Source organism: Diplotaxodon limnothrissa, linkage group LG18 (genome assembly GCF_057381915.1).
Source record: "Diplotaxodon limnothrissa isolate DT_005_m linkage group LG18, D_limnothrissa_male_GT1.1, whole genome shotgun sequence".
NCBI classification, from domain to species: domain Eukaryota; kingdom Metazoa; phylum Chordata; class Actinopteri; order Cichliformes; family Cichlidae; genus Diplotaxodon; species Diplotaxodon limnothrissa.
The window spans coordinates 26,587,296-26,658,538 of NC_140613.1; the positions used below are offsets into that span (position 1 = coordinate 26,587,296).

At 40.5% G+C, this 71,243-nt stretch overlaps 3 protein-coding genes across 4 annotated transcripts; all 3 read left to right on the forward strand.

Moving 5' to 3' along the window:
• Positions 1 to 5,576: 5,576 nt before the first annotated feature.
• Positions 5,577 to 18,010, forward strand: LOC146613826 (transferrin receptor protein 1-like). Of its 2 annotated transcripts, none has more exons than XM_085379092.1 (18): positions 5,577 to 5,657; positions 9,729 to 9,778; positions 10,284 to 10,521; positions 10,836 to 11,022; positions 11,121 to 11,346; positions 11,426 to 11,548; positions 12,002 to 12,097; positions 12,370 to 12,509; positions 12,608 to 12,759; positions 12,848 to 12,967; positions 13,109 to 13,194; positions 13,541 to 13,604; positions 14,056 to 14,123; positions 14,225 to 14,289; positions 14,403 to 14,496; positions 14,610 to 14,831; positions 15,090 to 15,248; positions 15,530 to 18,010. In XM_085379092.1, the coding sequence occupies exons 2-18, from the start codon at positions 9,746 to 9,748 to the stop codon at positions 15,770 to 15,772; spliced, it is 2,316 nt and encodes a 771-aa protein (XP_085235218.1). In that variant the 5' UTR covers positions 5,577 to 5,657; positions 9,729 to 9,745; the 3' UTR covers positions 15,773 to 18,010. The 2 variants fall into 2 exon arrangements, with proteins under 2 accessions (XP_085235218.1, XP_085235219.1); XM_085379093.1 differs by lacking the exon at positions 5,577 to 5,657 and adding an exon at positions 5,664 to 7,667 and having other exon boundaries at positions 7,723 to 9,778.
• A 3,672-nt stretch (positions 18,011 to 21,682) lies between these two features.
• On the forward strand, positions 21,683 to 27,059 carry LOC146613827 (transferrin receptor protein 1-like). Its single transcript, XM_085378579.1, has 16 exons — positions 21,683 to 21,884; positions 21,955 to 22,177; positions 22,276 to 22,501; positions 22,581 to 22,703; positions 23,157 to 23,252; positions 23,579 to 23,718; positions 23,817 to 23,968; positions 24,057 to 24,176; positions 24,318 to 24,403; positions 24,741 to 24,804; positions 25,257 to 25,324; positions 25,426 to 25,490; positions 25,604 to 25,697; positions 25,811 to 26,032; positions 26,292 to 26,450; positions 26,733 to 27,059. Exons 1-16 carry the CDS (start codon positions 21,683 to 21,685, stop codon positions 26,973 to 26,975), a joined length of 2,283 nt encoding a protein of 760 aa, XP_085234705.1. The 3' UTR covers positions 26,976 to 27,059.
• A 984-nt stretch (positions 27,060 to 28,043) lies between these two features.
• Positions 28,044 to 40,867, forward strand: LOC146613828 (transferrin receptor protein 1-like). The gene is made up of 18 exons (XM_085379048.1): positions 28,044 to 28,177; positions 29,829 to 29,878; positions 30,558 to 30,795; positions 31,156 to 31,327; positions 31,454 to 31,679; positions 31,759 to 31,881; positions 32,466 to 32,561; positions 32,911 to 33,050; positions 33,149 to 33,300; positions 33,389 to 33,508; positions 35,246 to 35,331; positions 35,632 to 35,695; positions 35,829 to 35,896; positions 35,998 to 36,062; positions 36,176 to 36,269; positions 36,383 to 36,604; positions 38,376 to 38,534; positions 38,938 to 40,867. Exons 2-18 carry the CDS (start codon positions 29,846 to 29,848, stop codon positions 39,178 to 39,180), a joined length of 2,301 nt encoding a protein of 766 aa, XP_085235174.1. The 5' UTR covers positions 28,044 to 28,177; positions 29,829 to 29,845; the 3' UTR covers positions 39,181 to 40,867.
• Positions 40,868 to 71,243: the final 30,376 nt, after the last annotated feature.

Here is a 71,243-nt window from a genome sequence, read left to right on the forward strand (position 1 = left end):
AGAACAAAAGGTTAGGATAGGGTTGAATATTTTTGTTTCACTTCCTTATAACGTGCTTAGAACGAAGTGAATAGTTTTCAATCTATTCATGTTATTTTGATCAGTATTGTTGCCATTGTTAGCCCTTGTGCTTCCTTTTCTGTTCTTACTGGAATTGCGCTAACAGAGGTGCACGTAGATTTCCTTCATTCCATCCTGGAACAGGTGCGAGGATACATTAAGTCTTGAATCTGCTCCAACAGAGTGTCAGCATGTGGCGGCAAAATGGAATCCAGTTCACAAATGCATTTCGCCACAGCTTAAGGCTGATTGTAGTATGTTCATGCATGTGCTGACTGTTTGCCCCCCCACACACACACATCTCATGGGCGGAGGCAGTGATAAGGATAATCTCTTCCTAGAAAATGATGCTTTACTGTTGGGCCTTCAAAGGTGACACACGGAGATAGTATTAAAGTTAAAAAGGCGGGATCGATGAGAAAGAGCGTGTGAGCTTTGTTTCTACAAATGATAATGAAACCGGCCGGGCGGACTCAGATTTTGCATTCTAGTGTGTGGTTTGGTGAAAATGTAAATTAGAGCAGAATGCGATATGTCGCATATCATCAAGATATGTAGTTTCTCCTTTTAGCAACACTCTGTCTTCTTTGTCCTGATGAAATAAGAAAGGAGTGTATGGCCAACATTAAATAGCTTTTCTATTTCCGATCATGCAACTATTTAACCTCATCAGATATTAGATGTTCCAACATTTCGTAGGTAACTGACTCTACCAGCTTTTTTTATGTGTTACTGCCATTAAATTTCAGTTTCAACATTTGATACGTTCTTGTACTAATTAACATTAGAAAATTATGCTGCACCATGTTGCCACACATGCTGACCATAGCTAGTTTCATCTGTGCTCTTACTGTAACAGATTTTTCCGTCGGGGTTTCAGAGGATATTTTGGTTTGTGTTGGTTCAGTTCACCCTTGCCAGAGGTGTGACTGTATGGTTGGGCTGGACTGTGTGTTAACAGCTGCAGAAGCAAGGTTTCTGCAGGAACACCGCCTCAGTCACACAGATGCACCACCACCTACATTGGGGCTGATTCCCTCAGAACTGCAAGCTAACCATAAACTAGATGGCTGGACTAGTTTATGTGGTGAACTACTTAAGTGGTGAACGTCTGCAGTGCCTGGACTAAATGTTACACTAGGTTTTCAATCTTTAACTGTGAACTCGTAAAGTTCATTCATGCTTGAAACAACTTATCAGCAAAATAAATCATGGCACAAAACGACCTCTTCCCCTTCTTCACTTTGCTTTGCACAGAGTGCAGGTGTTCAGTGGTTCTGCTTACACTTCCTCTCTTACAAATACAGCAACAAGTCTGGAAGTCACCGGCAGTTTCGGCACCTGTCGATCTGAAGGTATAAAGTAATAAAAATCAAACTGTCACTGGAGGACTCAAAGAATAAAAACAAGTATCTTTCACCTAGTTTTTGTGGGGGGACTCGTGTAACTGATTCTATTCTCTGAGTGAATATGTACAGTACATGGCATCAAAGCTGTCATTAACAGGTTTGCTCTGTCATATCCAACAACACAAGCGTCTCTGAATAAAGAGCTGTAAGTCGGGCTGTAGCTGCTGTGGGACCACCCTCATTTGCTTTTCTCAAAGACAAGGATCAATGCTGCTGACTGTACATCCTGCAAAGCTTGATCTTATAATTCACTTTAAGACAGAAACAAGCACAAAGAGGACACAAAGCAGTTATTTTCTGGGGATTTAACGGTGATATGGGAAACTCAGGATGATTCTTTCCCATATCGTCCTGAAAGCTTCCAAGAAGCTCCTGAGATGAAGGTTTCATTAGCAGCAGTGTGTAAGTTTGAAAAAAAAAAAAAAAGCCGTGCTGCTTTTCAGTTTGGAAAAAATACACCTAGAAAGGATATTATCTTCTCTCATTCACTGTTCTGCTTACTGGCTAATTTATTAAGTCTGTATTAATGTGTGCACAGTGATGCATGTTAGAGGAGGAAAGTCCCTGCTACCTGCACATCCTAAATATTAGTGGCTTGTAGCATTTACCTGAATCACCTGCATGCTAGCATTTCCCAAACAGCCCTTGGAAAAAAACATAATGTATGAGGCAAAACCTCGATTTTGCCACGGTGATGCACCAAAAAACAAACTCTTCATTCATTCATTCAAACTCTGAAATGAAATCAAACCTCTGCAGGTGAAACTGTTAGTGGATCATAAGATGCATTAAGATCTTCTTGGAGCCAATGATGTGTGAACAAACATGGGCATTGATCCATATCACTAGATATCAAATTAGTTTACTGAACAAATGGCGGTAAAGAAATTTATTGTACCATAGTGCACTTTTATGATGGGGTAACATAATATTCAGAGGTGTTTCTGAGCTGCAAACAGGCCAGCACAGCACCATTTTTATCTGTGACCACATTATTAAAGCCAAACATTCCTGACGGCTTCATCAAAATCGGAGTATTATGAGCTTCATAAGAAACACAGAACTGATCTCTCAGGTTGGATTTGGATTCCATTTGATTGTACAGGTGTGCATGAAAACAGGAGTGTATTTTATTCAGAGAAACAAATGTCAGCCTTGTGCAGTTACAGTAAAATTCAACAGTCTGCAGGATTCGTTCTCCGAGGAATGTCGTGTCTGCACAAATTTTCATGGCAGCCCAACGCCTAGTTGCTGAGATCTCTCTATTAAACCTATTCAGGAGTCTTATTTGAAAGAAAGGAAGGAAGGAGTTGCATGAGGTATTTCTTAATGATTTCAGAAAAGCGGTTGAGTCTTACAGCCTCTCTCCGTGTGCACACTGAACACGTGTGCCTTATTAAATGTTTCGTTTTTTAAATTCCAGACATCTTGTTTTTGTCTTGTCTTTTTTTCTGAGAAAACATTTCTTCCTCTCTTCTTGCACAGTTGGACTATTGTTACAGACACCACACATTATTACCCGATGCCTCACTTTGGATCAGTGTGCCAAGTAATGATTAAAAGAGACAACAAAGGCCGGCCTGAAAACAATTCTTACGACAACTTTACATTCTTGGCTTACACCAACATGGAACTACAACGACGTCTTGCTGTAATAAATGCTCTTGAACTTTCAGAACTCTAAATCCTTAAACGTGAAAGCACCGTTTCCCATGTCCACTGTTTTGTATAGAGAGAGATATATACACAGTAGTGTGCTTCTGAGTCCTAGCATGGAATGTTCTCAAACAAGTGGACTTCCAAAGCAGGTGTGACACAAAAATGTGGGGAAATGATGGTGTGGGAACATTATTAAAGCCGGCGCTCTCGTCACTCAATGACTGCTTTCTGCAAAATACATGTAAGCAGCCTGATGTTGGGCATAAACATGCAATTACTTAAGTCAACCCAAAAGAGCAATTACAGGGACAATTTCACAATCGCGCTTGTTTTGGTTCAATAATCAATAATTAAAAGTGATGGCAAATAAACGAGATTGCAAAACCAGCCATCAAAAAAAGTTTACAAAGACCTGTTTACAAAGATTTACTAATAATTTACCATCAGTGGCGACTGCTTCGCTGCTGCCCACCCCAATGCCCAATCCCAGAGGTTATTGATTGGTCAACCCTGTCTGAATGAACATGACAGTGAGTAGTATAATAACCAAATTATCAATGTCGTCTCCTTTTTTGGCTACTAAAGGCCAGACAGCATCAGTCTTTGCACTGAATTATTTACCAACTTTGGCTCCAGTGGAAATTTCCAGACTTTGCACTCCTAGTCTTAGTGGTAGAATACTGCTCTGTATTAATTCTGAATATAAAGCATTGTCTTTACTTCTGTGCTGTGTGGGAATGAAAAGCAGAAATGGGAAAACTTCAGACACTGACCACAGTCAATGGACCTTCACGTCTTGTCTTCTTCTAGACATTTTCACAGCTGCAGCACAAAGACAACACTGTTTTTGGACTGTGGGTGTATGACACCCCCCCCCCCCCAAACACACACACACACACACACAGATAAAAAAAAACACAAAAAAAACAGTCCTGACCGCTATCATGTCTGCTGTTCCTCATTTCAAGGTTTCAGTTGATGGAAGAAAAGCCACGATTTATCTGGAAAGGTCATTCAAGGTAGACTGTGGTTTTAAACACAACCAAAATACTAAAAATACCAGAGGGAAAAAAGTACAGTTATAATATTTTATTAGGACATTTTAAAAGTATATTTACTTACATAGATATAAATGGTAATTTCTAATTTTCTGGTTATAATATTCATTCTAGACTTTATAAACTATAATTTTGAAGGGTAGATATGGTACAAGGCCACAGCGCAGCACACTATGATTCTTAAAAAAAAAAAAAGCTGAAGCTATTATAAAAAAAGCTTATCCAGCAGAATTCAGGATTGGATTTCAGTAAAAGTTTGCATCTTCCATAATTTGCACTTTAAACGTACAAGTAAAGATGGAGAAGCTTGGAAGAATATTATTAGTCTTCTTTGACAACTTTAATATTGTGAGTTATCAAACACACATACACACATACTTGGTTATGTTCATTAGCTTCTAGAAATATTTTATCAAATAAGTAGTCTCCATCACTGACAGAGGCCTTCTTCCATCTGTATGCATTTCTGTTTTGTGTGATTTGGAACATTTTAGTTTAAGTTAAAGATTGGTTGCTTTATTATACCACATAATCCCTCATCTACAATAGGTTATTCTTTGTTAGTGCCTCCTCATACTTATAAATATATAAACACAACTGCATGATGAATACCTTCAGAACCAGCTGGTATTTGCAGAAAGAATCTGGCATTATTCATATGCCATGCAGTGCAAATCCTCCTCTCTTTCCTTTTACCTTTCTTTTAGGAAGAAACATGCTGTATATTCCATCCTCACATTTGTGGCATTTTTGACCTTAATAAAAACAATGAACACACATTGAAATTTTAGTTAAGCTGATCCATAGATTTTATCCAAATACTTTTTGTGTAAACAAAAGCAAATTGAAGCAGAACAGCAAATTTCATGTTCTGCGAATAATCTCCTTGTCCCTCTATTTTGGTCTTGTCATTTACATATTGTTGTTTTTCCCCTTCTTTTTTAATAGTTGATACTATTTTATGTCATTTTGTTGCTTTATAGTAAAAATGTTTAATTTGGCTGCATTGTTTGTTGTGACAAAGACGCTTCCAAGTACCACATGCACAAATGTACATTTGTCAGAAAAAAACGTCTACTTTTTGTGAAAGAAATAGAGCAATACTTTACGATGAAGATTTCGTCACAAATTAAAGAAAAAGCGAGCTTATTGCCGTCCTGTCGTTCTTTATTGCCCCCTTTCCTTCTCTGTTTCACAACACCTACTGCCTCTTTGATGTCCATACCTTGCTTTATACTGGCTCATAGTTCGATTTGACGGTAATAAAGGCTGCAAAAAAGAAAAATGGGCGCTTTGACGTTTCCGCTGTGTTGACGTCACGCGTGCGTAGATCCTGCACGGCCAATAATAAGCGGGGTAGTTGGTGAGTGCAGCGTAATTCCTGGCTGGAGGGTGGAAGAGCGCCGACCGAAGAAGGAACCGCGTGTTACACAGCAGAAGGTCACTCAGGTTGGGTTGTGCTGGGGAGAAGGTGAGCTTTGAAAGAAAAGAAACGATAACAGTAAAAAAAAAAAAAAAAATGAAGGCCTAGCTACACTATTTCAAGTCGAGCTGGGGAAGTGTTAAAGCTTATTGTAGTTAAAATAAATAAGACTCGATGCAGATGGCACATGGCCATCTTTCGCTTTCCTCAGAGTGCGATGTATTAAAATGTTTTTATATCTCATATTCAGTTTACTGATGTGTCAAACTTTGAGCAAATTTGCTAGCTCCGTATCCGAGCACGTGCACGTAGGTAGCCGGTGTCTTCGCGAACGTCACCTGTCACTTTGTCTCGCGAGCTACACGCTGCAGCTTGCAGGGCGCCATAATGAAGCAGGCCGGTTGTCACGTTCAGCCAGCATTGCGGAGTATTGTTCCGGTGTAAGCTAACGCCAGGTCCTCGTAACGACCCGTTCCTGTAACGTGGAGGTAACCGGGCCAGTGTCGAGCCTTCTCATTGACCTTGTCACACAAGCTACTGGCGGCTAAATATAGGATAATGAAGATGCACGTGGTTGGGAGATTTTCAGGAACTTCTCAGATAATCTAACTCGCTGGTCTAAATAAAGGTGACAAATTGTCTCACATAAAACACGTGAAGCTGGCTCTCGCTGTGGATGAGTTCTCGGAGCAGCAGTGGGTGAACTTGACAGCCCTGTAAACTGCGAGCTGTCATTGTCTTAATGGGTGCAGTTTTAATACAATACTGCCGACAGTACTCTGTAGTACTGTTATATAGGTATAGAGGGCTAAATTGTGCCGAAGAGACACACGCTGCGGTATTAGAGTAGAACCCACAATAGTGAAAGTGAACAGGAAACAAAACTCTCCTGAAATCTCTGTTTAGTAAATTCAAGGTCATCCAGTGTCGCTTCTGATGGTTTGAATTCAGAATTTCCTGCTGTTTAAAAATACTTCTTAAAAAAAGGATTTGCTTGCCCTGCTTTTCCCCCAGTGTGACTATCACATGATCTGCTACTCTACAATAACTCCTATACACCGCTTACCTCACATGTTGTTCTTTTCCTCTTAGGAAGCAACATTTAGCTATATTTCAATATATACAGTCTAAACTATAAAGTGCGTCATTTCCTGTACATTGGTGAATGGTCAGGTAAGTTTCTCACATGCTGGTTTTATTTCAGCTAAGGTTAACTCTGTGCTTGGGTGAGGTTTCCACCTAATTGTGTGGTATTTGGATGTGTAATTAACATAGGGGGTGTAGTGCAAGTGCATTGTGGTAATTACATTATTTTATGAACTAATTGTGCTTTAAGTAATGATCCAGTACTAGATAACTGTTGGGATTTTTTTTCTTTTCTTTTGGAAGCTGAATACACATAAACAGACAAGTTGCATAAAGAGCCCTTGACACACAGGAGGAGGGCTTTAATTCCCATAATGACTGTTGTTATGCTTATGTCAGATTTAAGGTGGCAGTGGCTAGTAATTTTAAAATGGTCGGTTAATCTGGTGAATGAGAGTGACTGGTTCAGTTATTGTGTAAAACATTGGTGTGTTCCAAGCTTTTTGTCCTTCTCAATCACCCTCATCTTTACAACAGCTCTGTTCTTGTTGCCAGATTGTGCCTCATGATGAAGCAACAGTTAGCCCTTTTTTTTTCTTTTTTTTTTCAGACAAAGGGTTTTGTTCAGTTCTGAACTCTGTACGAGGAAGTTGCATTTGTAGAGCCAGACTGTACTCCACCTCTCTGACCCTGACAGTGACATTTCAATTTTTTGCAGGACTGTGCAGTCCTTGAAGGTTGAACTTGAGGCATACTCGATAAGGAGCTGTGTCTGACAGCTTGAATGTTTTTTGGGAAGATAAACTTGTAAAAAGAGACAAAATGCTGTGTTGTATTTTGTGGAAAAACACAAAATAACTGGTGAGAGTGGCTCGCTGTTCCAGATCTTGTTTTAATAACCTTGATCATGGGCTCACAGGGGGCAAATATCTCCTGTTACAGCTTGGTGTGTGTGTGTGTGTGTGTGTGTGTGTGTGTGTGTGTGTGTGTGTGTGTGGGGGGGGGGGGGGGGGGGGGGGGGGTGGAGGACCATGCCTGCCAGTATCCTTCTCAGAAGGGTGGGACACACACACACTATCTCTTGGGCACACACACATGTTCAAAAACCTCTTCAACGGTGATGCAGCTTGTGCCTTTTGGCTATAGTTATGGTTCAGCAACTGATGTACAGAAGTGGGCTTCTCCTGTGATGTGAAAACGCTTGTTTTTAGTAAAGTGCTGTTGAAATTGAACATATGAATTCTTGATTTCTATTTAATATTAATATCCATATGTTTCCAAGTCTCAAAGAGTAGCTAATCTGATTAAAGGATCGGCTTAGCTCAGAACCGGTATGCTTGGTATGTACGGCTGTAGACACGGCTCTACCCACCTTAGAGATCAATTAGCTTTACACGGTGACTAATCCTTGCCTAGTTCTACTTTCTAAAGCTCACATCAGTCACACTTAAAGTTGTGAGCAAGAAAAATATAAGGCTGCTCATTTGTTGTCCTTTTTAGAGCTGATTTTACTGCTTTTCAGTGTGGTTCTGGTTTATTACCCTGAAGGTTGTCTAGGTAGTCCTGCCAAGCCATGCTCTAAAGTTACCTCATAGTGCTGAGAAGTGTTTCCTGAACAACTTGACCGAGGGCAGGTTCCAACTTGTCTGTGCTTTCATTTGCTTTGTGGAAATATTAAGCTTTTTATCTATTCTGTCTTGGAAGCTTGCCATCGAAGTCTATTAAGGTCGTGTTCTTCTGCTGCAAATTAGACCGAGCCTGCCCGCCCGCCTGTTTGTCCCCTTGGCATTTGCCCACACAGACCTTCCACACGCACTGTCCAGTTAGACATCTCGAGCTCCCATCTGTAGCTGCAAATCGGTCCTAAGGATAATTATAGGATTTCTCCTGATTTGTGTGAACAGCACACATTATATTATTAAACACTTCCATACCATTACAGAATGCATCAACCCGCGACTGCACAATTTATTTGTATGCCAACTCTCGGACCATGTGGATTTCAAGTCGGCGTCAACAAAACAATGTTTTCAGTGTTTTTAATCAGGCCAAAGTTCAGTGACCGTGATAGTGATTTAACCCTGTGATTCTAAACTTTTCACACAGTAAAATGATCCACTCTTGATGAGACAAGATTTGAGATGGCTTGGTCTTTTTGTTCTTGAGGGCACAGCTAATGGAAGAGACGTTGAGCCATCAATTTTTATTTATTTATTTATTTATTTGTTTAAATATATTTTTTAAATAAGCAAATCCCACAAAGGCCTGTTCTGATACAGGAAAAAATGTTAATGTTAAGCAATCAAAATGTGTGTATTCAAAATGTTTCTGTAATGTGGCCATAGCTTATCAACAAATATCCTTTTGTGTGCTGATGGTTGGGAAACTTCCCCTGAAATTGTGATTGCAGTATGAATGTTGCAGCATTGTTTCACATTGTCTGCATGTGGTTCCTATGAAGAGGAACTCCACTTCTTGGATTTTAAAGCTGTTCAGTTACATTTTGGTCAGTTTTTTTTTTTTTTTTACCTTGTAAAGCATAGCAAGACAAAAAGCTATGCTTTTAGGTCCTTCTTTATCATGCTGAGAATTCCAGTATTTAAGATTGTATGTAGAGAACTTGTATTTTGAACCTTGTTGGCTTTGTTAAATTGACACCTTGCTTTGTTTGGCATACGATTTTGTGGGAAATCAGTGGTCTTGCATTCAGTTGGAGTTTGCAGGGGTCTCAGATGGTGTTTTTTGACGGACACTGGCCTTTTGTGCCTGGAAACGGCACTGTTTTTCTAGTTAGTAAGATAGGAAGCCCTGTGGATGTTTAGACAAGAGGTGGGGATGTATTGTTTGGACATCACAAGTAAAACTGTAACACACTGCTCGCACTGTAAGGGAACTGAAATTGAAGCACAAAGAATTCAAGCCGCACACTACGTGAAGAAGAGGGTTGGTTCATTACCCTTTATAGATTCAGTTGTGGCTGCATTCACCAACTCTGCAATGTTTAACTTATTTTCTTCTTCCTTATCTTTTTAGAATTCTGAGAAGCAACAATGGATCAAGCAAGGTCAACAATATCCAAGATTGTAAGTATAAGTGTAAACCCAACAATAACAGGCTTTGCTTTAAGCTTTCATCCTAAACGGGACATCATCATTTCCACACCTGAAATGACTGTTATTGCAAAAATGAGAACTTGCATGACCAGAATTTAATTTTTATTCTATTTTGGGAACAAACACAGGAAGAACTTGATAAATGCAATTGTTTCATATTCAGAAATGCATTGAAATGTTAAACTGTTAAATTGCATAATTAAGTTTTGTTTTAATTAGTGAGTGGTTCCTCTTGTTTGGCTAGCCACACTGAAACTGGAAAGTCCACCAGTTAGCTGATCTTTGGGTTTGTAAAGCACTTATTATAAATTGAGATCTAGAACTATTCTTCAGTCAAATCTCTGTTCGGTCATAAAAAAGCAAAAACCTTTTACCTCTTGTAAGTCCAAGCAAAGATCCTGAAATCAAACCACTGCTGTTCTTTGGGAGTTACTGAAATAATTTAATCTGCTTACCCTTTTTCTATTTGTGATAGTTTAATGGGGAGCCCCACTCCTACACACGATTCAACTTGACCCAGAATATGGAGGGTGACAACAGTCAGGTGGAGATGAAGCTGTCATCTGAAATAGATGAGGAGACTGGGGGAAATGGCGTTGGCGGCCACCTGAATCACAACTCAAATCGCACACCCTATGTGGCTCAAAAGTTTGGACGTACACCCAAGAACCTCTGCTTTATGGCAGCTACAATCTTCCTCATCTTCATCATCGGTAAGAGAGGGAGGAAGGAAGAAACTCTCTTTAATTTAGTGCACAATAACTTGAGTGGTTCTTTGGGGATCTGTCCCGTTGGATTGTGTGTTACTTGTGAAAAAGTGGAAGTTCACTGTCCGACAGCTATTTTAACATAATTTTCCCGTGTGTGGGTGTGGTGAGGGGACTTACCATGTGTCATTTTATCTGGAAAAACATGGCTTAGCTTTGAGTTGTCATCTGAGTGAGACACTTCAGTCAGGGTTTGGCTTGCACCACTTAATTCAGTTGATCTGTTCCCATCCCTTATCTGGAATCACTGCCACTTTCAGGCTATTTGATTGGCTACCTGGTCCATCGGAATAAGGATTTGGCTCCCACCTGTGCAACCTCTGCTCTCCGTTATGAAGACGTTTCTGTCGCCCATGAGACCGGTGCTGCTCCCCTCATGGACTGGGATGATGTAAAAAAGCTTCTTGCTGAAAAACTGACTACATCCAGTATGGACGCTGTCCTTGGGTGAATAGAAGCTCCATGCACTGCAGCACTGCACACATTTTGTTATGTGTGTTGTATTTTTAACAGTAAGTAACCAGTTTTTGTTTTCCCTGTCACAGTCAGCTGACCAGTAGCAACCACCGGGCTGGTTCTCCTGGTGATGAAGATCTGGGGAACAAGGTGATAACAAAGTTTAAGGAGTACGGCATGAAGACCTGGACTGATGAGCACTTTGTCAAGGTTCAGGACCCCCCAGCATCTGGATACAACAGAATAGTTTTCAAGAACGGATCAGAGGAACGTCCAACGGGTTTCCTGTCCTACAGCGCCAGTGGAACAGCAAGGGTAATCAGAAGGCTAAATTATGAGTAGGACAAATGTACAGTGACACTTGCAGTGACATTTCTGTTTCTGATGGCTCCAGGGTGCAGTGCTGTATGCCCATTATGGACAGGAAGATGACTTGAGGCAGTTAAAGGACATGAACATCGACATGAATAACAGGGTGATGCTGGTCAGAGCTGGAAAAATCAGCTTTGCTGAGAAGGTGGGTGGTTTCAAAATAAGGTGGAACATCATTTGAACGAGACTTTATTCCCTGTGGTACTTGTCAATATTTGTAGATGTCCTCTGTTCTTAACCTTCAGTAGAATTCCATTAGAATTTTCGTGTGTGTGTTTCTGTACAGGCGAGACCTTCCGAACTATATGACCTTTTAAGATCTGCAGATTTATATTTTCATACTTTTCTCATAATCTTTCTCCTCCTTTCCTTCATCTGCCTCCTCCATCACTGCATTCTCCTTTGTCATCTCCATCTCATCCTCTTTCTCCCCAACTGAATCAGAATCATACTTTATTCATCGCAGAAGAAATTATGTAAACAAAGCCTCACGTTTCCCCTTTTTACCATGAAACTTCGTTTTATATTATGTGATTCATTCGAATAATTTTACTGTTGGTGATCTTAGCTTCCCATTGCCTTGTTTCTCTGCTTATAGGTAGCCAATGCAGCCAAAGTGAACGCCTCTGCTGTGCTGATCTACCCAGACCCTGCTGATTACTCGATCGGCGAGAGCACTCCACTCTTTGGACATGTGAGTGAAGACAGTTTTTACTCCTCAGGTGTAAATCACCTGGAAAAAAACACTCAGATTTTCGACATGTTGACAATACACATGTTGTGAAGTGCATTTAAACCTAGCACTGTTCATAAGAGGAAGTAGTTGTGCTTCCTCTACCAGTGCAGTAATCTAAATGATAACCACAATAATAATGGGGTTCATGTGTTTAGTTTGATTAAAGCTACCTTTGAAAAGATGTCATGATCCACTCAAAGATCATCTTTTCATCTGTCTGATTCCCACAGGTCCACATGGGCTCTGGGGATCCCTACACCCCAGGCTTCCCCTCCTTCAACCACACCCAGTTTCCACCTGTGCAGTCTTCAGGCCTGCCAAATATTTTGGCTCAGACTATCACAACAGGCATGGGAATGAACATTCTGAGGTAAGACTCACAAACATCATACTGGTATCAGAAAGATGGTTGAAGCTTGTAATAAACAGGGCATCAATAAAGGGTTGATGTTTGTCTGCATCCCACAGGCAGCTCGGGGGTAGAACTCAGCCAAATGGTTGGGGGAGCATCAATAGACTCGGAGATGAGAGCGATGTTATTACTGTGGAAGTCAACAATGTCCTTACTGAGAAAAGGATAAATAATGTCTTTGGGGTCATCAAAGGCTTTGTGGATGCAGGTACAGCAAAGATGAATAATGAGAGAGATCCTGTGATCAGGAAATATGGAAACGATGCGAGTGATGAATGTCCTGTGACCGTCTGCAGATCGATACGTGGTCATTGGGGCCCAGAGGGATGCGTGGGGCCCGGGCTTTGCAGCATCAAGCGTGGGCACCAGCGTCCTCGTCGAGCTGGCGCGTTCCATCTCTGACATGGTGGAGAACGGTGAGCACCTGTCGGCAGCTGATGTTTGGTTTTTAATTTCCAAATAAAATGATCCTGGACGTACACTTCACGTCAGATACTGAGCAGCTAAAGAACATGCTGGCTTCATGAGTTTGATTAATTGTGTTTCCACTTTGATAGGTGGATTCAAACCGAGGAGGAGTATTGTGTTTGCGAGCTGGAGTGCGGGAGAGTATGGGAGTGTTGGCGCCACCGAGTGGTTGGAGGTAAGAAGTGCATGGCAAAGGTTCAGATTAGCTGCATTTTTCTTTTACTCAACAAAAATAAATCTTCTCATTGTACTTTTTTTGCGATTTCCTTCATCTTTGGTGCTAAAAGAGACCCCCCCCCCCCCCCAAAAAAAAATGCATGAGATATCAATGGAAAGCCCAGGATGTTTTCTACTTCGTACATCAGGATTTCTTTTTAGGATAGCTCAAATAAGTCAAAAGATGTAGACCAAAAACAAATGCCCATTAAAGAAGACGTAAATGAATAGACTTATTCTGAGGAGGATAATTATTAGTGATTGTGCTCAGTCTCATTCATATATTGGATATTTCTTTGTTCCAGGGTTATCTGTCCTCTCTGAGCATGAAAGCATTCACCTACATCAACCTGGACGGCATTGTGACAGGTATTTACTTCCATGGATGCAGACTTCTTGTACCCCTGGGGCGATTGTGGCTCAAGAGTTGGGAGTTCGCCTTGTAATTGGAAGGTTGCCGGTTTGAGCCCTGGCTTGGACAGTCTCGGTCGTTGTGTTCTTGGGCAAGACACTTCACCCGTTGCCTACTGGTGGTGGTCAGAGGGCCCGGTGGCGCCAGTGTCTGGCAGCCTCGCCTCTGTCAGTGCGCCCCAGGGTGGCTGTGGCTACAATGTAGCTTGCCATCACCAGTGTGTGAATGGGTGGATGACTGGATATGTGAAGCGCTTTGGGGTCCTTGGGGACTAGTAAAGTGCTATACAAATACAGGCCATTTACCATTTACCCATGAAGCTGTTTAATGTCAAACTTTTACATACACATGCAAAAAGCATCACTTATGTTTCAGGATAACTAAATATTAGTGGTCTTGTTATTCTAGGTCAGAATGGGTTTAAAGTAGCAGCCAGCCCGTTGCTGCACAGCCTGGTCCAAAACGCTCTGAAAGAGGTAACTCCACAGCTGATCTCTTCTGCAGAAATAATTCTGTTGGTCAGTTTTATTTGTAAAATAAAACAAGAGTTTAATCAAAGTATTTGTTTTCTTCTTAGGTGAACTATGACAAGGACAAGTCTCTTCTTTCTCAGTTTGGAAAGAACAACTGGGAGTCTGTTATGTGAGTCCGTCTAATTAAAGATAACAAAGTATAGCCAGTGATGATTATCACAGCCTTCTTGTTTGAAAGTAGGCTGTCATTCTCACTCTTCTTTTTTGTGTTTGATTTTGAAGTCTGGAGCCTCTGAGGATGGACAGTGCTGCGTATCCTTTCCTCGCCTTCTCCGGCATTCCCTCAGTCGCTTTCAGATTCCACTCTGGAAGTTCAGTAAGTGAATTCTTCTGTACTACAAGTTCTTAAATAGTTTCTGAACTCTTTTAACTAATGCCAACTTTGTAGATCTGAGAGTAATTCTTAAAACATCCTGTGTGCCTCCTCAGGACTACCCGCACTTTAGCACAAACCTGGACACCCGAGAAAACCTGAACTCTGTCACAGCCAGCCAGGTTCCTCAGCTGGCTGTGAGAGCGGGCCAGTTTGCAGGTCACATAGCACTGAGGCTGGTCCATGACCACCTGCTGCAGATGGACCTGAAGAAGTACAACCAGCTCATACGCAGCCACGTGGTTCAGATTAATGGGAAGGTCAAGGCTGTTCAGAGGGTGAGTGCTCACCAGTGTCCTTGTAAAAGAAGATAGTATTTACCTTGTTGAGAGCAGGGCTGCAGAAATCAGGAGCAACTTGACTGTTGTCGTGTTTTTCATCACTCAACTTAAAAATGATCAGTTTTGAATCAGTTTGTTTTGCCTGGTTACTCCTCTCATCATAGAAGACAAAGCTGTGGTCAGGTCTTGAATGTCCAGCTTACTAACTTGAGTTTGTGGGAGAAAAGTCATCCCTGCATGTTTGTGTGCTTGCAGATGCAGCCCCAGCTGTTGCCCAAAGCTCTGACAGTGCGGTGGTTGATCATGGCCTCTGGCTCCTACAGCCGTGCCTCTAGCGCGCTGGCAGCCGACATCCAGAACAGTGACCTGGAGGACATCGAGATGTGCCGCGTGATCAATGACCGCATCATGACGGTAAGGGGAAAAAACTCAGCCCATCAAGTTTAGTTGATTTCACAAGCTGCCACCTCTGCTTTTGATTAGCTGAAATTACAACTTTAGTGTTGGTTTAGCTACCTTTGGATCGTATATTAAGTGGGATACATCACATTTTAATCACAGTCAAGTGTAATAGTTGATGTAGGTAGTGTTCAGTGTCTGCTTTCTGCTTTTCAAAGGACGGGACTGTCCAATAAATTTGTTGATAACGTTGGTTTTTATCCAGCTCTTTCATGATGTCTGTCTTCTTGCTATAGGTGGAAAGGAACTTCCTGTCACCCTACGTTTCTCCCAGAGACAGCCCCTTCCGTCACATCCTGCTGGGCTCTGGTCCCCACACCCTCAAAGCTCTGACCAACCACCTCGACTCTTTGACGACTGCTGACCCCGACGCAGACGCCGAGCTGTTCCGCAACCAGTTTGCCCAGGCGACCTGGACCATTCAGACCTGTGCCAACTCCCTAGCAGGGAACATCTGGTCTCTGGATAATGAAATCTAGAAAAGTCCTTTTCCCTCCCTTGTTCATGGTTTGGCCCTCTTATTACAACAGGCAGTGCTGTTGTGATTAATCACCACGTTTTCAGCAGATATCTACAAAGTCATCATATCATTTCCACGATGTTCATTTTCCTTTTATCTAAAATTCTCTTAAAGCCAAACATGTTGCAAAGTGGTTTGTAAGCCTTCTGCCTTAAAAGGACTTAACCCTCTAAGAATCTTGAATTTGAACATGTGGTATTTAGTTATCACAGTCTTAAATCACATGGTGCTAGTAATGTCAACAAATGTTATGTGGAAGTACTACTTTAAATTGGTGTTACCTCTGAATGAGTTGGATTTTTTTTTCTTTAATTCCAGAACAGTATCAGGTCAGAATCACAGTAAAGACTGTGTTTGCCAGCTCAGATCTTTAGACCGCAGTATGATAACAATAAGCTAATGACTTTGTATTTGTTTACCACGAGGCAAACTGCTGGTATTTCTGCTACTGCTGCTGCGGCTTGGTGTTCAAACCTGAGCTGGTTTCTATTGGTAGCTAAAATATCCCATACTGTGCTGATTCTGCTACACAACTCAAGTCAGAAAATAGATGCAGCTGCTGAAAGAAGTGCAGATTGATTTACAGCATGCAGCAGCAACAGTGCACACAGATTTGGAATAATCGGCTACTTTAAATGGGGAAAAGTTTTAATTATATGCAAGAATTGAATTTTTAAAAAAATGGTCTGAATCAAATACAAAACACATTTTTTGGCTTTGGAGCTAATCTGTGCAGACCTGTCAAAGCAGGGGAAAAGGTCCTCAACCATGTGGCACTGAAACAGAAACCGTATGTTTATTTATTGTGTTATTTATTTATCAGTGGCAGGGTTCACTATAAATAGTTTTTATTCACGTTTTATATAAAAAAAGTATAATTATCGGGGGCAGTGTCTTCCATAATTATGACAGTTATACTGTCGAAATGACAAAAGCAGCATCTGCTAAAAGAAGTGTACATGTGCACCGACAGCTGGTACACAAGTTTTTCTTTCCCCTCTGTCAACTGACACTGAACTGGTCTCTGAGCAATGCCAGCTCACACATCACACCTGACAATATTTACCCGTACCTGTCCTTTGGTGCATGTACACTTCTCATCTTGATGGCATTATCGGGAGCAGTGATTTCCATAATGTGAAAAACAGAAGGTAGTTTTTGCCTACCAGTGTGTGCCGTATCGGAGGCAGTGCCCTCCATATTTCACTGTAGGGGTGGATGTTTTTTATTATCGGGGACAGTGTTTCCCATAATGTGTATATACAGTACAAAGCTACACATCGCACACGTTTGCATCTTTGCAATCCCATCTGGCGTTCCAAGCTAACTTCTTCAGCGTTTCTCTCTAGACAGGCAGGTTGGCGCCCAGAGCACCTGATCACAGATCAGTGTCTGTGTCATTAGTGAGGCCAAGCAGCTGATGTGCTTGTTTTTAGCGAGACGGTCTGTTTTGAAGCGAACGCTGGTCTGCTCTGGTCTTTTCTTTGCATATGGAAGGTGTCTTTGCTTTAAGGAAAGCACAAATGTGTAATGTGGTTACAACAGCGTGTCTCCATAATCAGCCCCCACTCTGTGTTATGGAGTTAGTCTAATGAATTAAAGTTCATTGTACCTTCTCCTTTGATGAATTCACTGAGATTTCCTTGTGCCTCTTCTTTTGTTTCTGAGCTGACGAATACTTGGATTGTTTCGTTTTCATGTATCAGGGTTCAGTTTATTTTTTTTTTTCCTGTTTCTCTAAGAATCAAACTGGTGTTAAAACAGAGTTGCTAGACAGAAAACAAATGGATGCGAGTCCATTTCAAATGACTGAAAGCAGGATTCTGTCCAAAACCCATCTGACTGATTGTAGTTCATCAAACTTGTTAACATGATGCAATAACCATTCGTCATTTGAGGGATTTTTACCTTAATCCTGTTGGTTTATAATGAGGCAGGTTCTGGAAATTGCAACTCCATTTTCAGCACTGGCTTGTAAGAATTAGCAGATGAGTTTTGGATCAAAGGGGGAAAATGTAACCCTTGTTAAAGAATGTTTGAAAATGCTCGATTATTATTGTGCGTGGTTTTCTTTTCTTTGTTCTTTTTCCTTTCTCTCAAACTGTGCGCACATTTGCTTTGCTTTATTTCAGTTGTTTTGTTTCATTGCTGCAATAAACAATCACAGCTATTGGAGTCTTAGTTTCATTATTCATTCTCAATAACATGGACACTTTGTCTTGTTTGTTAGGCTACTAATAAAATTTGGCACTGTATTGTACATTAGCTTATTGCTTTAGTTCTTAAAACAAAACTACCAGTGACCTTTTTCATTATTCGGTGCCTTGCTTAATGGTGCTGGTGATCATGGTTCTTGTGGTCATCTGGCGTCCTCTTCAGTCTCTAACTCCCCCAATGAGGGTTTCTCTTGTCTTATCAGAGGTGGGTAGTAACCAATTACATTTACTTTTTTCCAAAAAGTAACTTTTTGAGTAGTTTTACTTGAGTAATATTATTATGAAGTATCACTACTCTTGAGAAATAATTCTGGCCATTCTACTCAGTGTGAATAACTTCAGTAAAGGAATAATAAACATGTTTTAACCAAAAATGCATGAGACACAGACACAAACCTACAGTTTATGTTGAAATGACACTTCTTGTTTGTACATAAGGTTTGTTGTTTTAATGTTATTCTATCTGCTGAGCCTGTTGTGCCATTTGGAGAGGCAAAGCAACACCATATATGTCAGGGTTTCTGGGTCTTTGACCCAGTATTCTTAGTTCATGTTCACTGTTTATATTCTGTCTGCTTCACCTCCTGTTTTATTGTGTTAGCCTTGGTCCATGTGCATTATGTTCCGTCCTCTTCCCGTTTATCATTAGGTCATTATGTTCAGCTGTGTACTCACCAGGTTCTAATCTCTCATCACTCAACCAGTCCAATGTCGTGTCATTGATGTTATTGTGATGTTGTTCTCGCCGCTGTTAGGTTGTCCTCTGTTCAGTTCCGTCAGGTCAGCCGGTCAGTTGTCAGTCAGTCTTTCATTCATCCATTCAGTCAGTCGTCCAGCCGGCCAGCCGTTTCCTACTTCTGTTCTGTTTGTTCACTCCGTTGACAATAAAACACCAATCTTCACCTACCTGTGAGTCCAGCGTTTGGGTCCTCCTTCTTTCGTCCACGACCTCATCCTGACAATATATTTATATTACCTTCTGTAAATATTCGTTTAATAATGATTTGGAAAAGTGTTTCTTCTTAGATTTATTGTTTTGTAATCATGTTATTTATATACATTTCTTTTTCTGTCTTTAGTGCAAATTTTGGTATTTTAAACGTTGTTCTTGTCTGATTATCTAATTTTTTTTTTTATATTAAATCAGATGTTATGATCAGTTACTCAATATTCAAGTAGCCTTTTTTTAAATAAATACCGTTTTACTCTTACATGAGTAATTTCTTGGATGGCTGCTTTTTACTTTTACTTGAATAAAACTATGTTAAGGTAGTGCTACTTTTACTGGAGTACAATTTTTGGCTGCTCTACCCACCTCTGATTGTCAGCAGAGGCTCTACTTTTGGCTCTGTATGATGTCACTGAGAGCAGCAGCTTAGCTACACAGCAGCCCCACCACCTGCTGTTAAACCTTTTTGTCTGTAAGCAGCAGCCAATCAGTTGGAAAAAGCCTGCCTGTGCGTTGTGCTGACCCCAGGCCATGTGCGACACTTTGGTTGTTCCTTACCTTTTTATTAAAGAAGTGTACCAACTCACTGTTTGGTTTTTTTTGTAAAATTCTTTTTTTCCATTTTATTTTTGTTTATTTACTTTTTTAAGGGAAATTCCAGAAAAACTTTGTAGCTCTGTTTTTTAAGGCCACTGCTTTTGGTGATTGACCTACCTACTTGTGTGCCAGCCAATGCACAACTTGCATGAAAAACAACAGAGATGCAGAAAGCAGAGTTTGAACAAAAAACAGACTTTATGCATTAATTTACTCAAGTCTATGTCCCAGGATAGAGCTGGATAAAATGACCAAAAACTGCAGCCCATTCTCTGATTAGGAGATTATCAACGAGTGTTTGGTGGCCTCAAATGTCCTGAGAAAAAATAAGCATTTGAGAATGTACCCAGTACCATTGAAGACAGTTAGAGCTGAAGAAAACTTTGTTTTTTCTTTTCACTATTCTGAAAACAAAAAGTCAGAATTCTCACACTAATCTCACAATTCTGACATTTCTTGGCATTTCTGAGGTTTTTCAGAATTCACTGAGAAAAAAAGTGAGTGGCCCTAATCCTTGACCTTTCCAGGGTGTAACCTGCCTCTCACCCCATGACAGCGGCGATAGGCTCCAGCCCCCTGCGACCCTGAATTGGATAAGTAGAAGAAAATGGTCCGTCTTTTAAAATGCATGTACAGCCATTACAAGCATACAGACTAATTTCACTTTAGGTCAAGTTTACACCATTACAGTGTTACCCAGTCAGTATCACATCACTTTGTTGTTGAATTTCAAATTAAAAGTCTGCTGAAATGTCATAAGTGCAGTTTTTTCTTCACATTCAGAATGCCATTATAAGGAAACCTCGTGTTTCCACGGACTCATTTCACTTTAGATCAACAGCACACACTCTCACCGTCTTACTCATTCAATATTAGGTCAATCTGGTTTTTAATTTTACTTTAAGTGAAAAGTATACACCTTCACAGTGTTACTCAATTAATATCAAATTATTTCAAAAATAATAGCAGTTTGAAATCTGACCTTTTTTTTTTTACCTGAAATTCTGAATGCCATTATATGGAAATTTAATCCCTGCACAGCAGTTATCTGATTTATAGTTCTTACTTTGTTACGCTCTCGCTAGATCCTTATTCTACATGGAAACGACACCAGCATTCTTCCCTCTATGGTTCACCTTTTGCAGTCATACCGCAAATCATTGTGAGCAGGGAGACAATGTCAGGGTTTCAGTGAAGTTCACTGAGACAAAGTCTACAAATGAACAAAAACACTTTACTGGTAGTTCTGTTGTTTGCTGGGTAATTTCCCCTGAATGTGTATTTTAGCCCGTCTTGTTTAGATTCCTGGCCAATTCTAGTTACACGCAGTGTCTGATAACTATTAATCTACAGTTAAACTTGACTAAGGAGATTAAAAACCTGAAAGACAAGTTTCATTTCGGTAAAAACTGAAATGGAGCTTTTTGCAATTCTGGAGAACAGAAAGAGTAAAAAGGTCCTTCCCTGCCCACCACCTCCTCTTTTAATATACAACAAAATCAGGAAGCAGATCCCCACTTTCTTTTTGCCACCAAAGACGGTGACCATCCACCTTTTTTAGGCTCTCGGGAATCTCAAATAGTAAGTTCAGTTTATTAACTCTTGAGGAGACTGTTTGACAAATTGTTGATATGATGCTGTTTTATATCAAATTGAATTTAATTGAATTATCTTTCTGCTTTATTTTCACTATTCAAGCAAATATTTTTTTGGATGGTTTTCTCATACATCATTATCTGTGATGTGTTTTGAGCACACAGGAAATATATGCAGGTTAAGAGACAAGTTACCTCAAGAAAAAGACTGGGAAGGTGAAAGTAGGGCTAGAAAGAGTAGATGATTGTGAAAGTGAAAGGAGACAGCTTTCCTGTGTTCATAGTTTTTGAGAGCCTGTCATCTGATTTTAACACAGCAAAAATGCATTTAAATGATGAGTTATTTGTTAGAGGCATGTTTATGAAGAAGGAAAATTACTTTTTTGACAGCGTGGGAAATCATAAGCTGGCCTTATGACTTATGATGTCGTTTGGAAAATACAGAAGTGATATATTCTGATTACCATGATTTTTTGTTTTTGTCAGTTTAACAGTAAACCACACTTCTACACATGATTCGACCTACCCAGAATATGGAAGATGACACCAGGCATGTGGAGATTATAGAGTCATCTGGCATAAATGAGCCGTTTGAGGTTGGAGATCACCTCAATCACAAGTCAAGCCGCAAACAATACGTCCCTCAAAAATGTAGATGTACACCCAAAGTCCTCTGCTTCATAGCAGCTGCTATCATCCTCGTCTTCATCTTCGGTAAGAAAGCAAGTTAAAAGAGGAAGCTGTGGTTTTGTAGTCAGTTGAGTCACTTAATTCAGTTGATCTGTTCCCATCCCTTATCTGGAATCACTGCCACTTTCAGGCTATTTGATTGGCTACCTGGTCCATCGGAATAAGGATTTGGCTCCCACCTGTGCAACCTCTGCTCTCCGTTATGAAGACGTTTCTGTCGCCCATGAGACCGATGCTGCTCCCCTCATGGACTGGGATGATGTGAAAAAGCTTCTTGCTGAAAAACTGACTACATCCAGTATGGACGCTGTCCTTGGGTGAATAGAAGCTCCATGCACTGCAGCACTGCACACATTTTGTTATGTGTGTTGTATTTTTAACAGTAAGTAACCAGTTTTTGTTTTCCCTGTCACAGTCAGCTGACCAGTAGCAACCACCGGGCTGGTTCTCCTGGTGATGAAGATCTGAGGAACAAGGTGATAACAAAGTTTAAGGAGTACGGCATGAAGACCTGGACTGATGAGCACTTTGTCAAGGTTCAGGACCCCCCAGCATCTGGATACAACAGAATAGTTTTCAAGAACGGATCAGAGGAACGTCCAACGGGTTTCCTGTCCTACAGCGCCAGTGGAACAGCAAGGGTAATCAGAAGGCTAAATTATGAGTAGGAGAAATGTACAGTGACACTTGCAGTGACATTTCTGTTTCTGATGGCTCCAGGGTGCAGTGCTGTATGCCCATTATGGACAGGAAGATGACTTGAGGCAGTTAAAGGACATGAACATCGACATGAATAACAGGGTGATGCTGGTCAGAGCTGGAAGGATCAGCTTTGCTGAAAAGGTGGGTGGTTTCAAAATAAGGTGGAACATCATTTGAACGAGACTTTATTCCCTGTGGTACTTGTCAATATTTGTAGATGTCCTCTGTTCTTAACCTTCAGTAGAATTCCATTAGAATTTTCGTGTGTGTGTTTCTGTACAGGCGAGACCTTCCGAACTATATGACCTTTTAAGATCTGCAGATTTATATTTTCATACTTTTCTCATAATCTTTCTCCTCCTTTCCTTCATCTGCCTCCTCCATCACTGCATTCTCCTTTGTCATCTCCATCTCATCCTCTTTCTCTCCAACTGAATCAGAATCATACTTTATTCATCGCAGAAGAAATTATGTAAACAAAGCCTCACGTTTCCCCTTTTTACCATGAAACTTCATTTTATATTATGTGATTCATTTGAATAATTTTACTGTTGGTGAACTTAGCTTCCCATTGCCTTGTTTCTCTGCTTATAGGTAGCCAATGCAGCCAAAGTGAACGCCTCTGCTGTGCTGATCTACCCAGACCCTGCTGATTACTCGATCGGCGAGAGCACTCCACTCTTTGGACATGTGAGTGAAGACAGTTTTTACTCCTCAGGTGTAAATCACCTGGAAAATACTCAGATGAGTACACTGAAGGAAAGGTGAAGACTGTTGTTTAAATATGAAATGAGAGGACAGATGTTTGACATGTCGACAATACACATGTTGTGAAGTGCATTTAAACCTAGCACTGTTCATAAGAGGAAGTAGTTGCGCTTCCTCTACCAGTGCAATAATCTAAATGATAACCACAATAATAATGGGGTTCATGTGTTTAGTTTGATTAAAGCTACCTTTGAAAAGATGTCATGATCCACTCTAAGATCATCTTTTCATCTGTCTGATTCCCACAGGTCCACATGGGCTCTGGGGATCCCTACACCCCAGGCTTCCCCTCCTTCAACCACACCCAGTTTCCACCTGTGCAGTCTTCAGGCCTGCCAAATATTTTGGCTCAGACTATCACAACAGGCATGGGAATGAACATTCTGAGGTAAGACTCACAAACATCATACTGGTATCAGAAAGATGGTCGAAGCTTGTAATAAACAGGGCATCAATAAAGGGTTGATGTTTGTCTGCATCCCACAGGCAGCTCGGGGGTAGAACTCAGCCAAATGGTTGGGGGAGCATCAATAGACTCGGAGATGAGAGCGATGTTATTACTGTGGAAGTCAACAATGTCCTTACTGAGAAAAGGATAAATAATGTCTTTGGGGTCATCAAAGGCTTTGTGGATGCAGGTACAGCAAAGATGAATAATGAGAGAGATCCTGTGATCAGGAAATATGGAAACGATGCGAGTGATGAATGTCCTGTGACCGTCTGCAGATCGATACGTGGTCATTGGGGCCCAGAGGGATGCGTGGGGCCCGGGCTTTGCAGCATCAACCGTGGGCACCAGCGTCCTCGTAGAGCTGGCGCGTTCCATCTCTGACATGGTGGAGAACGGTGAGCACCTGTCGGCAGCTGATGTTTGGTTTTTAATTTCCAAATAAAATGTTCCTGGACGTACACTTCACGTCAGATACTGAGCAGCTAAAGAACATGCTGGCTTCATGAGTTTGATTAAATGTGTTTCCACTTTGATAGGTGGATTCAAACCGAGGAGGAGTATTGTGTTTGCGAGCTGGAGTGCGGGAGAGTATGGGAGTGTTGGCGCCACCGAGTGGTTGGAGGTAAGAAGTGCATGGCAAAGGTTCAGATTAGCTGCATTTTTCTTTTACTCAACAAAAATAAATCTTCTCATTGTACTTTTTTTGCGATTTCCTTCATCTTTGGTGCTAAAAGAGACCCCCCCCCCCCAAATGCATGAGATATCAATGGAAAGCCCAGGATGTCTTCTTCTTCGTACATCAGGATTTCTTTTTAGGATAGCTCAAATAAGTCAAAAGATGTAGACCAAAAACAAATGCCCATTAAAGAAGACATAAATGAATAGACTTATTCTGAGGAGGATAATTATTAGTGATTGTGCTCAGTCTCATTCATATATTGGATATTTCTTTGTTCCAGGGTTATCTGTCCTCTCTGAGCATGAAAGCATTCACCTACATCAACCTGGATGGCATTGTGACAGGTATTGGTTGCCATGGATGCAGACTTCTTGTACTCATGAAGCTGGAATGTGCAGAAAATAGGTTTAAATATTAAAGAAATTTCTTCCAGTCAGAGAATGGTGCATATAATTAAATTTTTGCTTGATGCATAAAGTTAAAAGATTAAAACTAATAAAACAAGTTTTAAAAGGAGACTTTTCCATTTGATTACATTTTGTATGATGAATTATGCAGAAAAAGTAGAATTGGGCTGAAAGATCTATTGCTTTATCACCTATTCAGGTTGTAAATCGTGTTTTTAAAAAGTAACTAAGTAATTAATTACTTTTGAAAATAAGTAATCAGTAAAGTAACGGGATTATTTTTTGGGGGAAGTAATCAGTAATTAGTTACTGATTACTTTTTTCAAGTAACTTGACCAACACTGCTTATGTTTGAGGATAACTAAATATTAGTGGTCTTGTTATTCTAGGGCAGAATGGGTTTAAAGTAGCAGCCAGCCCGTTGCTGCACAGCCTGGTCCAAAACGCTCTGAAAGAGGTAACTCCACAGCTGATCTCTTCTGCAGAAATAATTCTGTTGGTCAGTTTTATTTGTAAAATAAAACAAGAGTTTAATCAAAGTATTTGTTTTCTTCTTAGGTGAACTATGACAAGGACAAGTCTCTTCTTTCTCAGTTTGGAAAGAACAACTGGGAGTCTGTTATGTGAGTCCGTCTAATTAAAGATAACAAAGTATAGCCAGTGATGATTATCACAGCCTTCTTGTTTGAAAGTAGGCTGTCATTCTCACTCTTCTTTTTTGTGTTTGATTTTGAAGTCTGGAGCCTCTGAGGATGGACAGTGCTGCGTATCCTTTCCTCGCCTTCTCCGGCATTCCCTCAGTCGCTTTCAGATTCCACTCTGGAAGTTCAGTAAGTGAATTCTTCTGTACTACAAGTTCTTAAATAGTTTCTGAACTCTTTTAACTAATGCCAACTTTGTAGATCTGAGAGTAGTTCTTAAAACATCCTGTGTGCCTCCTCAGGACTACCCGCACTTTGGCACAATCCTGGACACCCGAGAAAACCTGAACTCTGTCACAGCCAGCCAGGTTCCTCAGCTGGCTGTGAGAGCGGGCCAGTTTGCAGGTCACATAGCACTGAGGCTGGTCCATGACCACCTGCTGCAGATGGACCTCAAGAAGTACAACCAGCTCATACGCAGCCACGTGGTTCAGATTAATGGGAAGGTCAAGGCTGTTCAGAGGGTGAGTGCTCACCAGTGTCCTTGTAAATGAAGATAGTATTTACCTTGTTGAGAGCAGGGCTGCAGAAATCAGGAGCAACTTGACTGTTGTCGTGTTTTTCATCACTCAACTTAAATGATCAGTTTTGAATCAGTTTTTTGTTTTGCCTGGTTACTCCTCTCATCATAGAAGACAAAACTGTGTTCAGGTCTTGAATGTCCAGCTTACTAACTCGAGTTTGAGGGAGAAAAGTCATCCCTGCATGTTTGTGTGCTTGCAGATGCAGCCCCAGCTGTTGCCCAAAGCTCTGACAGTGCGGTGGTTGATCATGGCCTCTGGCTCCTACAGCCGTGCCTCTAGCGCGCTGGCAGCCGACATCCAGAACAGCGACCTGGAGGACATCGAGATGTGCCGCGTGATCAATGACCGCATCATGACGGTAAGGGGGAAAAAACTCAGTCTATCAAGTTTAGTTGATTTCACAAGCTGCCACCTCTGCTTTTGATTAGCTGAAATTACAACTTTAGTGTTGGTTTAGCTACCTTTGGATCGTATATTAAATGGGATGCATCACATTTTAATCACAGTCAAGTGTAATAGTTGATGTAGGTAGTCTTCAGTGTCTGCTTTCTGCTTTTCAAAGGACGGGACTGTCCAATAAATTTGTTGATAACGTTGGTTTTTATCCAGCTCTTTCATGATGTCCGTCTTCTTGCTATAGGTGGAAAGGAACTTCCTGTCACCCTACGTTTCTCCCAGAGACAGCCCCTTCCGTCACATCCTGCTGGGCTCTGGTCCCCACACCCTCAAAGCTCTGACCAACCACCTCGACTCTTTGACGACTGCCGACCCCGACGCAGACGCCGAGCTGTTCCGCAACCAGTTTGCCCAGGCGACCTGGACCATTCAGACCTGTGCCAACTCCCTAGCAGGGGACATCTGGTCTCTGGATAATGAAATCTAGAAAAGTCCTTTTCCCTCCCTTGTTCATGGTTTGGCCCTCTTATTACAACTGGCAGTGCTGTTGTGATTAATCACCACGTTTTCAGTGGATATCTACTAAGTCATCATATTGTTTTCACAATGTTCATTTGTTAAAAGCGCCGTATGATGACAATAAGTCAATGACTTTCTATAGTTTACCATGAGGAAAACTTTTTTTTTTTTTTGTTCTACTATTGCTGCTGCGGTGTTCAAACCTGAGCTTTATTTTTTTTTTATCACTAGCTAAAATATCTCATACTGTGATAGATACAGAAATTTCCGATTGATTTTTACAGAAGCACCAGTGTATAAAGATTTGGAATAATCAGCTGCATTAAAAATAAAAACAACAACAACAACAAAACAACGCAAAGCCCTGATTATATGCATGAATTTAATAAAGTGATCTGAATCAAATACGAAACACATTTCCTGGCATTGGAGCTAATCTGTGCAGACCTGTCAAAGCAGGGGAGGTCCTCAACCATGTGGCACTGAAACAGAACCCACGTGTTTATTTATTGAGTTATTTATTTATCAGTGGCAGGGGTCACTATAAATAGTTTTTAATCACCTTTCATATAAAAGTATAATTATCAGGAGCAGTAATTTCCAAAATGTTAATAACAGTAGGTAGTTTTTTTTAATATTATGGTGATACTGTTTCCCATAATGTGTACATTCAGTACAAAACTTTGTTTTCGCACACGCGCAATGCGCCTGTTCAACTGAAGAAATTATTTGATTGGTTGAGTAATGTCACGTGGGATGGCTTATAACGTACGCGTTTAACCCGTTTGCTTCCTGTGTACGTCGAGTACCGTAAACACAAAAGAAAAAGCTGCGCACATTAAAAATAACCTTACCGTAAGTTCGTGGAAAGCTGCGCAGAGTAAAATATAAACGATCTGGTTCCACACAGAACGTCATCTGGGTCCAGATCCGGACCGCGATCCGCCCATTGCCTACTCAAGGGTTAGAATAAACAATGTAAATGAAAATATTGTCGTTAGAAAAGATTAGAGGAAGTATGTTACCACTGAGCGGTGACTCCAAACTCGTGATCTCGCCCTTTCACGCCCATTTCTTTCCCAACTGCGCTAAAGATCTTCCTGCTCAGAGAACTGTGTCCCCCGATTTATGATGCTGACATCGGTCACAGAGAGGCAACAGTCTGACACAGTAAGTTCGCCATGTAACACATCAGAGAGAATTTAGATAAGGATAAGCGTAAATGTGTTGTGCATTTGTTTCATTTGCTCATTAATTTGGGAAAACACACTCTGGTGTAGTGTAGTCTGTGCCGTGGAAAGAGCATTATGTGGCTGTTTGATCACGACTATGTACTAATCAGATTAGTTTTCAGATCTATATTTCTCACTGTGTAAGACACGGTCTGAGTGACTACAACGACTCTACGTGGAAACAACATCAACACCCGTCCGTGTGCTGCACAGTTTCTGCAGTCATAGCGCGAATTGTTTTGACCTGGGAGCCGAGGTCGAGGTTTCAACTACTGTTTGCTGAGCAGAAAAAGTTTTATTTATTATTATTTTTGTTGTTGTTGTGCAATTCCTTTCGTAATTTCCCCTTAAATGGCCCACATGTCACTGCAGTATGAATGTTGCAGGGGTTTTTTTCAGCTTCCATCTGTATTTTAACGACAAGAGGTGCATTTTACGCCCTCCAGTTTAGACTCATTGTCCACTTTAGTCACATGCGTTGTCTGATAACTTTGAATCCACAGCAGAATTCTGCATGTGCGTCCTCTATGACAGTCCTCAGCCAGCAGTGGAAAGCCTCTAAGTGGCTCTGCAGTATCACATATGAGTTAATGAAAAACAATCCTGAGTGATCAGAAACTCTCTTCTGTAATCTTGTCGCGGGTGTAGTGTTTATGTGTTTGACATTATGTGCACGTTTAACAGAAATAATATTTCTTCTGATAATGCACGTACCTGTAGATATGATAAGAACTGTACAGGGAAGCATTACTACATAAGACCCCAGACCCATTTTTACTTTCAAGAAAACTATGGGAGAGTCAGTGTTAAAACTTTAACAGAAACTTTCCTCAACGTGTAAAGAGGTTTCTTATGGGCTAAAGAGATTCTTATGATTAGCTTGTATAGATTCTGTCCCATAGCTGAAGCTTCTTATACAACTTGCCTTTGACTTCTTAACAGTGGAGGAATTATTATTTGATTTGTGATGAATCTGTAAGGTTACCCACTTCCAAAGAGAAGAACAGTCTGTACTTGTTATGGTATTTTCATTTTAATGAAAAGAGACACAACCACAAATCCACAAAAAAACACATTGCATAAAAGTTATAAATTTATTTGCATTTGTCATTGAGTGAAGGAAGTAGTTGATCCCCTACAAACATCCAGAATTCTGGCTTCCACAGATTTCAATCAAACAATCAATCAATTACAAGCACTCCTGATCGCAACTCTTTATGAGTATAAATCGACCCAGCCCACAGAAACAGTTTATCCATTCCTACCTCGCTACCACGATGGGCGAGACCAAAGAGTCGGTGGTGTCATTGTGTGTCGACCTGTGCAGGACACTTGCCTTTTGCTCCCCTGCCAGCTCTGCCTTTAGGATAAGAAGAATCGGACCAATGACAAGACATGGGATATATTCTTTGGATGTTCCTGCAAGTAAAAAGCAGCAACCCACTGCTCGCACTGTGAGGGATTTAAGTTGAATAAAAAGTTACATTCACGCACCACCTGACTTTAAGTCTCTTTGGAGGATAAAATGCCTGTCATTTAAAGACTTAAACTTGGCTGGAGTAGTCTAACTTTTTGGTTTATCTTCTCAGAATCCTCTGAAGCAGCCATGGACCAAGCAAGATCAGCGATGTCCCAAATTGTAAGTATTCAGTGAGTGTTATAAGATAAATCTTAAAATAACAAGCTTAGTATTAAGCTTGAATCCCCCCCTTTATTTATTTATTTTTCCATTTCCACCTCTTAACTGAAAGGTTACTTCAAATATACATTTCACTGTGCAGTATTTCCTTTGGCACAGGGACACTCTACCAAAATCCAATTCACAAACCAAGACACTTTTCTCTTGGGGGATAACACAAACTAAATCCAAATGGAAAATCTGAATCTAACTTACCACCTACCGCATGTAGCGAATCACTAGCCTGCTAGTGCGCTGCACTGAAACTGCTCTGGTGTAATGACTGACCTGCTTAGAGGAACTGTCGAGGCCGAACACAAGAACTTCAGTTTTTGGCACTGAGATGGAGGAAATTTGAAGACTTTCAATCAGTAATGACAGTGAAACATTCACTGAGGCAGGAGGGACTGTTGAGGCTTTTGGATTAACAGAAAAGTAAAACAGTGTATCGTCAGCATAGCAGTGGTATAAATACCTTTGAAACTGTTTAATCGAAGACTCGTGGTAACATATATTAAGAAAACAGAACTGGATCAGTGGGCATGCTGTCTATGATTCCCACCCAGGTTCTATATTCTTTGGTAGTTACTGAAATAATATGTTTTGCTTACCCTGACCTTTTCTGTTTCTGTTTTGTTAGTTTAACAATGAACCACACTCCTACACACGATTCAACTTGCCTGATAATATGGAAGGTGACACCAGCCAGGTGGAGATGATACAGTCGTCTGACATGAATGAGGAGGTTGGAGAGAATGGCGACGAAGACCACCTTAGTCACAAGTCAAACCGCCAACCACACGTGGCTCAAAACTTTGAATGTACAACCAAGAGCCTCTGCTTCATGGCAGCTACCATCGTCTTCACATTTGTCATTGGTAAGAGAGGGAGAAAGGCATAGTTGGCATATTTCTGTTTGTCTGAGGAGATGCATATGCCTAGAAAGTTACATTTTTTTTAAACATTTTCCATGTGTGTGTGAAAACTTACAAAGTATAATTTTATCATCTGAAAAACATAGCCCAGCTTTGACCTTGCATTCATCTGAGCAACAATTTGACAGTTTATAGCCATGAATTTAGTCTGGAGGTGTAAGCGCTGATAGTGTACAAACTTTAGGTCTCTTGGTCCCTCACTGGTATTTCAAAATGCTGACTCTGTGCTATGGTCTGGTCTTGGGTGTGTTCCCTTTCCTTATTAGTAATTGTTTCCTCATTTTAAATGACTACCACGTTCAGGCTATTTGACTGGCTACCTGGTTCATAAGAATAAGGATCTGAATTGCTCCTGTGCACCTTCTGAAGATGATATTACCCATAAGACTGGTGCTGTCCCTTTCATGGACTGGGATGATGTGAGAAAACTGCTTGGTGATAAACTAAATACATCCAACTTAGAGATTGCACTAAGGTGAATAGAAACCCCACACATTGCATGTACAGTGCTGTACAAATTTTATGTGCATTGCAGTTTTAAATGAGAATAACTGGGCCCTGTTTTCTTGCCTCCATTTGTTTTCCCTGTGTTCGTTCACAGTCAGCTGACCAGCAGCAACCACCGGGCTGGTTCTCCTGGTGATGAAGATCTGGGGAACAAGGTGATAAAAAAGTTTAAGGAGTACGGCATGAAGACCTGGACTGATGAGTACTTTGTCAAGGTTCAGGACCCCCCAGCATCTGGATACAACAGAATAGTTTTCAAGAACGGATCAGAGGAACATCCAACGGGTTTCCTGTCCTACAGCGCCAGTGGAACAGCAAGGGTAATCAGAAGGCTAAATTATGAGTAGGAAAAATGTACAGTGACACTTGCAGTGACATTTCAGTTTCTGATGGCTCCAGGGTGCAGTGCTGTATGCCCATTATGGACAGGAAGATGACTTCAAACAGCTGAAGAACATGAACATCAACATGAATAACAGGGTGATGCTGGTCAGAGCTGGAAGGATCAGCTTTGCTGAGAAGGTGGGATGCTTAAAAAGATGCAAAAGTTGTATTGGTAAACTATTCAAACAGGAATTATCTTTCCTGGGGTGACTTGGGTAATATCTGTGCGTGTTGTAATTCCTTGCAAATCTGTCATGTCCCTAAATTGCAATTTGAAAATGTCAAAATATCAAACAGAAGTTTTAGTCCAGTTTAAATCTGGTTTTGTTTTTGTTTTTTGTGTGTGTGTAAAAAGCTTTGACTTCTCTACACTTTTCTTCATCCTCTTTCCTGCATGAGGCTGTGATGAAATAAAGCTTGGAGAACATTTTGTGCATAAATTCAGGAGAGACTGTTTTGCTAAATGGCACAGATTCACACATAGAAGTGACATGTTTAAATCTATCAGATGAACAGGCTTAATATGTGGCAGCTGATGTGACAGGGTAGGCAATAGGGTACTTTGTAAATCTGAGGTCATACTAGTGATACCAGTTTAGTGATTGTGGGACTTAAGTTTACTTCTTTTTGCATGAAACACTGCAAAAAGATGGATGGATTCATGCAAAAATCTTTACTGTTGGTGAACTTAATTTTCCATTGCCTTGTTTCTCTGCTTATAGGTAGCCAATGCAGCCAAAGTGAACGCTTCTGCTGTGCTGATCTACCCAGACCCTGCTGATTACCCTATTGGAAATGATACTTCACTCTTTGGACATGTGAGTGAGGGCAGTTTTAAAATGTCTTGGAATAAAACCCACTGAAGTGCTCTACGTGCTTAGTTTGTTTGATGTTCTCAAGATTCAAAGAATTGGAATGCAGTGGGAGCTTTTCTGGAGTTTTGAGCAAGTGAGGGTGCTACCAAACAAATCATAACTCCCTCGCAATTGTTTAATTCCTGGTCATACAGTATTGCTGGTAGGTTCTGTAGAAGCATAGACAAAAAGACAGACAGGGAATATGAAGACTGATTTGACATGTATTACAAACTCTAAAGTCTGTAAACCTAATACTGTTGCTAAGAGGAAGCAATTGCACTGCATTGTGTTTTTCTTCTGATTCCCACAGGTCCACATGGGCTCTGGGGATCCCTACACCCCAGGCTTCCCCTCCTTCAACCACACCCAGTTTCCACCTGTGCAGTCTTCAGGCCTGCCACATATTTTGGCTCAGACTATCACAACAGGCATGGGAACCAAAATTCTGAGGTAAGACTCACAAACATCATACTGGTATCAGAAAGATTGTTGAAGCTTGTAATAAACAGGGCATCAATAAAGGGTTGATGTTTGTCTGCATCCCACAGGCAGCTCGGGGGTAGAACTCAACCAGATGGTTGGGGGAGCATCAATAGACTCGGAGATGAGAGCGATGTTATTACTGTGGAAGTCAACAATGTCCTTACTGAGAAAAGGATAAATAATGTCTTTGGGGTCATCAAAGGCTTTGTGGATGCAGGTACAGCAAAGATGAATAATGAGAGAGATCCTGTGATCAGGAAATATGGAAACGATGCGAGTGATGAATGTCCTGTGACCGTCTGCAGATCGATACGTGGTCATTGGGGCCCAGAGGGATGCGTGGGGCCCGGGCTTTGCAGCATCAACCGTGGGCACCAGCGTCCTCGTCGAGCTGGCGCGTTCCATCTCTGACATGGTGGAGAACGGTGAGCACCTGTTGATACTTTATACATGCTTCTCTTAGGCACTATCATGGGAAAGCAGATCATTCATTTTCATTGCTATGCAAAGGATACCCAGCTTAATGTATCAGTGAAGCCAGATGGCACGCACCAATTAGTTGAACGACAGGAATGTCTTAAAGCCATAAAGATCTGGCTCTAACTTCCTGCTTCTAAATGAAAACCAAGGCTATCATACTTGGCCCTAACAATTGCATTGTCTTGGAATGAAATAAAACTTTTAGATATCTTGGGGTTGTTTTTGACCAGGGTGTGTCTTCAGTTGTTTCAAAGTGCTGGACTGAGAATACTGACAGGGACTAGAAAGAGAAAACATTTCTCCGATGCTGGCTTTGCTTGACAGGCTTCATGTTAAATCCCGAATCTTATTCAAAAACCTTAACATTCTCAAAAAAGGTCTTGAATAATCAGGCCCCATCGTATCTTAAAGACCTCACAGTTTGTAATTACCCAGGCTGAGTACTTGACTCTCAGTCTGAAGGCCTACTTGTGGTTCTCACAATATTTAAAAGGAGAATGGGGGGGCAGAGCCTTTAGCTTTCAGGGTGCTCTTCTTTGGAACCAGCTCCCAGGTGGATTTGGGAGACTGACACCGTTTCTACTTTTAAGATTAGGCTTTAAACTTTCCTTTTTGCTACAGCTTATAGTTATGGCTGGATCAGGTGATCCTGAATCCTCCCTTAGTTATGGTGCTGTGGGCCTCCCATGATGCACTGAGTGCTTCTTTACCCACCTCTTTTTCTTCCTGATTGCTGCTCTTGCTGTTAAGAGGGAGTTTTTATTTTCCACTGTCACCAAGTGCTTCAAGTCTGATTGTTGGCGTGTTCTCTGTTTTACTGTAGGCTCTTTAGCTTGCAATTTGGCTGTATATACTGTAGATAAAACTGAATTGGACAAGGCAAGAGAAAATAACAACTCCTAGACATAGAATACAGAGTTCTTTCATTAGTGAATTCTGAGACAAACCACCTGGCCTTTAACAAGCTCTTTTTCTAAGAGATAAAGAAGGGAGGATGGGAATAAGGAGGTGGTCTCTGTGGTATGTTCAACCTTGAAGTACCAGCCTGTGATTCTTACACATTAATTTTTGGGTCACAGAGAAAGAAAAAGACAACTAGTAAATGGGCCTTCTATAATCTCAACATATCTTTGACAGGTCCATTAAACACTAGACAGTTAGAATCCTTTAGTGATATAAGTTTGCACATGGTAGAATACTACATGTAGTTATTTGCATTAGGAAATGTTTAACCATATATACCTAGAGGCACATAATCAATGGTGTGTGATCTTTAGCAGGCTTGCAAGCTTGAGGTGCACTGAGGAATGCACTGTCCCACTATACGATCAACGCAGCCATGCCTATTCCAGTTTAAGTGCCTTCTTTACATATAGATGAACTGTTGGATTTTCCAGGCCAGCAGGCCAAAGGAAGTGCCCGTGGAGTCACAAGAAGAGGAGATGAAGTTTTAAAACAAAGGGCATTGCATAAACAGGGTCCTTTGTATAATATCATCAAAAACAATATCCTGTAAATGCTAACCGTAGTGCTAAAATTCACAACAGGGGAAAAAACCAAATGAATAAGTAACAGTAATGAAATTGATGTAAACTTCACATCAGACGCTAAAGTTTGTCACTGATCAGCTAAAAAACGCGCCGGCTTCATTAGTTTTATTAAATGTGTTTCCACTTTGTCAGATGGATTCAAACCCAGGAGGAGCATTGTGTTTGCCAGTTGGAGTGCGGGAGAGTATGGGAGTGTTGGCGCCACCGAGTGGTTGGAGGTGAGAAATGCAAGGCAAAACTGCATTAATAATGAGTGTACTCTGTTCATGTAAATACACGCTATAATAGCTTAATTTTTCATGTCATATATTCAACAAAGTGGTGGAAAAATTTCTCAGAGATTTTGGTTCATATTGACACAATAGCATCAAGCATTTGCTGCACAATTGTTCAGTTTCATCTCACATCGGGTTCATGTTTACATGCATAAATTGGCTTATTAGAGAGCAAACATTTGAAAAGATGTACCTAACAAAGTGGCTGAGTATAAATTTATTTTGGATATTTCTTTGTTCCAGGGTTATCTTTCCTCTCTGAGCATGAAAGCAGTCGCCTACATCAACCTGGACGGCATTGTGACAGGTATTGGTATTGTGACATGGATGCAGACTTCTTGTACCCCTGAAGCTGTTTAATGTCAAACTTTTACATACACATGCAAAAAGCGTCACTTATGTTTCAGGATAACTAAATATTAGTGGTCTTGTTATTCTAGGGCAGAATGGGTTTAAAGTAGCAGCCAGCCCGTTGCTGCACAGCCTGGTCCAAAACGCTCTGAAAGAGGTAACTCCACAGCTGATCTCTTCTGCAGAAATAATTCTGTTGGTCAGTTTTATTTGTAAAATAAAACAAGAGTTTAATCAAAGTATTTGTTTTCTTCTTAGGTGAACTATGACAAGGACAAGTCTCTTCTTTCTCAGTTTGGAAAGAACAACTGGGAGTCTGTTATGTGAGTCCGTCTAATTAAAGATAACAAAGTATAGCCAGTGATGATTATCACAGCCTTCTTGTTTGAAAGTAGGCTGTCATTCTCACTCTTCTTTTTTGCGTTTGATTTTGAAGTCTGGAGCCTCTGAGGATGGACAGTGCTGCGTATCCTTTCCTCGCCTTCTCCGGCATTCCCTCAGTCGCTTTCAGATTCCACTCTGGAAGTTCAGTAAGTGAATTCTTCTGTACTACAAGTTCTTAAATAGTTTCTGAACTCTTTTAACTAATGCCAACTTTGTAGATCTGAGAGTAGTTCTTAAAACATCCTGTGTGCCTCCTCAGGACTACCCGCACTTTGGCACAAACCTGGACACCCGAGAAAACCTGAACTCTGTCACAGCCAGCCAGGTTCCTCAGCTGGCTGTGAGAGCGGGCCAGTTTGCAGGTCACATAGCACTGAGGCTGGTCCATGACCACCTGCTGCAGATGGACCTGAAGAAGTACAACCAGCTCATACGCAGCCACGTGGTTCAGATTAATGGGAAGGTCAAGGCTGTTCAGAGGGTGAGTGCTCACCAGTGTCCTTGTAAATGAAGATAGTATTTACCTTGTTGAGAGCAGGGCTGCAGAAATCAGGAGCAACTTGACCATTGCTGATATATCAGTATTGACATTGATACAATGATGCCAATACAAGTTTTTAAAAAAGGAAACAGAGAAGAGAGAAACACACTTCGACCATGTTATGAGTGTTGATGTTACATAGTTGGTCCACCAGAGGTCATTCTGAGACTTCGCTGTTGACAACATGTAATTGGAATGCTAGAAACACAACAACTATCTGATTACAAGCCTGTACTTCAAAGCTGGAATTCGTCCTATCCAGGTAACTCAAAGGTTTCTGTATTACAAAGAAGTTTCACTACTTCTTCATTTTTATTTATATAGCGTCAAATCACAACAGTCGCCTCAAGACAATTTATATTGTAAGGTAAAAACCTTACAATATTGCAGAGAAAACCCCAACAGTTAGACGACCACCTATTAGATAGCACTTGGCGACAGTGGGAAGGAAGAACTCCCTTTTAACAATAGAAACCTCTTGCATAACCATGATCAGAAATATGCTTTCTCTTTCTAATCCCTGTCAGTACTCTGGCTGCAGCATTTTGGATCAACTGAAGGCTTAATTCCAGTAGTCCAACCTAGAAGTACTAAATGTATGAACTAGTATCAACATTACTTTGAGAACGATGTTTCTAATTTTAGAGATATTGCACAAATGCAAGAAAGCATTTTGTTCAATATACACACTGCAGGACATTTGCTGGTCAAAAATGACTTCAAGATTCCTCACAGTGTTACTGGAGGACAAGTTAAGCCATCTATCCTAATGGCATATCCCAGCTACCATGGGGAAGTATACCTTGACCAGGTCCACAGTCTGTTGCAGGGCTTGTGTAAGCATGTGTTATGTAAACAGAATTGGTCCTAACACAGAAACCTGTGGAACTCCATAGTTAACCTTGGTGTGTGAAATAAGACTTCCCATTTACATGAACAAATTGTACTGTATTAGATGGATATGATTCAAATCAATGCAGCACACTTACAGCATGCTCTAATGGCTGAAATAAAATATTATGGTCAACAGTATTGAACGCTGCACTGAGGTCTAGCAGGACAAGCACAGAGGGCATGAGAAGATCATTCGTACCCTTCACTAAAGCTGTTTCTGTGCTGTGAATTCTGAAACCTGACTGAAACTCTTCAAATAAACAATTCCTCTGAGATGATCACTTAGCTGTTTTACTCTTTCAAGAACTTATGAGATAAAGGAAGGTTGGATGATAGAGATGTGATAGTGAGTCTGAGAGGTTAAGAGTTGAGATATTAGGTCTAAGTCACACAGTTGGCATTTTGCCGGCATTTCTTTCTGCCTTCAAATAGACTAAACTTTATTTATATTGCAGCTGTTTTCAGTCTTATAGTCTTCAGTCTTAGCCTGGATATGCTGAGTTCGCTTTGGGCTCTGAGCAGAATCGGGCAAAGCGTAAACGATTAATCCAAGACTTAATTAGAGTAAAAGAAGATTATTTTGAAACTACATTTTTATTTTATTAATTAAGGACTCATTAACAACTACATAAAAAAGAAATGTTATATTTAGTTAAATGAAATCTATTTATCTAGTTGAAAGCAAGTTGAAGAGATGTAGAGTAACGTCACCTCTCTTACTCTTTTGCCCAGACACTGGTCAGATCTTGCACGTCCAGTTAGCAAATTGAGTTTATTGTGAAAACTAAATCACTCCTGCATATTTGTCTGCTTCCAGTTGCAGCCCCAGCTGTTGCCCAAGACCCTGACTGGGCAGTGGTTGGTCATGGCCTCTGGCTCCTACAACCGTGTCTCTAGCATATTGACAGCTGACATCCAAAACAGCGACCTGGAAAACGTGGAGATGTGCCGCATGATCAATGACCGCATCATGACGGTAAGGCTTCCAACACTCAGTAATTCTTCCTGAGAAATTCTGTGGAAAATATGGACATATCTTAGCAATTGTTGCTGTTATTGTAAATATTTCCTTCTTTTGAACTGATATCAAGGCTTATAAAGTGGAGACAACAATAAAGCTAAAGCTAAGCTGCTATCTGAGCTTTTGGCCAAAGGATTTCATATATTTTAGTGTGGTTTAGCTACTTTTGTGTCATATTTAAAATGGAATACGTCATATTTTATTTTACTGCATTACTTTTTATCTACTGTAAAGTGCAATAGTATTCAAGGTAGTTTTCTTTTTAGCTGCTAATTGCCTCCTTTTATATGACAGAAAAGTCTGGTGACCCAGAACACTTTTAACAAACTCCTCCATGTTCCTCCTCCTGTTACTATAGGTGGAAAGGAACTTCCTGTCACCCTACGTTTCTCCGATAGACAGCCCCTTTCGCCACATCCTGCTGGGCTCCGGCCCCCACACCCTCAAAGCTCTGACCAACCATCTCGACGCTCTGAAGTCTGCCAGCCCAGAGGCCAACGCCGAGCTGTTCCGCAACAAGCTTGCCCAGGCGACCTGGACCATTCAGGCCTGTGCCAACTCCCTAGCAGGGGACATCTGGTCTCTGGATAATGAATTCTAGAAAAGTCCTTTGCCCTCCCTTGTTCATGGCTTGGCCCTCTTATTACAACTGGCGGTGTGACAGCCAGTATGATGGTGTGATTAACAGACAGTTTTTTAATGGATTTCCACAAAGTCATCACATCTGTTCCACAGTGTTCATTTTCCTTTTTCTAAAATTTTCCATAAAACCAATATATGATATGTCATGATAGAAAATATGTGAGCCTTCCGCTTAAAAATACTTGCACAAAGAAAAAAACAAATCTTGAATTTGAACCTGTGGTATTTTAAATATCACGATCTTCAATACTTTGGCCCTCATCATGTCATGCCAATATCATAGCTACAAGCCACTGAGCACAGATGGTTGGTGTGCCAGTGGTTGGAAAGCGGTCCTGCCATCTGAATCCAAAGACGCTTCTGAGGCACCGCGTGTTGAACGAGTTGAGTCGTCTCATTTAGGTGATCCAGGTTTCATGTCCATACAGTAAGGGGCTGTTGACACAGGGCTGCTACACTTTGATCTTTGTGTGGTCAGTCAGCACTTTATTTTTACACACCCTGCAGGACAATAAGGCCACAATAGTGTTTACCTTCCTGAGTCATCAACTGAGTTCCATATTAAGTGAGAGGGTAGTGTTGATGGTAGAACCCAGGAAAGTTATTTTAACTGCACGGGTGCAGATATTCATAGTGATGGAGGGAGGGGTGAGGCCATCTTATGCACAGATGTTCATCTTTTTTCTGGCTGACAATGAGCCCAAACTACTTACTCAAAGATTAGAGGATGCTCGTCAGTCTCTGGAGGATAGCCTCAGTGTGGGCCACGAGGGCAAAGAGCATCTCCCTGATTAAGTACTATCCTGACTTTGGTCTTCAAGCACAGAAAACAGCAAATGTGACTATGACTTTGACCTTTTTGGGTAAGGACTAATTAGGATCTCATTGTGTGCATATTTAGCTAAAAAAATGACAAATACTGTAGGAGGAGTAGCGATTATTGATTATGAAAGGATGGACGGACAATGTATACCTCTGGCTTAAGCTCATCCTTTGTCCTATACCATGGAGAACATCAGTCCTTTGGCTGGATGAAATAAAAATGTAAAATAACCATCACAGTATCACTTTAGCAAAAGCATCTCAGAGTACCTGATATTAAAATCAGAGGCCAGAGCTTTTTCATGTGATGGATCATCTAAAGAAGCACAGTTTCTGAACCATCGTTTCAGGTCATGATAATTCACTATCATTACCAGCTGTTGCTAATGTCTGGATTAGCTGGGATGTCTTCTTGTCCAATATTGTCTGGAAAACTTTAAGCTAACTGCAGTGGTTTCATCCTGATTTGTTTGAAAAAATAATAAAGGTGGCACCTCACTCTTCTCTTTTTATTGCATTTGTTAAACCTGCTTCTGCTTGTTTCACCTTAAAGTACTGCGATTTTAGCTAAAATTGGAAGAGACCACTAGCCTCAACAGTGTAGGGGAGTAGGGCACGTGAAGTAATGGCTACTGTATTCTACCAAAGATACGATTTTACGACAAAAAATGCACTTATTTGGGTACATGGTTTCAAGGTGTAAGGTTTAAGAGCCCATTTCATCCGGCCCAGCTGATCTGTTCCATCTTCAAGGTCTACTATTGAAGGAATTTTGGCTTTAAAGAAAGGAGTGTTACAAACACTTACCATGGCCACAGCATTGTGGTCCAGTATTATTTCCATAACTAATCACCACTCTACACTGTGGATTTAGTTTGAATGAATAAAACTACATTTTACCTTTTGATGAATTTGTTGAGATTTCCTTTGTTCCTTTTTTTTCGTTTCATGTCTCCAATGGAGAGCCGAGCTTCTGTATGCTGAAAGAGGTTCAGATAATTTTCTTGATTTCTGTTAAGATCAAAAGTTGGTGAACTTGGAAAAAAAATGTAAAATTCCTTTGTGTTTGCAAATTGTTAAAATATTCAGCTAAAAAAACAAATAAACTGTGAACACATTTTCTTGGCCTTACAGTTTTCTTCTTCAATAAACACAACTATTTGAGTTTTGCTTAATTATTCACATTGAGGTGTAGTAGAGGTGAGTGGACTCATCCAAATATCACTAGTATCGATACCAACACTGTTATTGGTATTGGACTGATAGTAACACTAAGTATGTAGCCCACTGAAGTGTGTTAAATGATTTAAAATAAAAATTAACCTCAAATGTGCAATGTAAAAAATGCCTATTTTATTTATAGCCTATGGAATATTTAAATGACCGAAGTCGAAAAACAAAGTTTTAAAATAGAAAAATGATATATTTTAAACTGAAGCATGTAAAAGATCCTCGATGGCGTAGACAGATAAAGTAAAGCTGGAAATTGGCTGAATATGTTCCATTTAAATGTAAATTTGCAAAGTCTGACTTTATGCAACTTAATAGTTAATAAGTATTCATGTCAATGATTAATTAGTTTTTCGTTTCTTTTTTGTCTGTATTAAAGCCCATTCATTTAGTGTCCTTTTTCAAAATGATCCCGTAAACACAAAAAGCTGCTGTGACACAATTTGACCGGAAGATGGACACAAAGTAAAGAAATCGTTAGTGCATCATTTGGCATTTGTGCTTTTTCCAGCGTGTTCAGGCAGGTGAATCTAATTCAAATCGGACCGTCAGCGGCTCGTAAACGTTTTATTCTCAATGACTTTCGGAATAACGTACGTCCGAAAAAGATTTTTTTGTTATAAATGAGCTGATTTGTCATAAAAACCTATCATCTATATTAGTTCACAGAGTGCGTTCACCACCACCAAATCATAGCGCATTCTTCTAATGACTTGGGCAGCTTTTAATTGTATCAGGTATAAAATCAAGGGGAACAGGAGCTAGAGGTCCTACCTCATTCCCTATCCCTGTTGTTCTCTTTAAATACACCCAGTTGTTCTTTGTAGGAATCTCTGTAAGTGAAATATCTGAACACGTCCACAGAGGCTTCATTTCAGTTTGCAGAGACAACTGTCAGCAAGGTGGTAGCATGAAAAATCTAAATGGGAGAATATTTCTTTAAGAGTGGGCTGACAAAGTGAATGCGCAACAGAGATATGAGAAAATAAAAGACGTCTCACTTCGCTACTTATTCCTGCGGTGAAACAAACCAACCTACAAAAATGAAACACTATGTAGTGCTTTAGTAAAAAAGGGAAATGACTGGCAGATCGCTTGAAACATAACTTGATAGATAGATAGATAGATCAGGCACTCCTCACTGTGCCTTTAGTGGCTCTGCCATTTTTAATTGTATGTCATAATAATGTAAAGCATGACTGTGTTATGAAGCGATACTTATCAGCTAATTAATGAGTGAGCAAGCAAGGTGACTATTTCCTCAGTTCTATAATTAAAATATCATGAATGAGACAATCAGTTGACTAATTGGACCTTATTTATTTTTAATAAAGCCTTCCGTATTTTTGCATGTTTTTTTCATTTTAATATATATTTTAAATGCCTCCTTATGCAAATACAAATAAATTAAATAAATAAATACACATAAATTCAGATAAATGAAACAATGACTGTTCTTTAATGGAGTTATCCATCGGTAAATGTATAGAAGATCTTTGTGTTGTACAAGGACAGCGCAGAACCGACGCCAGCAGCCTCTGCATTCATACCCGGGCAGTATTTCGGATACTGCTGCTGTGTAAGCATTCAGCAAACTTTCATCAGCTTCATCCACTCCACAGGACAAGGAGCTCTCGGGGATGCCAGCACCTCTTCATTTGTAGAAAGTTTTTTGGAGGCCAAATCAATGAAATAATAGTAACATTAAAGAGAGGGCTACAGGAGCGTAAGGTGACAGGAACCGAGACTGACAGGTAGGTGCACTCATTAAACAGAAGTGACTAACAGAGTAGTAAACTTTACTTGCAGTCTTCATTTAGTTGTGGAAATGTTAGCGTCGCAGTTAAAGTTCAAGTACTTAGTTGTCAGACGGCCACTTGTCCAGGTCCTCAAATGCAACGCGAGCCGGTTAAATAGGCTTGGTGGCGGGAAGGAGGCAGCAGGTGAGAGCTGCTGTGAGTCTCTGTTGTGAAAGCCCGGAGCACTTTAGTTGCAACAACGCAGGTCACAGAGGGGGCCAACCTGACCAGCTTGTACATGTACGTGAGTTTTATATGCGGATAGCTGTCTCAGGGTCCGGGCAGAGGCTCAGGCGAGGAGGGCACCCAGGTGTGCTTAGTTAGCCTAACAGGTCCTCTTTACTGAAGCAAGTCACATGGAAGTATGAAAAAGGCAAAAGGTGATGTCAAGTGTCTATAAAATGTCTATTTTTCTTAAAGGTAGTGTGTTTCTATACGCGCACTTGACCTGTTTCTGCCTCTTTAACTTGCTTACACAGCGATACAAACATTTCTGTTTAGGCTCTGACTTGGATAAATACAGCACACCTGACCAGTGAAGGAGTCACGCAACACATGATATCAAAGCCTACACTCACTGCAAATGTATAATTACACAGTCCAGAATGAGGAGTCTGTGTAGGGATTTCAGCCAATGCATTCAAATAGTTAAATAAGATCCGCAAACATCCTCCAGCCCTTTGCTTGTATATAAGGCGCGCGGCAAATGAAAGGAAAAACCGTGATAAAGTGTCTTTAGTAAGTTGTTTCAGCTTTGATGCACATTGGCATTGATGCTCCTAAGAAGTGAAACACAATTCTTCCAAAAGATGTTCCATAATTTAGTGTTTTCATGACATCCATAGGTCCTTAAATCGTTTTACATTGATGGTCACATACAGCTCACTTTGATCTTAAGTGGGCCGAACCACTGATACACCCCTTTCAGTCAGTGTAAAGACCTTTGATTACACATTTAATCCCTGAGATATTTAAATATAAGACAAAGAAGTGCAATTTCAACAGCAGAGCATACATTTTTGACTTTTAACTGTATTTTCATCACTTTTCCTGCTGATAAATACATCTCTCATAGCCATTCTTACTAAAATAAAGTAATGAAGTAATAGGTATACAGAGCTGCCAGAACTTTTTCTTGAATTTTGCACATTTATTTCTTATGATTTAAGTGTGAGGAGCTGTGCTGACACATTTCCTTGATTTATTACAGCAGTACTTGTTTTCTACACGTTTAAACTCGGGGATTAAATGTGTAGAAAAAGTGAGATGCATGTTTGAACTTGTAATTCTTTTTCCTATATTAAGATATGAGGTAAAGGAGGCTTTCACTAGTCTGGCCCACTTAAGATCAAAGTGGGCTGTATGTGCCTTTGCTGGTACATAGTGAAAAAACAATAACACTTCTGTCATTATTTATCATTTATTTAATTACTTTGGTGTCATATGGACGTCACCGGGGATGTCTTTATCCTTATCTTTAGTAGGAAAAGCTGTAAAACCCATGAAAATACAGTTACAATTTTATGCCCTCCTTCACATTACCGAAAGCTATCCAGTGGGCCAGATTCGTGTCTTCTTTGTTGGGCCAATTCTGGCCTCCGGGCCTTAGGTTTGACACCCCTGCCTAAAATCATTCATTGCCACCTCATACCATACGGATGGTTGTCTTGTCATCCCATCAAGACAGAACAGTTTCATTATGGGATGTTGAAACGGCTTCTCTCGTCTCGTCAATCAAACCAACCCTTAAGAGTAAAAAAGAAAAAATGCATTGAACTTCACAGAGTGAAACTATGCAGCTCAGCCTCAGCTCTTGTTCCCACTTGCTGTACATTATCTTCCCGTCTTCCGCTTCTTTCTCTCACCCACATGCGTGCAGACATGATGAACCCCGGTGTCGGATAGGAGGCCTGAGGGCAGCGGAACAAAGCTCGCTACCCTCTGCACTGTAAATCTAACCTCAGCTGACCCGGCCTCTGCATACCACAAAACACATACACGCGATACCTCCATTATGTGTCCTTTCACTGCAGATGCACTCTGTAGGCTTCATGTCTGCACTGCTCACACACGCCTGTCACATCGCACACGTTCTGCTGTAATAGCTGTCATTATCTTTGTAGCCTGTGAGGAGGGTTTATAGCTTTATGCTTAGCATTATGCAAGGCATTTGCACATAAGTGATTTTTTTTTTTTTTTTTTTTTTTTTTTTTTTTTTTAGTGGCCAATTGATTTTAATGGTTTGACAGTAAAATCAAAATGAGCCTCTGTCTGCTGACAAAGTCCAGGTCCTGTTTTGACATCTGTTATTGTTGTAATTGGATGTCACATCAATCATGAGTGTGAACTCTTATTTAATATACATCTGACTATAAAAACGCATTATCCTTTTTATGGTTTTTCTTATTTTCTCACAGGCGATATGTGAGTGATACATAAGACTGATAGCAATATCTGGGGATTTTTCTTTTTCTTTCAGACACATGAAACAGTTTTGCTAAAATTTGTTAGGGATTTAGTCCTTACTGAAATAATGTAACACAATTTAGGTTAAAAAATCAACTTGTCCTGTTGTCACGTATTACTTGTTTATGCACGGTCTAACTTCTTGTTCTAAACCTGCTGCCAACAGGGAAAAGTTCCCTCTGGTGGACAAACCACTAATAACATGTTTGAAGGGTGTTTCATTTTTTCTTTTTAAAATTTTCATTCATTCGCTGGTAAATGAAAATTTATCAGAAAAAAACCATATTAAAATGTTCAGTTTCCAGTTAGCCAAGAAGCTAGACTTCAGACTGGCCTGGATGCTTTGGCTGTGACTACATCCTGTTTGCGGCAGGCAGCCAGTCAGAATAAAGGTGACTCAAAAGGAGCGGCGATGGTGCGAAAACTGCTTCTTTTAGATCGTAGATGCATTTGTTCAACACGGAGAAGATTAGAGTCACCCTTGCAGTTTCAGTCAGACTTCCTGTGGTACAACTGTTGCTTGATCAGTATAACTGTGGCCTTCACACATTATTATTATTATTATTATACAACAAGCTGGGGCAGCACGGTGGCAGGGTGGTTAGCACTGTTGCCGCACAGCAAGAAGGTCCTGAGTTCAATTCTACCATCAGGCCGGGGTCTTTCTGTGTGGAGTTTGCATGTTCTCCCCGTATTTGCGTGGGTTCACTCCGGGTACTCCGGCTTCCTCCCACCGTCCAAAGACATGCAACTTGTGGGGACAGGTTAATTGGATAATCCAAATTGCCACTAGGTTGAATGTGAGTGCGAATGGTTGTCTGTCCCTGTGTGTTGGCCCTGCGACAGACTGGCGACCTGTCCAGGGTGTACCCCGCCTCTCGCCCTATGACAGCTGGGATAGGCTCCAGCGACCCTGAAAAGGATAAGCGGATGGATGGATGGAACAAGCTGGGGCTCTCTTTTTTACCGACCGCATATGTGTAGCTTTACAACACACTGAGTCTGTTACTGCACATAGCACCTGTTTGATTCGTGTTGATGTGAAAGTTGAGGTTTTTCTGAAGGAGATGCACAGCTGATTGGGTATAAAAATCCAACTCCAGCTAGTTCTGTAAAGCCTTTCCATTAATACACCATGACTGGTGTTAACAGTATGGCTTGCACATTTTCCATAGCACTGCTCAGTGGTTGCTATTTGCAATTATAAGTGCAGTTGATTACAGTACACGTACTATAACATATTCAGTTACATTTGCATGAAGCAAAACCACATTAACTCCAAAAACTAAGTTTAAAAAAACAGTTATGCTTTAACACTATAATTTGCGTAGAGAAGATTATGATTCCTCGTATCTCCTGCCTGCACCTTGACCTCCTCACTCCTCTGGCTTAAATTTGGCTACAGCTGCTTTCACTTTTAACATGCTCAAACTTGCAGGCAACTCTGTAGCATCACACACTGTTTGAAGAAGATATTATCAAACCCTGGCTCCCACTGAGTGTACCTTTTTACTCTATGGTGTCACATATGTACGTGCTGTCACGTAAGTTGATATTGTTTTATGCTCTGCTGATGAGAAAGTCCTTGTGCTTTGCAGATCCACATGCTCTCAGCAGCTGATAAACTTAAATACTTTTTTCCTTTTAGTTTGCTTTTGTGTCGTGTTGTGTTGTTATTTGTTAAGTTTCTCATCTAATTACTTTGAGGATGTTCTGTTAGTTACTAAACTAGTAGGACGTGGATGGCAGTCATATGACATGAATACCTTTAACTGACACAAAATCAGTCATGCTCTTCTCCCTCGGGGCTGATCTAGTAACAGACAGGACACATTTGTACAGCTGCCTGGGCGTAGAAATTGAAAGAACTAAAATTAACGTGGCTGGTCTCTCAAATGTGAGGTTTTGATGCCATTTACCTTATTTGTTTAATCCGTTTTTTGTTGGTACTAACTGATTTTAATGTATTCTGTATGTCAACTTGTTTTATGTTATTTTTATCGCATTTAATTCTCCTTACTCTAATTAGTGCACAGCATTTTGTGACCCCTTGTTTGTGAAAGGTGTTTTATAAATAAACAACACTTACTTATATTTGGTTATATATGGGCATTTGATGGGATGTTGTAAGTTACTATTTTTCAGGGTAGCTAATCAGAATATAGTTGCTTGACAGCAGAGGAGCCAAAACGGCTAGTTTCAGGCTTTGGAAGCGCTGACGAGCTGCATCTACATCAAGTATAAGAAAATGTATTGTGGTGGGAAACACTACACACCTCATTGTTCAATATTGTCACAATACGATATTATTGCAATTTGTGATATTTTATGATATGCTAAGTATAACATATATTGCAATTTATCGCCTCTTATCAACTGCAAATTATGTCCTCAAAGTTGAACTTTGTCAATATCGATTTTATCTAATAAAATAATGCTTTGTTGCAAAATGAGATCGTGAAACCTACCGACACTGTCGCTGAAACCTGCCATAAATGTTGCCATAAGACAAAGTCTGCTATAGGTCTGCGATCAGTCTTTGATTGAACTAAGTCAAGTTGGCAATTACATGCAATCTGTTTCTGATAATAAAGCAATTAAGTTTGATAATTGGCCGACAATCACGTTTGCTGGTGTCTACATAGACAGAAATTCACATTTCACAGTTACAATTACACTTAGCAACCTTCCTGTTCTATAGGAGTATAACTGGAATACAACCAGATGGCAACCAGTTGATCCGAGTCCCCTAAAGTTGTGCTTTAAGACTCATTCAGACTAATGCCAACATCAACATGTTGGCATTAGTCTGTATTTATAAATTAGATGGCAATTATTTGCAAACCTTTGATAATCTCTCTGAGAGTCCAAGGGTTGCTGTCCTATTTTCACTTGTGTGACTGAGTCATTACCTTGCTCTGAATAAGGAGATCATTTTGTCACGCTAAGTGTGGCCAGTGTTGTTTGGCTAATGTTGTTTAAGGATCTGAGCATGTGGTGAGCCTTTGCGTTCATAGTATGCACAGAATAATTTATTAAAAAAAAAATTGATATCAACATTTGGTGTCTCTGTAATGATACAATATCGCCACACAAAACACTATGCTGTATGGATATATGTATGTTTTTTTCCAACCCCTATGAATCATGCAAAGGTACTGTAATAGACCTCAAGACTAGAATTATGTGATTAAAAATAAGCATAATGGGTCCTGTTTAACTTTTAATTTGCCAGGTCAGAAGTAAGTGTTTATCTTAATTGCTAGTTCCAGGATGACATTCAAGTATAAAAAAATAATAAATTTAGTTTAATATTTAATTATGCAACGATTGTAGACGTAATTAAGCTGTAACTGATCTCGGCAGCATCCAGTCCCACGCTTTGTCACTGAACATCTGTGTGTATGTGTCAAAGAAACGCCTGCTTAATGACGTAACAAATTCACTGCTTGGACTGAAATCTCTACACGGGGTCTTGTCGACGTGTTTAAACTAATGATGTTTGCATTGAATCGGTCATCGCTGCTCAGAGACGGCATGGCTATGGAGGACTGGATGGGTAAAACAGATTAAGAGGAAGCTGTTGTCAGTACTGGCTCGATGCCGAGCGAGCAGTTAGTGCAGGAACGGTGCCAAATGTGTTCAGTGCCAGCTCCCTAACAGGATGTTGGAGTCTACATGGGTGTTGTGCCACCTTCCTGCATGAGGAATAAAAAATCTCAGTAAATACTTGATGACTCAGAGTAGCGCAAGGTGTAGTTTAGACTGCATGTCCGAGTCGGTAATTAAGAATGGCAGATGGGGATAAGATACTGAAGGCAGTGAGCCAGAAGTTTTCTGCAGGGAGGTGTTTCAAGTCAGCTTGATTGTTCAGCAGTTTCTCAGCTCACAGACAACAAAGCTTGTTGAATTTGAATTGTTCCATTTCTTTTTTCAATCATATGACTTTTATAGTGACTGCTGCTAAAGGGTAACACTGTCATCGCAAACAGAAAAAGCAGAATTGGTGTGAAAGTATTTAGTAGCAAAAGTGCGTCACATCTTAGTCTAATATGCCAGAAATGAGGAACACATGAAAACTGAAATGCGTTTTTTTTTTTTTTCTTCAGTAATCATGGGGTATGCAGTTTGTTGTTAGTCTGGTTCTCATATACTGTCCTGGTGCTGTAACGTACTCCACTGTTACTAGATTAATGTTAGCATTAGACAGGGGTAGGTGTGAGGGATGTTGAAAGTGAGTTGAATTTGGGCTCTTTATTATGCTTGTTAGTAACAAAGTACTAATGCCAATGTACAAGATGTTAGTCAGCAAAGGTAGCAGTCACTGTGGTTGTCTAAGTTGGTAAGTGTCCTGCAAAAGTTTGGACAGTAGCACAAATTGTGTTTCACTTTCACTACACTTTGCTGCTTTAGCACTTGAAGTACATCAGCTTTTCCTTGTCCACTTTTTAAGGACTGACCATGCAGAAAACACCTTTGACGATCCAGGACCAGTATGGTGACAATCTGCACATTTTCCAACATGGTGGAGGGCTATGTCAAAAGACCCGGAATCTAATTAATGTTAATTGACATTTTTAGGTTCATGGCCAGGAAAGTCCTCAGATGTTAATCTGATTGAGAATCTGTGGTCAGTCCTTGAAAAGTCGATGGAGAACCAGAAGCCCACAATTTGTGATCAACTTGGAGCGCTGTAGGGAAATGATTGCTATCAATCAGGGTTTGGCCCAGAAGCTGATATTCAGCATGCCAGAGTTGCACAGGTTATGAAGAAGGGTCAACACTGTAAACACTGACTCTTTGGAAAAATTCCATTTATTTAAAAATTTTAAAAGTCTTTATAATCTAAAAGAAAATCCAAATCCAAATGACTGACTATTAATTCAGCCCATAAATAACAGAAATATTAAACATGAACATGCTTTAATCAGTTCTATTCATAGGGAGGAGACTGATTTACTATAGCATATGTTCCAAAACCCACTAAAGATATGTATGTGCGTGTGACAGCAATAGAGAGTATTGGGTTTCCTGTAGTGTCTCCTATAGCAAAGATAGAATGGTTTCAATACTCCAAACCCCTCATAGTGTTTCCTCTTCCTCACTGTCTGCCAGAGAAAGTGTTGCCCTCCCGTGTTGTATCACATGACCCCCAACTGCAGCTTAGCTCTGTCCAGAGGGGAGTATATATGTCCAAGTGTGTGAGCTTTCCTGAAGCTTAATGAAATGAATAGCTTAATTTCATTTAAATTAAATTACATTTTAATGTAGTTTACATGAAGCTTGTATCAGGAGTATAATTACATTTTTAGGTTGTGTGTATATAAAAACTAAAGGCTTCTATTGTCAGTGTGTCAGAGTCTGTATAAATGATGCAGCTCAAAACACTTGTTTGGTGAGTGGTGACATTTTGACTTCATCAGTCGGGGGAGTCTGCATGAAAGAAAGGCTTTACTGTTGACAGTATAAAGCATGAATCAGCACTGACTCTGCTTTAAAAGGACAGGAGAAGCAGCGTTTCTATTCAGCCTGTCGAATCCCAGTTAATTATGAGCTTATGTAAAAACACAGAGTTATTAAATGGGAAGATTTATGTACTAAAGTTAAGTGCTACGACAACATTTTAGCTCATTTTTTCTGCTTACTTTTACATTCTGCTATTTAGTGCTTAACTATAACTAAGCTCGTAGAACAATTGTTTGTGCCTAAATGGATCAAAAGATTTGTTTCAATGGAGTCAGAAGTATTAACTTGATATACAATTTCATCCACAATGCTAACTTCCATTACATAAAATAAAAAATAAACCTTTTTCAAAACACTACCCAAAAATGATAGCTGCCTTAACTTGTGGTCAATCACATGTTCAACTCACCAGTTAGTCACTATCTCAGAATGTTTGAGTGATCGTTCTCGGGTCATAAGTCAAATTTTTATAAATGATTAAGAGTATTTAGCCATTCTAGCATTTCTAAGAAGATTTTAATAGGGTTAGCAGTAGAGCTACTTTGAACCAGACGCTGTCATCACTGTGCTAATAAATCACTGTGGAAAATGTCCAGGCTAGCAGGAATGATTTTGTTGTGTAACGTCCTAGTTTTGTGTTGACATGCTAACATTTGCTAACAGCTAATTTGAGTGTGTTACTTTTTCATGTATTTGGTTACAATGTAAGTTAAAATATCTGACCTAGTGATTTTAAAAAGACAAATTTCTGTCAGCTGTAAAAGTTACAAGGGTTTCTGTTTCAGGCAGTCATTAATTTGGTAACTTGAAGGTACAGTGTGTAAAAAATCACAGTTCAGCTTCAGTTCTGTTTTCTTACTGCTCCTAATTAGAGTGTGTTGTCCTAGTTACGGTGGCCGCTGTAGGACAAAAAAATAGAAATGTGATTTTTAGGATACTTAAGCCTGATATTAGCTTAGCTGGTATAATGTTAGCTTATAACCAGTTGCTGCTGTTTTTAACTGGCTTGTTGTTAGCTCTTTATACGGCGTACTACGTATGTACCCAGTCTTTAGATACATAAATAAAACGCTATTGGTACAGCAGGGACCAGTGTATTCAAGATGGTGGTGCAACATGGCAGCTTCCACAAACCAGCGGCCGCTCCTATGCATTTTTAATGGATTAATTCCAAGTTCATAACAATGCATCAATTTGTTGAAAGCTGTAATTACACACTAAACAAAGTATATTTATAGGTACAATATCCAGTTTTTCTTTCGAATAATCTCAAAAAATTCTAACTGTACCTTCAAATCAACTTAAATTGACTGTCATTAAGTAGTGAACAGAAAACCTCTTTTGTTTATACTAGAAGCTTCCGTAGTTGGTCCTCTCACCTCAGTTAGGCACAAGAACTGCTGCTCTTGTGCATTTGTGATGTTATAAGTGGCCTCTGTGCTCGGCTGTGTGTGCGCAGTTTATTTCTGGCCGTTCCCGCACCCTCTAGAGACTAGGTGGTGGTTGTGTGACTTTATATGCCAGGGTGAGGGCCACAGCCATAAACTAGCTTCTCCCTGTTGCGTAACAAAAATGTAAAGTCCCCTGGGGTGGTGCGATGTTGCCCTCTGGCACTTTACAATTTTTTTTTGTCAATAGAAAAATGAGTGGCTAACTGTTTCAAGCCCCTGACACCAAAGATAAATAATTGACCTTCCCGTGGCTATTTATCACTTAAAAGCTGCCAGACTGTTGAGTGTGCGTATTTGTTTACAATTCACGCCTATGAGCTTGTATGTGGTTAGTGTGTGTTACTTTTCTGTTGCAGTGTCCACAGTTACATACGGGGTCTGTTTTCTCAGAGACAAAGGAGTTGCTTGTCGGGCGCATGCAGGCAAAAAGAATAGCCTGGTGTTCCTCCTCTGACACTGTAGGCTCCAGTCAGCTACTTTACTAGGTGGTGGGTGGACTGTGTCCTCATGTGTCTGTGTGAATCGCATTTTATTCATTCATACTGCCTTCTCCTGCAGAGGGCCCCTCTGGCATTCCTACCCCAGCCCCCAGACCTGGTCTGGAAAAATGCCAAGTCATGTCCAACATTGGAAGTTGCTTCCGGTAGTAGACTGCTCTAGGTATTGATTCAGCGGGGAAGAAGCTCATGCTTCTGTTTTGGAGTTCCATTAAATCATTTCTGATAGATCCAGAATTGTGCTCATTAGTATTTTTGCAGAGTCATTAAAAAAAGATCTAATTCGTCTGACCGCGTGCGGTGATTTGCAATCAGGGAATGTTAACTCAGTTCAGGTTGGTGCCAGCACTCTGTTTGGTCATGTATGTGTGTGGGTGGATTTGTTGGAAAGAGTTTGACTTCAGCTTCACCTTAGAAGATGTTTCATTTTCAGTGAAATAGGCTTTCATTTTCTTAAAGTTTGTGCTGAGTGGTAATAAATGTGTTTTAAATTTGCCATTACATAAATCAAGTCAACCACAAAGTTGTCATTAAGTATTATGTTTTCAAAATTAAAACATAATGCTCCTGAGAAGGAAAATTCCTAATGTAAAGGTTTATTATTACCCACAAATGTAAAGTCTTGGCCCACATATAATTCCTCGTCATAGCTATAGTGATGAATTACTGTGGAGAGAGAGAGAGAGAGTGAGCTAGAGAGAGAGCTAGGTTGATGCTGGTGTCAAGGTTTGGATCCTTGGAAGGTAGAAATGTGTGGAAAGATCAGAAGTGACCACGTCAAAGGGACGGCTTAGGTTGGAGACAAAGTTAAACAGTTAAGGCTGAGATGGTCTGGACATGTGCAGAGGAGGGACAGGGGATATTGGCCAAAGGATGTTAAATATGAAGCTGCCTGGAGAGTACTAGGAGTAGGGTGAGATGGAGCCAAATGATCCGCTGTGACGACCACTAAAGGGAGCAGCCAAAAGAAGAACTGTGGAACCAGCTCTAGAGTGGACACAGGGCAGCGTAATGATGCAAAAACGAACTCGTCCTGAAATAAATTATTTGTTAGTTATGAAAGAACCTTTGTTTCATGCCGTATACCTAGAAATTTTTAAGTAAGTAATTAAGTAATTTCCTGAGTTTTCACAACTCGGCTAACAACTCTTTCTGGCATCGCTACATTAGGGAGCTCTGAGGGTACACAAACATCCACGGTGCTAGTGCTAGTAACATTTCATGCAAATACAGCACATCTGCATTTAAGCAACATTCAGACTCTTTGTAATGCTTAATGAAGTCAAAACTTGTTGAAGCATATCCCTTTTTTTGTTTGTTTATATATATTTTTAGGCTACTTCAGCAAGGAAAAAACTCCAAGGTCTGGTTTCGTCAATGGATGGAGATGAAATCATGTAGGGACGCACTAACCCTGCAGTGCCACAGAGTTGTAGCTCAGCATAATCTCACCTCAATGGATTGGGGCCCTCGTCTGTATGCGTTTGACCTTCTTTCGTCAACTTGAGAGAAGGATCTACAACGACAGAGCCAACACTGGAAAGAAAACCGTGTTTCTGTGGGTCAAATAGTGCAGGTAAGAAACTTCAGTGCACGTATTTGCTCGTACCTCCAGTATCTTAGACTATAGCACTATTGCAGTGCCCATTGCATTTGGGTGTGACTGTTTTTATGCCTAGTTTTCATCATAGTGTACATTGCTTCAGGACTTCACATGTTTGTGTCTTTTTGACACACTGTGTCTGTGTGTATGTGCTCACTATGCAAACATGAGGTCATGTCAAACATTGACTCTGCTTTGGTCACCAACTCATGGAGGTCTAAAATTGAACTATTCACCTTTTGAAAAGGATCAAATTCCTCAGATAATGTCATCAGTGGTCATAATGTTGATTTTAAGTGTGCGTGTGTGTTTTAGTTGAAGATAGATGTGGCTGACCATTTCCTGTTTCATAATGCTTTTGTTTGTGTAACCAAAAGGGATCGGTCACGTCCCAGCTTAGTTTGTTTTTCTGGTCGCAGCCACTGAATAAGAATTCTTAGCTGATGAGGTAGAGTTAGGAGGAAGTGAGAGTCACACTGGTGGCTTTAATAGAAACCCTTGTATTCCACTGCCACAAACACAGACCCACGCACAGGATGCCTGCCAGACACTCCCAAGCAGGTGTCTGCAGAACTCAGCAAAAAGAGAAATAATAATACTTCTTATGGTTGAGTTGTTCTTTGCTTTAATGAAAACAAGCCAAACAACTGGATGTTGCTGTCAGGTTTGGTGTTTCTTTATCAGAGGCAGACTATAAGCAATGCAGACTGTACGCACAATTAAGATGACACGTGTGCATTCACACTCTCTTGATTCGGGACTGGAGTGTTCTTGGCTCGTGCGTGTAGAACAGCACTGCACTGTTTTGAGTCCTGTTCATGGATAAGGAGAGAAGATGAATTCTGATTGTAAAACTGATTGAAAACATCACATTTCCTTGTCTGAAACTCCACTTGGTGCCTTATTTTGCGAGTCACTTGGGTTCTGCTGAGATTCGCGAGTTCATGTCATGAAAGAATCCGTCTGGCCAGGCCTACTGGTCAGTTTGGACCAGCCGGTGGCAGCTTAGGATGCGTTTTAGTGTGACAGTAAATAGATACCATCACCTACAAGGAAAAAAAGATTCCACAACGGATCGTTTGTCGTGTTCCAGATGTTTCTGTGTAACAAACCATCACCTGCCTTAGGTTTCCTTTACATAGTAAAATGTCTAATGGAACAACAAAGAGGCCTGAAGTTAATGAGGTTTTTGATCCCATATCTGTTTAAAGAGAATGAGAGGTGGAGGAGAGATAGCTTGTGATGCTCTTAAGAAAGTATCCTATAGTTCCTGACAAAAAAGTGATTCTGTGGCCCTGATTTGATTAACAAACTCAACAGAAGGACAGAGGAGACGTGGACAGAGATGGAGTAAGCATGTGGACGTCTAGAAATGGATATTCTACTCTATTCTGGAGCAGAGAGGTAAAGCGGAAGCTCCCAGAATAGTAGCAGTGATCAGTGAGTGTGCTTTTTGTGGAGTGTCTCTGAATGCTTGAAGGGGCTTTTGGGGCCCAGACTGACAGAGAAGAACTTGGAGGAAAGGGAGCCTCTGGGAGTCAAAGTGTGTGCGCCTGTGGGTGTGAGACAGTGTTATTCTAACCATGAACTTACATTCGGCTGGCACTCCATACACTCCCACCCCCGCTCCACTTCTCAGTCCAACTACCTGCAGGCGAGTTGTCACATGACCTGCTGTTGGTTTCATTCCTCCTCTGGCTTTTCCTTTTCCTTTCACCATTCGCTCTTTTAATAATCCCTTCTCTTCTCCTGATCTACAAGTATTACATTACCAGACCCCCTGAGGACTGGCGTGCTGTCTGTGACTTCCTGGTGTATTGTATGTCCGGCCTGTTGTCAGTGCGTCGGGTTTCCTGACTAAGTGTCCCTGTAATAGATCACCTTGTGACACTGGTAACACAGTCGCACAGCTCTGGGGTAGAAGACTTGAGCCTCTTATAATCTGAAATCAGTCTCTAAAAGATAAACGTCAGGGTGCTGACCTTCATCTTCATTTGATTCGTCTTCTTCATACCTGTGACAGGATTAATCACTGAAGTTTCAGGGCATCCAGGAACCAAGAAGTCGACTTCTATCCGGTTGTTCAGTCTGACGTCACTAGCCGTGTCTGGGTCTAAACTCCGCTGCAGGTCCATATATCAAACGATCACTGTGGCATTACTGAGAGTTGAAAAACTGTCTAAAGTCTTTCATCTTTAATAAAATGATCAGCGTTCTGCTCTACCAGGTGTAACAATTGAGTTTAACATCCAGGCATCCATGAAAACGGAATTTATGACATTTAACGGAGTTAGAAGTTAGCAGGGAGTTAGCTCGCTAGCTTCTATCTAAATACAATATAGCATGTCCTGACTGCGGGGTTTTGGAAACAAATTAAAACGTACAGCTCTGTTATCACTTCCAGCATAAATGAAGACAGAAAACTAAACAGCAGTAACGTTTGTTGGGTTACTGAAGTTGGGCTAGCTGGTATATAATGATGTGCTGCGTGACCGCTAGCAACACAGCTACGTTAGCATAATATAAACAAGCTAACTTTTTTTTCCACTCGATAAAAGTTACCGTGAGTGTTCTCGGTGGTCAGGAACAAATGTAATCGCATGGCAGGATGCTGTAAAAGGACCAAACTTCAGCCAGGAGAACAACTGAGATAATCCATCCACAATACGAGGTTAGTCATTCATATACTGCTGCATGGGCTGGGCTGTAGTTACATCCTAAGGTTTTAAAAACTGAGCTTAAATAAATGATTAGCGGTAATAAAAGCCGAGGGAGGTCAACAGTGATCACTGACTGTTTTAGGAGCTTTTTGAGATCAAATAGAAGAAAATACATAACATTAAACATGTTAACAACACAAAAGCCATATTAAACGCAGACTACTTTAGACCCGGAAGTAGGATTCGTCGCGTCATCACTGAACAACCGGATAGGATAATAGCTTAGAAATGTTTATGGAGTGACTAACTGGTGGCTTGTTGCATATCATATAACCTTTCACATCCTGCCAATGGAAAGTAACAAGGAAGGAAAGTTTTAGCATTGCCAGTTTCTTTTGTTTGGTCCATTGATCAGGAGTTTATGCACTAGCATCAGTGCAAGGGTTGCCACGCTATCCACCAGCCCCTCTGTTCATCCACCGTCTGAGACAAGCCGTTTCTGCTCCCTTGAAGCCATCTTTCTGCTGATTGGTTGTCCTCAGTTAGTGGTTGGGGGATGCTATGCTCACAGCAGGAACTGTGGGCTTTCACATATGTTTATTTGAATCTGTGGTCATGTGTATTTTAGCATTTTAACAGTGTATGCACGACTGTGGAAAAACCTACAACCCCAATTCCGAAAATATTTGGATGATGTGTAAAATGTAAATAAAAGCAAATTGCAATCATTTGTAAATCTGAAGTCCAAATTTCACAATAGAACATAAAAAACAAAAAATGTACCTTTTTAAGAAGATTTTGAGTGTTTTTCATTTGATGGCAGCAACAGGTCTCCAAAAAGCTGGAAAAGGAATTGGTACTAAAAAGAAACAAAAGAACATTTTAGAACTAATTAGTTTATTTGTGAACAAAGCAGTAACATAATTGGGTATAAATAGCATGTTTGGAGTTTCTCTTATGTAAATATGAGCAAAGGGAAAATCTGAAAAAACCCTCAAACGTGAAATTGTAGAACATTTTCACAATAAAGTTCCTCAACAAAAAATTATGAAGACTTTGAATATCTCATCATCTACAGTATATGATGTCACAAAGAAATTCAGAGAATCTGGAGATTTTTTATAAAACACTGCATTAAAAACGGGCACGATTTAGTTGTGGAAATCAGCGCAGGGACTCAGGATGACTTCCAGGAATCACCGTCTGTGGAACATGGATATGATGGTTTGGAGGTGAATCAGTGCCCATTGAACTGGCAGCTTGAAAATCTGGGAAGACACCATCAGTATTGAAAGCTATATACAGGTTTTAAAACAACAAAGCTCCCATCCAATCAATGTATTTTGCGAGGAAGGTCTCGCATGTTTCAGCAAGACAATCCCGACCCTCATATACTGCAGCTGGTAGAAGAGTCTGGGTGCCGAAGTGCAGCCAAGAGCTTTCACAAAATGGAAACATTTAAAAGAAAATCAAAAAAAGTATTATCATCTAAAATATGACAAAGAAGACACAGGACTGTTGAGCAGACAAGAATGGGAAACATTCGTCTCCCAAAAGTCCAGCAGATGGTCTCCTCGGTTTACAGACTCCTGGTAAAAGAAGACAGGATGCTACACAGGGGTAAACATGGCCCTGTCTCAAAAAAGTTGGAACGTGATGCTGCCATCAAATTCAAAGTGATAGTAAATTTTTTAAGCTTAAACATTTGACTTGTTCTGCGTGGAATAAAATATGAGTTTATGAGATTTGCAAGTTTTTATTTAGGTTTTATTTACATTTTACACAGGATCCAAACTTTTCTGTTACTGGGTTTGTATTAGTTTCAACTGAGGCATACATAGTTTAGTCTGCATGTGATAATACGAACTGAAGAATTCACATTGTCGTCACACACAGAAACGCACACATGGTGTATAGAGTGTGTTGTGTTCCTTATCTTTCACTCTCCTGATCAGAGGGACTGGAAGAGTAGCTTACATATTGACCACACACACCCACACTCATTGCACATGATGATGCAATTCTTCTGACAGGTCCTTGACAAAGCCTACATCTCACACTGCTTAAATATGTCTTGTTAAGTATTTTTACAGAGATGACAGTTTGAAACTTTTGATATTTTGTAAAAAATCTTTATATATTTATTTTAATGTTAGAGGTGTAATGTTGTGGTAATGTTGCAGTCCTTAGTGTGAGCTTGTTTGTGAGGCCTTGGTGAGTGTATCAGTTGAAATCATTAAGCTGGTATTTTACCTGTGATCTTTACCAACTTAAAGGATAAGCATGACATCCGTTCTAGGCTGGGTGGTTTTGTTTTTCTAAAAATAGAAGACATTGCATCCTTCACAGCTGCAGACAGACATTGCTAAGAATGATTAACATCTGAGTTTGAGCAATAATCTGTCATCTATTGTTGTTTCTACTGCTGTAGTTTAGTTATTATCTGTGCTGTCGTCAGAAATATCCCGAAAATCATCATCTCGATGAAAACTGTATATGTAATTTTTATTGTATGTGTTTCTGACACGCACACGTGAACACACTGTGTTAATGTTAGTGAGTTTTGTCTGTACTTAAGCAGCATTTGAAATATATGGATGGCTAAATATGAATTAAGTCATGTCAGTATTGTTTTTCTTCCTCACACTGTCTTTAAAAGAAGAACTTTCAGGTACAACAACTCAAAAACAAAACAAACAAAAATGCTTTGAGAGTGACTTCCGTCACTGTCTCACACTGCCCCCCTGTGGCCTGAGGAAGAAATGATAAGCAGACCGTATGGTTTCAGTTAACCGAATGGCTTCATCCAAGCACTTTGTTACACGTTAGAAGTAGAAAAGTGACGTCAGCGCCAGCATGTCGTGCTTAAAAAGAGGACATTTAGTTTGGATTAATGCATTTTTAAATGTTGTAGGACATTTATTAAAGAATTGATAGATGAATAGTCAGTGGATATGCAGCTAATTAAATGTTTTTCTTTTAAGATGACATTTGTTGACTTCAGGCTCTCATTAAGTGAGAATTTATTAATTCTTCTGAACTGCTGACCATAAAATGCATATTTTAAATACATTTAAAACCTTTGTTTATTGGAAACGATAACATTTTCATGAAAACAAAAACAAATGGATTAAGTAATAATAAATTGTCACTTAATTATTAGCCAAGGATAATTGTTACAGTGTGTCAAGTGCATTCAATGAAGCAGTAAATTTTGAAACTCTGTACTTTGTACTGTAGTTTCCGTAACAGAAAGATCGATTTAATCATCTTCCATGTTGTCTAACGTTACGGCTCAGCTTAAACTAAAACTTAGGATCTGCATTCTGTGAACGCCTTGTCTGGCATGTGAGCTGAGGCTGTGAATGAGCTGGTATGTTTGGTGTCATTTCAATGTCTCACACACACACACACACACACACACACACACACACACACACACACACACACACACACACACACACACACACACACAGTCAAAGCCCCTGGCATGATGTATGGCCAGGCATCCAGATGGCACTGAGCGCTTTAGCCTCTGGTGGTATGCATACTTCCTCACCTATGACCTTGGCACAAATGCGCACATGCAGATTAAGTGAGACCCGAGAACCTCGACCCATTCTCTGCTCCCTCTGATCCTGTCCTCCTTTTTATTTCCTTTTTATTTTTGTGTGTCCCAGTCACACCCATGAAGATTTACAGCTAAATCTCAGTCATCATGAATTTTTACTTACATTCACAAACCTGAATTCTGATCTTAAGTTGTGAATATGTTATAGACGTTTCCTTAAATGGTTATTTGCAGCAGCGTTTTTATTTGATTAAAAATGCTGATTGTAATATTGGTAGTAACATTACTTTTGAAAAACAGCAGTGAAGAGGAAGAGGAAGCTCAGATTTACCCAATGTGAAACTAAGACATGCGACATGGAATTGGGGGGAAAAGAGGAAGGGGAAAAACTATTGAAGGAGGTTAAAGTTATGAGTTTCAGTACCATGTCAAATGTTCACAAGGCAAAATATAACATGTGTGTTTGTGGGAGTAAAAATTATCTTTGTTTTTTCAAAAGAATTGGAGGCTCTGTGAAAGCAATATGTATTTGCTTCATGTTAAATTCTATCACAACTTATTTATCGTCCTAACCTAGCATCCTTATCAGCTTGAGTTACTCTAAACATGTGTGTATGCCTGGTCAGAAGTATGCATGAAGTAGAGAACAGGATGCACATGGTTTATCTGGCCTTCAGTGTTGTTCTGCACGTTTTAAATGACCCTCTTAAATCCCAGCTGTTTGGGCTGATGGGACAGTGGAAAGCAAACACCACGTGCACTCGTGTGCCCCTTTAACACTTCCTAGAAAGACAACATGAGAGCTGAGGATTATAAAGCTTGGAGGTCTATCTGTCTCTTAGTCTCAGTCACACTCACACACACACGTTCAGTCTTTGTCTCCTCATCGCTCTCCCACATGCACACACCTCTGTCCGCAGTGGATTTACTGAGCATGCCTGCTCGCCCGTGATCCATGTGAAATGGAAATCTTTCTACGAAAGGGGTGATTAGAAAGGATTTGTTGAGGATAATATTTCTCATGACAGCTATGAAATATTGTGAGTGAATGGAAATCATTAAAGGGCTTGAATCAGTGCCCAGCTGCGATTGATCCTAACAGTGAGTTTGCTGTGTCAAGGCCATGGGACAGGCCATATTTCAAGAACACCATTTTCATTAAGTTTCCACTTTTAGACTTTTACTGCTCGAAACTCAAGTTAGCGGCCGGTGGTGACGGCTTACTGAGAGAGAAGAGATGCTTTTGTTCATAGATGGGAGAAAACAAGTGGGAATCACTAGACGCACCATAATATGATGTTATCACGACACTTCACTGACAATATGATATTTTTGCAGTTTTTAATATTTTGCAATATGCTGAGTATTGTGATAACATGTATTGCAATTTAGCAAATTATGCTTTCAAACTTCTTTTTTTTTCCACCCCTAATAACCAGGTGGATCTAAACCAGTGTTACAGGTAAAGATTGTACTATAAAACAATAAAAATGCTAACGGAGCCACTGTGCCACATATCCACTGTCGGCACCCCAGGCCATAGCTTCATCAGCTTCCTCTCTGGTCCTTGCTGAATCAACATTTTCCAAGCAGCAGTGAACTCAGCATTGCAGCAGCAGAGCCAGCAGTCAAAGTTCTTCTTTAGTATCGTGGAGTAGTGAATCATACCATAGGATTTACAGTGGTTTTCACAGTCAGTGAGCTGAAGTCATCTTTTAAGGGGAAAAGATTTGGTCTCTGATGAGAAGTTGTGGGTGGGTGGACGTCGCTGCCATTTACTGTAAGGACAAATGTCTTCTTACATGGGTGCTTCTTACTGCTGGGAACCCAAATTAGCTGTAAGCAGAATTTATCTGGGACCTTAAGAAGAAACAGGTCTGTAATACAATGTAACACTAACCCACGTTGCATGTCTAAAGAATTAACTTTGAAATGGTAATTCATTATTAGAATATTAGTATTCCTTTACAGGTAAAAGCCTTCTTTGTCAGGACTCAGTGATTTATTGTGGAGAATAGAAATCACACTGACCATTTGACAGACAATAGGTCTGTTGGTGGAAAAATATACTGATATTAGGGAACTAAGCCAGCAAAGAAGATCTTGTTAGCCTGTGTTCTTTTAATTTTTTTAAATTAATTAATTAATTTTTGCTGCATGTGATCATTCATTTATTTGTCTTGCATTGATTGTTTTTAACCGGCAAGAACTGGCAGTTAATTAATCGTGAGGAATAGAAATAAGGGGTCATGTTTTGTCTGAGCTGTTTGCCGGTGATTCTGAAAAGACAAAAAGAGAGGTACTGTGAAGGCGCTGCACTGTCGTAGAAAAAGCAACTGTGTTATTGAAAGAGGAAGTCAAGAGTGGCAGAGAAAGTATATGAAACTGGTGCAGAACGTGTGAATAGCGAGACAGTGGTGAGGTGTGCAGTAGATGTGACGGATGAGTTGAAGGTGGGGGTGCGATTACATCAGGAATTAGCTCTGGGCACCTTCTTGTTTGCGATGGTGATGGGCTGAAGTAAAAGAGAGCCTGGAGAGGTGGAGTTATGCTATGGTGAGAAGAGGAATGAAAGTTAATAGAAGCAAGATAGAATACATGTGTGTGAATGAGAGTGAGGTGGATGGGAAGGTGAAGATGGAAGCAGCAGAGGTGGTGAAGGTAGGTCAGTTTAAATACCTGGGGTCATCCAAACCAAGATAGTGTGAACATTTAAATATGTTGAAGAATGAGCTGCCAGACAGAAGGGAAAGAGGAAGACCACAGAGAGAAGCTGTTGTTCTAGTGAAGGAGGACAAGCTGAGGAGGATGCTAGCAATAGGCTGAGACAGAGGTAGAAGTAGAGGTATCCCTTTCATTGAACCGCAGGTAGATACATTTCAGGTGAAGGCTGCCGGATAATTGAGAAATCTTAGTCTGACAGTAAAAGTGGTTTTATGAGTCACATGGACTTTTTTTAATGATAAGATGCAGACACACTGAAGCCATACATTTAGTTTTGATAGCTGATGACCTGTCGTTCTTTTTAGAATCTGTAACTAATTCAGAAACTATTCTGCAGATTAGCTTATCTATGACTTGGATAGGTACTATCACTTGGACATCTGTTCATGCAAATAATAAATATAATACAAATTCAAAAGAAATGTAATACTTTCCACTATATTACTCACACACTCATACAGTGCACCAGAGCTATACTGTCAGTTACTACCCTGATTATGTTTCCACCATACAAGCCCCACAATCAGGAGTAGACATTGGGGATTTCATCCAGCTCCTGTTGAAAAGCTTAGTGTTGCCCCCAGAGCCTGAAGCCTACCCACCAACAGTCATAAAGAGAGGAGGGACCCAGGATTTGCAGTCCTTTTAGTCTTTCAGGATGCTTAACAGTCTCTTAAAGGTAGGTTTAAACAGGCTGCGACGCCTGGGCTGGGAACACTTTATCATTACACCCACAGCTTGCCTGCTGTGCTCTCCATCACGGGGACAGAGAAGGCGTTTACATGTTTTAACAGGCTCAGCTCTGGTCCCCCCTGTCCCCCCTGTGTGTGTGTGTGTGTGTGTGTGTGTGTGTGTGTGTGTGCGCGCGCGCGCACACACACACACACACACAAGATGAGTGTATTCTGATGATGCTGGTGAATGAGCAATGCACTTTGTATTATCCACATGTCCAGAAAAAATGCAATCTTTTCCTGCAAAACAAAAGCTCTACTTTTAAGGTTGACGGGTGCTTATCATCGGCTACAAACCGATTTTTTTAAAATTCAGGTTGGTGCGGAAAAATATTTTCACAGCGTCCTTCATCGTTGCCCTTCACTCTTATCAGTCTGTGGAGCAGCCTATAACTGAGTGTGTTAACTTCATCAGGGGGCAGCTGGTGGGCAGCAGTGACCCGGCGTAACACCGCAGCTCAGCACCGCTTCATTTATCATGGCCTCAATTCACCGCAGATCCCTTCTGTTTTCTCGTCTCTCCTGCGGCTCAACTTTTCTTTCACTGCCTCTTACTTTGGACAGTTTATGCAGTTAAACATTTCAGATAAACAGGAAAGGTATCTGCTGTTACTCAGCAGTGCTGTGTTGTTTATACTGCACTGTAGAGGTTTTTTCATTTCGTTCTGTATGCCTACACGTTTGACATGATTCAAGAAAGTTAGAAACTGAATGGACAAATGTATCATTAGACACTTTAAAGAGAGAAATACACTGATGGAGGGCTCGCTGTATGACCCCATTTCAAAATGTGCGCTTCAGCGCTCTGTGAAAGTCTGCATGGAAAAATTGTTTAGGAATTTTAGAAAAATGTGTATCAAAGTAAAACATGCTTAAAAAATCACATTCATAACTAAATGGTACCTGCAGTCTGAGTTTCTTGTGGAAAGTATGGATGCTTGCTTGTTATCAACCCACAGTTTGAAAATCCAATACCCAGAGTGGGTATTAATCAGTGGATACTGCATTGCTTAGTTTAACTTCTATGAAAACACCATTGAAGCACAGTTTTAGAGAAGCCTGTGCTGTCATACATCTTTCTTTCAGGGCAGACTTTCCTTACTTTAGGAAAACAAACATACCCGCATGTATTGCAGGAGTTGGCATCTGGATGCTGAATTAACCTCCATCCATTCCAGACCAATTCCCAGGCTCTGAACTGCTAAGCAGTCAAAATCCTCACTTTCAAAACTACAGCAGCTGGTAACCTCAGTTCTCAAATACGTGCAGAATGTTGTTAAGATCATAGGTAATGCAACACTGTGAAATCCCACCCGTCATGACTATTTTTAAGAAATGTTGTTGGCCATTAAGGTTGAAAGCTCTTGAGATTTTTTACTCCACTAAAAAAGTAAATTCATATAAAGAGGTTTCATTTAAGATTGAGCTGTAAGAGGGATGGAATAATAAAACACGAAACACGAATCCATAGCAGGGGTAAAAGAGGAGAGGTCAGCATGTACTGCTAGAGTATGAGTTGATATTACTGCCCTATAAATACACTAAAAACTTGGACACAGTAGGTGTCTGAGGACCTGATTTATAATAAATGCAGAATCGCTGACCTACAGTGTGTGTAACTGTGTATTATGTGTGCATCCAAATCGTATCACTTACATTTGCAGAAATAATTATGCGCAAACCATGTGTTTCTTTGGAGGCGTACGCATATCACGGCTGATAATTGATTTTATATTCAGTTCTACTCTTCCAGCAATAATGGAAATGACATAATCGAGATAAAAGGTTTATTCTGCAATTTTTTTTTTCTAATGCAAGTAAGGTAAACCACGACATTTTGGATTTAGATTTTGAGCGAGAAACAAGAAAAGAAAAGAAAATTGACAAATTCTAACTTTAAAAAGTGGTGACGTCATGGTGACGTCAATATTGACCAAAATAATAATTTTTTAACTTCAATTACGCAGTCTTGCTGCTTTTGTTCCACTGCTGTGTTGTGTTGCGTGCCTCTCAAATTTGCAGAAGTCTGCTTCCGGAGGACCAGATCACAGAAAAGAGGAAGAGGTGGAGGAATGAGAGCAAAAAATGAATGTTGTGCAGTGGGCCGTAAATAACTGGCCTAAGGACATCAGCAGGACTGGAGTGGAGTCGGAGATGGAGAAGAGAGCGAGAGGAGGCAAAACAAAAGAGGGGCGAGTTTTAAGGATATGAAAGTGGAAGGAATAAAGAGTGACATGGACTGAGGGGAGGAGGAGATCATGCATGCGTAAACAAATACTCTGTGCTGTCCCAGAGTGCTTTAAAGATTTTTTTTTTTCCTCAATGGCATCAGTTGGAGCGATGGGGAAGTGTCGTGTGTGCGTACGCAGATGCACATGCGTTGTTCTTTTATTCTATTTTCCTCTTCACCCAGATGTCCACACAGCAAGGTCCAGATGGCTTGGATGTCCTCTATACTGGAGAGCTTTACACACACAAACACAGACAAAGCAGCATGGCCATGTTTTTCTCCCTCTCAGAGGGAAGATTAACTCTCCTCATTAGGGCTCCCTCCGCCTCTCCACCTCTCGCCTGACACTCTCCTCCCCCTCCCTTTCCTGTTGGCTTGACTTATTCTCATTGGCTGCTTTTATCAGGACCACAGCTGAGTGGATCACCGTGGCTACAGAACACTGGAGCGGGGAGGAGGTGGGATGGGTTGATGTTGCCACGGTAATAGAAGAGGCGACCACTCGCCAAATCATCGAGTGGGGAAAAAAAAAGTGGAAGCGTGTGGAAAGCGGGTTAGAGGGTTAGGGCTCGAAAGGAGAGGAGGGGGGGAAAAACAATAACAACAGGCAAGGGATTAGGCATCGACCGAGCAATCAGGAAGTCCATTTAGGACAAAGCAGAGTCCAAAATGCTCCCAGACTTCAGTCGGCATCGTTAGAGCCGAGCCGCTGGAATGAATAAAAAACCACACAAAGAAGGAAGGAGCTAATTCAGGTGAAATATGAAAGACGTCACCCGGACGACCGCTGCCACTGCTTGCTGTGATTTTTCACTGCCGATAAGTAAGAGGAGGTAAGCTGGTCATGGTAGTGCCTGGGGCATGGAAATGGAAACGGAGAGAGCCGTCGCTGGATATGAGGAGCATGCGTCAGCATTAAGGAAGGGTGAACAAGAGTCAGAGAGAGAGAGAGAGAGAGAGGCAGGCAGTGACAGCAGAGATGAGCACAACTGAGCACAAGAGAGAGATTGAGGTTAGAAGCTGATGTGAGGATACAAGCGGAGCCTGTTAGACTTTTCACCTTCTGTGCCACACCTTGGCTTCATCCTCCTAACACTCCCACCTCTTGACTGCAGCAACTCCAAGGACCCAGGCTGGAATTTCATTGTCTGAGGGACAATAATCCTTGCTGAATGACTTCTGAATGATCATTTTCACACCCCAGAAGCTTCTTAATGCTGCTGACATATGAAAAGGACAGACCGTTCAAGAGGATTGCATTCTGTATATCTTCTCAAAAGCGGAGCTACTCCTGCCTGCACGAACTGAATTGAGTTATTCATTCTGTATTAAGAAGTATTGTTTGCAGATTATCAGCACAATTACACTTCTGAAAACTGTTTCCATGAGGATCAGCAGCTTTGTTTTCAGAGACTAGTCAGTTCCTGTCACAAAGGTGTGAAAATGAAGAACTCATTGTCCAGCCATTTTAAACGAATGCTGACTCAACCTAAACGATGAAGACAATGAAGGTGGTATTACTGGATGCAGGAGTGACAGCAGAGTTAGCAGAGTAATAAGACGTATTGTGCCAGGCGTTGCGGAATAATGCAACGCCGCTCCGTGAACGACGCCCAGAATATCGCACTTGTCTTCCTGCATGGATGTCGACGCGAGCTGACTGACCGACTGAGTGTGTGGGTTGCTCACTGGGCTGGAGCAGCAGCTATTTGAGGACACGTAGCACCCGAACAGGTACCGGCTGGGTCTCAGAACTCCACCATGGGGGAGACGGCAGAATACCAGAGACTGCAGGAGACAACAGAGTCGGATTACCAAAGGCTGCCTAGCGATGATGAAGAGGTAGACCTGTGCAGTTCCCTTTATTTTACAGTAGTAGGTAATAGTAGGTAATGGACTAATTTCAGCCAGCAGTATGAACCTGTCAAAGGGAAATGAAATGATGATTTATGCTTTCGTAGGTGTCTCTGTATTTCAAATCATTGCCATTGTGAGCATTTATCTTGTCTTGTTCAGTGTCACACTGGCCGTGTCATGTCCAAAACACTTTGGTGAATGTACACAGCTGTTTTCCTGTGACATGGCTTTCATTCCTCAGTCAGTGTCGGGCCGGGTTTCCCGACATTTCAGCATCCTTTTTCCCTTCGTGTCAGTTTGCGTACTGATGGTTTAGCACCTAATCAGGTGATCAAGGTGGTCCATCATTTTTAGTGTTAAATAATGTGGAAAATTTATAAGCTTTTTTTTCCTTCCCCCAAACAGACTCTTTGACACGTCAGAGCATAAGGGGTAAACAAAGACAGGTGTAACTACTGGATGCCACTAAGTTTACTTTAGTTTCAGTGGCATTGCGTGTTCATTGTCACACTATCCCGGCTTGCTGAAACACAATATTACAACGGCCATTGTTCTTAGTAACACCTGTGGCAAGACATACGTCTGCTGAGGGGAAAAAAGTCTGGTTGGATTGTGCGAACATAACTCCACTTCATAGATCTCCCAAAGTGCTCATTCATCTGTCAGACAGTACTAGCTCTTTTACCCATGTATGTCAGTAGCGCCCTGCTCAGCACAACACACGGCGCTTCTCGCCCACACACGAGGCCGAGTTATTGCATGCAGAGCCATGAGGTCACTGATGAAGTGCTGCAGAATGAGGTTGGTGAGAGGCAAACTATGACATTTTATACCCTCCCACCTATTCTGCAAAGCCACACACAAACACACACACACACACACTATTTCACAAATACTGTGAAGGCCCGACTCTTTTTTTTTGTTTGTTTGGCTTTTAGGCTGGCCGTTTAATTTCCACATCAAACCATTGTGAAACATCTCTGTTGCCTTTTTTTAATGTTTTCAACATCAGAAGAAAATGTGTAGAATCACTGAACTCAGAGCTAGATAAATAAGTTCACCAGGTCGGTAATTCACCATTTTACCCTTTTTTGTAGAGATGTTGTAAACTGAATAGTTTCAACAGTCTGCAAGGGCATTACATGTCAGGGGTGTGTGTTGCTGTCATGTTTAGGCTGGAATAGATTATTTAAAATTAGGAGTTGGCTTAAAGAAACAAGAAAAAACTGTCTGGTATACAGTGTTGATAGTTTGGTCTTTACTGTATTTTCAATGTGATTAAAATGTGGCTAAAGCAGTTATTACTGGTAACTAAAACTAATTTTGAAAGAACAGATGAAAGTACAATAAAGGTAAAAATTGGACTTGAAACGTATTGTGAATAATAATAAATAAACAAAAAAATACAGTTTTATTTATATAGCACATTTAAAAACCTGAAGGCACGCCAAAGTGCTTCACAGTAATACGGAGAAACAACATAAGTACAGATCAGGCACTAGCACAGACAGAATGGAGGCACTAATAGACCTTAAGAGTTAAGTAAAATGGGTATCAAACCTCAATACAGGAGGAAGGTCAGATCGTGAATACAAAAATATCTACTAAGAAGATAAAAACAGCAGTAAAATTAATAATAAAATAATACATTAGATAAAAAGTTTAAAAAGGGTATTAACTGGTCAGGAAAGCCAGGTTAAATAAGTATGCTTTCAATCTTGATTTAAAGGATTGGACAGAGTCCGAGGCACGAATAGAAGCAGGGAGATTGGGTGCAGCTGAGGCAAAGGCACGATCGCCTCTGCTCTTCAGTCTAAACTTAGGTCTAAAACACACGGGAAATGTTAAGTCTTTGTTCATTTGGTCAAATATTTGAAATTGTGATATGTAAGCTGCCTGCACAATGTTTCTTTTTGTATTTCTTTTTATACAATTTTTACTGTAATGTGTATCCTAAACTTCTTAAAGTTATCCTGTAACAAAGTAAACAAAATAAATATCAAAAACGAATGAAAGCTTAACTGAAATGTGTAATTTCTACCATTAAATGTAAAAATGAAACAAGAAAATAAGAAATTAATTCAAAATTTAAAAACAAAAAATCTAAATTTAAACAAAAAACTAAACACAAACTGAAAATATGTAAAAAAAAAATAAAAATTGCCTGATTTCAGTATGGTGAGAATTACAATTTGAACTTTTTCAAAATGGATGTTATTATTTATTTATTTATTTTTTACTAATTTACTTATTATGTTTGTTTAAACATTTTATGGTGACTTGTGTTTAAATGGAATTGGGTTCAAATTTGACTCACTACCGCTGCTACTTCAAGCAATGCCCTGCGCTGGTCTTCCCTGACATGTACTGGGTTTCAGCCCTCCGGGACCTGCTGTTGATAAGCAAATATAGGGAGAAGATAAATGAATGTGTAGATGTGTGCGGCAGTTTAAATGTGATACTGTCCTGTGTGTGTTGAGGATCTGTGTGCTAGTTGAGCAGAGTTGAACCGATGGACGCTGCAGCTGTTGTGCTCTGTTTGGGGCTGAATCAGATCAGTCTCCTTCCACAGCTGCAGCTTTGTGCTGAGTACAGCGGTTTTTCTAGGGTTAGCTTTCAGCGCCACAGCCTGCAGCTGCCTCATCTTATTCTGAAACTGAGTGAAAAACACTTAAGGGTAGATGTACGGAAAATGTAGGTGTATGGAAAATACTTATTGTGTTATTAGAGTGACCATTTTATTCTCCACACAGATATCTTATGGATGTTTTTCCCCCTGTGGAGGATGAAGGGATTAGCGGGCAAGCCTTATCTGAAAATGATGAATTTGTGTCGGCCGTGAGTATGGCTGGGCATCCACTGTGTTTGGAATAATATGAATGTAATAAGTAATTTCTTTTGATTGAGCTACC

Excerpts from the sequence above, each read along its gene's own strand:
- LOC146613826 (XM_085379092.1), top strand. The coding sequence starts at position 9,746 with ATGGATCAAGCAAGGTCAACAATATCCAAGATT. Across the intron at positions 12,098-12,369 it reads GCACTCCACTCTTTGGACAT|GTCCACATGGGCTCTGGGGA; the intron begins GTGAGTGAAGAC and ends TGATTCCCACAG. Across the intron at positions 14,497-14,609 it reads GATTCCACTCTGGAAGTTCA|GACTACCCGCACTTTAGCAC; the intron begins GTAAGTGAATTC and ends GTGCCTCCTCAG.
- LOC146613827 (XM_085378579.1), top strand. The coding sequence starts at position 21,683 with ATGATTCGACCTACCCAGAATATGGAAGATGACACCAGGCATGTGGAG. Across the intron at positions 22,502-22,580 it reads GCGCCAGTGGAACAGCAAGG|GGTGCAGTGCTGTATGCCCA; the intron begins GTAATCAGAAGG and ends TGATGGCTCCAG. Across the intron at positions 24,805-25,256 it reads CCTGGATGGCATTGTGACAG|GGCAGAATGGGTTTAAAGTA; the intron begins GTATTGGTTGCC and ends TTGTTATTCTAG.
- LOC146613828 (XM_085379048.1), top strand. The coding sequence starts at position 29,846 with ATGGACCAAGCAAGATCAGCGATGTCCCAAATT. Across the intron at positions 36,063-36,175 it reads AACAACTGGGAGTCTGTTAT|TCTGGAGCCTCTGAGGATGG; the intron begins GTGAGTCCGTCT and ends TTGATTTTGAAG. Across the intron at positions 36,270-36,382 it reads GATTCCACTCTGGAAGTTCA|GACTACCCGCACTTTGGCAC; the intron begins GTAAGTGAATTC and ends GTGCCTCCTCAG.